This window comes from Chiloscyllium plagiosum, unplaced genomic scaffold (assembly GCF_037043375.1).
Source record: "Chiloscyllium plagiosum isolate Xiang-an unplaced genomic scaffold, Cpla_swu_hap1 HiC_scaffold_46, whole genome shotgun sequence".
Lineage (NCBI taxonomy): Eukaryota > Metazoa > Chordata > Chondrichthyes > Orectolobiformes > Hemiscylliidae > Chiloscyllium > Chiloscyllium plagiosum.
Window position 1 is genome coordinate 14,937,610 of NW_028270184.1, and position 72,089 is coordinate 15,009,698.

General features: G+C 46.8%; 1 protein-coding gene and 1 pseudogene across 2 annotated transcripts; both read left to right on the top strand.

Moving 5' to 3' along the window:
• The first annotated feature begins 28,274 nt into the window (after nt 1–28,274).
• LOC148136233 (uncharacterized) lies at nt 28,275–36,563 on the top strand. Its single transcript, XM_087983658.1, has 2 exons — nt 28,275–28,433; nt 35,367–36,563. Exon 2 carries the CDS (start codon nt 35,657–35,659, stop codon nt 36,428–36,430), a length of 774 nt encoding a protein of 257 aa, XP_087839784.1. The 5' UTR covers nt 28,275–28,433; nt 35,367–35,656; the 3' UTR covers nt 36,431–36,563.
• Nucleotides 36,564–42,578: 6,015 nt separating this feature from the next.
• On the top strand, nt 42,579–58,448 carry LOC122544012 (uncharacterized; annotated as a pseudogene). Its single transcript, XR_015754564.1, has 3 exons — nt 42,579–43,009; nt 43,172–43,256; nt 50,212–58,448. The product of XR_015754564.1 is annotated as an uncharacterized LOC122544012 (transcript).
• The last annotated feature ends 13,641 nt before the right edge of the window (nt 58,449–72,089 follow it).

A 72,089-nucleotide genomic window follows, 5' to 3' on the forward strand; every position in this document is an offset into this window, starting at 1 on the left:
CGATACAGCAGAGAGACAGATTGGGAGGGTTATAACAGATACAGCAGAGGGAGAGATGGGGAGTGTGGCATCAGAGACAGCAGAGTGAGTAATGAAGAAGGTGGTAGCAGATAAAGCAGAGTGGGAGATGGGGAGGGTGGTATCAGAGACAGCAGAGTGAGTGATGAGGAGGGTAGTGTCAGATACAGCAGAGGGAGAGAAGGGGAGGGTGGTATCAGATACAGCAGAGTGACAGATCTGGAGCGTTATAACAGGTACAGCTGAGGTAGAGATGGGGTGGGCGATAGCAGATACAGAGTGAGACATGGGGAGGATGTTATCCGATACAGCAGAGTGACAGATTGGGAGGGTTATAACAGATACAGCAGAGTTAGAGATGGGGAGTGTGGTATCAGATACAGCAGAGGGAGAGATGGGGAGTGTGGCATCAGAGACAGCAGAGTGAGTAATGAAGAAGGTGGTAGCAGATAAAGCAGAGTGGGAGATGGGGAGGGTGGTATCAGAGACAGCAGAGTGAGTGATGAGGAGGGTAGTGTCAGATGCAGCAGAGGGAGAGAAGGGGAGGGTGGTATCAGATACAGCAGAGTGACAGATCTGGAGCGTTATAACAGGTACAGCCGAGGTAGAGATGGGGTGGGCGTTGGCAGATACAGCAGAGCGAGAGATGGGGAGGATGGTATCAGATAGAGCAGAGCGAGAGATAGGGAGGGTGGTATCAGATACAGCAGAGTGAGAGATCGGGAGGGTGGTATCAGATACAGTAGAGTGAGAGATGGGGACGGTGGAGTCAGACACAGCAGAGCGAGAAATGGGGAGGGTGGTATCAGATACAGCAGAATGAGAGATCGGGAGGGTGGTATCAGAATCAGCAGAGTGAGAGGTGGGGAGGGTGGTATCAGATACAGCAGAGTGAGAGATAGGGAGGGTGGTATCAGATACAGCAGAGTGAGAGATAGGGAGGGTGGTATCAGATACAGCAGAATGAGAGATCGGGAGGGTGGCATCAGAATCAGCAGAGTGAGAGTTGGGGAGGGTGGTATCCGACACAGCAGAGGGTGAGATGGGGAGGGTGGTTATCAGATATAGCAGAGTGACAGATCGGGAGGGTTTTAACAGACACAGCAGAGTTAGAGATGGGGAGGGAGGTATCAGATACAGCAGAGTGTGAGATCGGGAGGGTGGTATCAGTTTCAGCAGAGTGAGAGATGGGGAGGGTGGTATCAGTACAGCAGAGTGAGAGATAGGGAGGGTGGTATCAGTACAGCAGAGTGAGAGATGGGGAGGATGGTATCAGATACAGCAGAATGAGAGATCGGGAGGGTGATATCAGAATCAGCAGAGTAAGAGGTGGGGAGGGTGGTATCCGATACAGCAGAGGGTGAGATGGGGAGTGTGGTATCAGAGACAGCAGAGTGAGTGATGAAGAGGGTGGTATCAGATACAGCAGAGTGAGAGATGGGGATGCTGGCATCAGATAAAGCAGAGGGAGAGATGGGGAGGGTGGTATCACAGACAGCAGAGTGAGTGATGAGGAGTAGAGTATCAGATATAGCAGAGTGAGACATGGGGAGGGTGTTATCCGATACAGCAGAGTGACAGATTGGGAGGGTTATAACAGATACAGCAGAGTTAAAGATGGGGAGTGTGGTATCAGATACAGCAGAGGGAGAGATGGGGAGTGTGGCATCAGAGACAGCAGAGTGAGTAATGAAGAAGGTGGTAGCAGATAAAGCAGAGTGGGAGATGGGGAGGGTGGTATCAGATACTGCAGAGTGAGAGATGGGGAGGGTGGTGTCAGATATAGCAGAGTGAGAGATGGGGAGGGTGTTATCAGATACAGCAGAGTGACAGATCGGGAGGGTTGTAACAGATACAGCAGAGTTAGAGATGGGGAGTGTGGCATCAGAGACAGCAGAGTGAGTAATGAAGAAGGTGGTATCAGATACAGCAGAGGGAGAGATGGGGAGGGTGATGTCAGATACAGCAGAGGGAGAGATGGGGAGGGTGGTATCAGATACAGCAGAGGGGAGACATGGAGGTTGGCATCAGATACAGCAGAGTGAGAGATGGGGAGGGTGGTATCAGTACAGCAGAGGGAGAGATGGTGAGGGTGGTATCAGAGACAGCAGAATGAGTGATGAAGAGGGTGGTAGCAGATAAAGCAGAGTGAGCGATGGGGAGGGTGATATCAGATACAGCCGAGTGAGAGATGGGGAGGGTGGTATCAGTACAGCAGAGTGAGAGATGGGGAGGGTGGTATCAGATACAGCAGAGTGAGAGATGGGGAGGGTGGTATCAGATACAGCAGAGTGAGACATGGGTAGGGTGGTATCAGATACAGCAGAGCGAGAGATGGGGAGGGTGGCATCAGAGACAGCAGAATGAGTGATGAAGAGGGTGGTAGCAGATAAAGCAGAGTGAGTGATGGGGAGGGTGGTATCAAATACAGCAGAGGGAGAGATGGGGAGGGTGTTATCAGATACAGCAGAGTGACAGATCGGGAGAGTTGTAACAGATACAGCAGAGTTAGAGATGGGGAGGGTGGTATCAGATACAGCAGAGGGAGAGATGGGGAGTGTGGCATCAGAGACAGCAGAATGAGTGATGAAGGGAGTGGTAGCAGATAAAGCAGAGTGAGGGATAGGGAGGGTGGTATCAGATACAGCAGAGTGACAGATCGGGAGGGTTTTAACAGATATAGCAGAGTTAGAGATGGGGAGGGTGGTATCAGATACAGCAGAGTGAGCGATGGGGAGGGTGATATCAGATACAGCCGAGTGAGAGATGGGGAGGGTGGTATCAGTACAGCAGAGTGAGAGATGGGGAGGGTGGTATCAGATACAGCAGAGTGAGAGATGGGGAGGGTGGTATCAGATACAGCAGAGTGAGAGATGGGTAGGGTGGTATCAGATACAGCAGAGCGAGAGATGGGGAGGGTGGCATCAGATACAGCAGAGGGAGAGACGTGGAGGTTGGCATCAGGTACAGCAGAGTGAGCAATGAGGAGGATGGTTATCAGATACAGCAGAGTGAGAGATGGGGAGGGTGGTATCAGATACAGCAGAGGGAGAGATGGGGAGTGTGGTATCAGAGACAGCAGAGTGATTTATGAAGAGGGTGGTATCAGATACAGCAGAGTGAGAGATGGGGAGGGTGGTGTCAGATACAGCAGAGGGTAAGATGGGGAGGGTGGTATCAGATACAGCAGAGGGAGAGACGTGGAGGTTGGCATCAGATACAGCAGAGTGAGAGATAGGGAGGGTGGTTATCAGATACAGCAGAGGAAGAGATGGGGAGTGTGGTATCAGATACAGCAGAGTGTGTGTTGAAGAGGGTGGTATCAGATACACCAGAGTAAGACATGGGGAGGGTGGCATCAGAATGAGTGATGAAGAGGGTGGTAGCAGATTCAGAAGAGTGAGGGATGGGGAGGGTGGTGTCACATACAGCAGAGGGAGAGATGGGGAGTGTGGTATCAGAGACAGCAGAGTGAGTGATGAAGAAGGTGGTAGCAGATAAAGCAGAGGGAGAGATGGGGAGGGTGGTATCAGATACAGCAGAGTGAGCGAATGGGACGGTGCCATTAGATACAGCAGAGTGAGTGATGGGGAGGGTGGTATCAGATACAGCAGAGCGACAGATCGGGAGATTTTTAACAGATACAGCAGAGTTAGTGATGGGGAGGGTGGTATCAGATACAGCAGAGTGAGAGATGGAGACGTTGGTATCATACAGCAGAGTGAGAGATGGGGAGTTTGGTATCAGTACAGCAGAGGGAGAGACTGGGACGGTGGTATCAGATGCAGCAGAGGGAGAGATTGGGAGGGTGGTATCAGATACAGCACAGTGAGCAACGAGGAGGGTGGTATCAGATACAGCAGAGTGAGACATGGGGAGAGTGGTATCAGATACAGCAAAGTGAGAGATGGGGAGGGTGATCGCAGATACAGCAGAGCGAGAGATGGGGAGGGTCTTATCAGATACAGCAGAGCGAGAGATGCGGAGGGTGGTATCAGATACAGCAGAGGGAGACATGTGGAGGTTGGCATCAGGTACAGCAGAGTGAGTGATGAGGAGGGTAGTGTCAGATACAGCAGAGTGAGAGATGGGGTGGGTGGTAACAGATACAGCAGAGCGAGAGATGGGGAGTGTGGTATCAGATACAGCAGCATGAGAGATCGGGAGGTTAGTATCAGATTCAGCAGAGTGAGAGATGGGGTGGGTGGTAACAGATACAGCAGAGAGCGAGATGGGGAGTGTGGTATCAGAGACAGCAGAGTGAGTGATGAAGAGGGTGGTATCAGATACAGCAGAGTAAGACATGGGGAGGTTGGCATCAGATACACCAGAGGGAGAGATGGGGAGGGTGGTATCAGAGACAGCAGAGTGACTGATGAGGAGGGTAGTATCAGATACAGCAGAGGGAGAGATGGGGAGGGTGGCATCAGATACAGCAGAGTGACAGATCGGGAGCGTTATAACAGGTACAGCAAAGGTAATGATGGGGAGGGTGGTATCAGATACAGGAGAGTGAGAGATGGGGATGGTGGAGTCAGACACAGCAGAGCGAGAGATGGGGAGGATGGTATCAGATAGAGCAGAGCGAGAGATAGGGAGGGTGGTATCAGTTACAGCAGAGTGAGAGATCGGGTGGGTAGTATCAGATACAGCAGAGGGAAAGATGGGGAGTGTGGTATCAGATACAGCAGAGGAAGAGATGGGGAGGGTGATATCTGATACAGCAGCGGAAGAGATGGGGAGGGTGGTATCAGATTCAGCAGAGTGAGAGATGGGGAGGGTGGTTTCAGATAGAGCAGAGGGAGAGGTGGGGAGGGTGGTATCAGAGGCAGTAGATTGAGTGATGAGAGTAGTATGAGAAACAGCAGAGGGCGAGATGGGGTGGGCGATAGCAGATACAGCAGAGTGACAGAACGGGAGAGTTATAACAGATACAGCAGAGTTAGAGATGGTGAGGGTGGTATCAGGTACACCAGACTGAGTGATGAAGAGAGTGGTATCAGATAAAGCAGAGTGAGACATGGGGAGGGTGGCATCAGATAAAGCAGAGTTAGAGATGGGGAGGGCAGTATCAGATAAATCAGAGGGAGAAATGGGGACGGTGGTATCATACAGCAGAGCGAGAGATTGGGAGTGTGGTATCAGATACAGCAGAGTGAGTGATGAAGAGGGTGGTATCAGATACAGCAGAGTGAGACATGGGGAGGGTAGCATCAGATACAGCAGAGAGAGAGATGGGGATGGTGGTATTTGAGACAGCTGAGCGAGAGATGGGGAGGGTGGTATCAGATACAGCAGAGTGAGAGACAGGGAGGGTGGTATCAGTGTCAGCAGAGTGAGAGATGGGGAGGGTGGCATCAGATAAAGCAGAGGGAGAGATGGGGAGGGTGGTATCACAGACAGCAGAGTGAGCGATGAGTAGAGTATCAGATATTGCAGAGTGAGAGATGGGGAGGGTGTTATCAGATACTGCAGAGTGACAGATCGGGAGGGTTGTAACAGATACAGCAGAGTTAGAGATGGGGAGCGTGGTATCAGATACAGCAGAGGGAGAGATGGGGAGTGTGGTATCAGAGACAGCAGAGTGAGTAATGAAGAAGGTGGTAGCAGATAAAGCAGAGTGAGGGATGGGGAGGGTGGTATCAGATACACCAGAGTGGGAGATAGGGAGGGTGGTATCAGATACAGCAGAGGGAGTGATGGGGAGGGTGGTATCAGTTACAGCAGAGGGAGAGACGTGGAGGTTGGCATCAGATACAGCAGAGTGAGAGATCGGGAGGGTGGTTATCAGATACAGCAGAGTGACAGATCGGGAGGGTTTTAACAGGTACAGCAGAGTTAGAGATGGGGAGGGTGGTATCAGAAACAGCAGAGGGAGAGATGGGGATGGTGGTGTCATACAGCAGAGTGAGAGATGGGGATGGTGGTATTAGTACAGCAGAGGGAGAGATGGTGAGGGTGGTATCAGATACAGCAGAATGAGTGATGAAGAGGGTGGTATCAGATACAGCAGAGTGAGACATGGGGAGGGTGGTATCAGATACAGCAGAGTGGCAGATCGGGAGGGTTTTAACAGATACAGCAGAGTGAGAGATGGGGAGGGTGATATCAGATACAGCAGAGTGAGAGATGGGGAGGGTGGTATCAGATACAGCAGAGCAACAGGTGAGGAGGGTGGTATAAGATACAACAGAGTGAGAGATCGGGAGGGTGGTCTCAGATACAGCAGAGTGAGACATGGTGAGGGTGGTATCAGATACAGCAGAATGAGAGATGGGGAGGGTGGTATCAGATACAGCAGAGCGAGAGATGGGGAGGGTGGCATCAGATACAGCAGAGGGAGAGACGTGGAGGTTGGCATCAGGTACAGCAGAGTGAGCAATGAGGAGGATGGTTATCAGATACAGCAGAGTGAGAGATGGGGAGGGTGGTATCAGATACAGCAGAGGGAGAGATGGGGAGTGTGGTATCAGAGACAGCAGAGTGATTTATGAAGAGGGTGGTATCAGATACAGCAGAGTGAGAGATGGGGAGGGTGGTGTCAGATACAGCAGAGGGTAAGATGGGGAGGGTGGTATCAGATACAGCAGAGGGAGAGACGTGGAGGTTGGCATCAGATACAGCAGAGTGAGAGATAGGGAGGGTGGTTATCAGATACAGCAGAGGAAGAGATGGGGAGTGTGGTATCAGATACAGCAGAGTGAGTGTTGAAGAGGGTGGTATCAGATACACCAGAGTAAGACATGGGGAGGGTGGCATCAGAATGAGTGATGAAGAGGGTGGTAGCAGATTCAGAAGAGTGAGGGATGGGGAGGGTGGTGTCACATACAGCAGAGGGAGAGATGGGGAGTGTGGTATCAGAGACAGCAGAGTGAGTGATGAAGAAGGTGGTAGCAGATAAAGCAGAGGGAGAGATGGGGAGGGTGGTATCAGATACAGCAGAGTGAGCGATGGGGACGGTGCCATTAGATACAGCAGAGTGAGTGATGGGGAGGGTGGTATCAGATACAGCAGAGCGACAGATCGGGAGATTTTTAACAGATACAGCAGAGTTAGTGATGGGGAGGGTGGTATCAGATACAGCAGAGTGAGAGATGGAGACGTTGGTATCATACAGCAGAGTGAGAGATGGGGAGTTTGGTATCAGTACAGCAGAGGGAGAGACTGGGACGGTGGTATCAGATGCAGCAGAGGGAGAGATTGGGAGGGTGGTATCAGATACAGCACAGTGAGCAACGAGGAGGGTGGTATCAGATACAGCAGAGTGAGAGATGGGGAGGGAGGTATCAGATACAGCAGAGTGAGACATGGGGAGAGTGGTATCAGATACAGCAAAGTGAGAGATGGGGAGGGTGATCGCAGATACAGCAGAGCGAGAGATGGGGAGGGTCTTATCAGATACAGCAGAGCGAGAGATGCGGAGGGTGGTATCAGATACAGCAGAGGGAGACATGTGGAGGTTGGCATCAGGTACAGCAGAGTGAGTGATGAGGAGGGTAGTGTCAGATACAGCAGAGTGAGAGATGGGGTGGGTGGTAACAGATACAGCAGAGCGAGAGATGGGGAGTGTGGTATCAGAGACAGCAGAGTGAGTGATGAAGAGGGTGGTATCAGATACAGCAGAGTGAGAGATGGGGATGCTGGCATCAGATAAAGCAGAGGGAGAGATGGGGTGGGTGGTATCAGATACAGCAGAGGGAGAGATGAGGAGTAGAGTATCAGATATAGCAGAGTGAGACATGGGGAGGTTGGTATCAGATACAGCAGAGTGAGAGATGGGGATGCTGGCATCAGATAAAGCAGAGGGAGAGATGGGGAGGGTGGTATCACAGACAGCAGAGTGAGTGATGAGGAGTAGAGTATCAGATATGGCAGAGTGAGACATGGGGAGGGTGTTATCCGATACAGCAGAGTGACAGATTGGGAGGGTTATAACAGATACAGCAGAGTTAGAGATGGGGAGGGTGGTATCAGATACAGCAGAGGGAGAGATGGGGAGTGTGGCATCAGAGACAGCAGAGTGAGTAATGAAGAAGGTGGTAGCAGATAAAGCAGAGTGAGGGATGGGGAGGGTGGTATCAGATACAGCAGAGTGAGAGATGGGGAGGGTGATGTCAGATACAGCAGAGGGAGAGATGGGGAGGGTGGTATCAGATACAGCAGAGGGAGAGACATGGAGGTTGGCATCAGATACAGCAGAGTGAGAGATGGGGAGGATGGTATCAGTACAGCAGAGGGAGAGATGGTGAGGGTGGTATCAGAGACAGCAGAACGAGTGATGAAGAGGGTGGTAGCAGATAAAGCAGAGTGAGTGATGGGGAGGGTGTTATCAGATACAGCAGAGTGACAAATCGGGAGGGTTTTAACAGACATAGCAGAGTGAGGGATGGGGAGGGTGGTATCAGAGACAGCAGAGTGAGCGATGGGGAGGGTGGTATCAGATACAGCAGAGTGAGAGATGGGGAGGGTGGTATCAGATACAGCAGAGATAGAGATGGGGAGTGTGGTATCAGAGACAGCAGAGTGAGTGATGAAGAGGGTGGTATCAGATACAGCAGAGTAAGACATGGGGAGTGTGGCATCAGATACACAAGAGTGAGAGATGGGGAGGGTGGTATCAGAGACAGCAGAGTGAGTGATGAGGAGGGTGGTATCAGATACAACAGAGGTAGAGATGGGGAGGGTGGTCTCAGATACAGCAGAGTGAGAGATGGTGAGGGTGGTATCAGATACAGCAGAGTGAGAGATGGGGTGGGTGGTATCAGATACAGCAGCGTGAGAGATCGGGAGGTTAGTATCAGATTCAGCAGAGTGAGAGATGGGGTGGGTGGTAACAGATACAGCAGAGAGAGAGATGGGGAGTGTGGTATCAGAGACAGCAGAGTGAGTGATGAAGAGGGTGGTATCAGATACAGCAGAGTAAGACATGGGGAGTGTGGCATCAGATACACAAGAGGGAGAGATGGGGAGGGTGGTATCAGAGACAGCAGAGTGAGTGATGAGGAGGGTGGTATCAGATACAGCAGAGTGAGAGATGGGGAGGGTGATATCAGATACAGCAGAGTGACAGATCGGGAGCGTTTTAACAGGTACAGCAGAGGTAGAGATGGGGAGGGTGGTATCAGATACAGGAGAGTGAGAGATGGAGATGGTGGAGTCAGACACAGCAGAGCGAGAGATGGGGAGGATGGTATCAGATAGAGCTGAGCGAGAGATAGGGAGGGTGGCATCAGGTACAGCAGAGTGAGCAATGAGGAGGGTGGTTATCAGATACAGCAGAGTGAGAGATGGGGAGGGTGGTATCAGAGACACCAGAATGAGTGATGAAGAGGGTGGTAGCAGATTCAGCAGAGTGAGGGATGGGGAGGGTGGTGTCAGATACAGCAGAGGGAGAGATGGGGAGGGTCTTATCAGATACACCAGAATGAGAGATGGGAAGGGTGATATCAGATACCGCAGAGTGAGAGATGGGGAGGGTGGTATCAGATACAGCAGAGCGAGAGATGGGGAGGGTGGTATCAGATACAGCAGAGTGAGAGATGGGGAGGGTGGTATCAGGTACAGCAGAGTGAGAGATGGTGAGGGTGGTATCAGATACAGCAGAGTGAGAGATGGGGAGGGTGGTATCAGGTACAGCAGAGTGAGAGATGGTGAGGGTGGAATCAGATACAGCAGAGTGAGAGATGGGGAGGGTGGTATCAGGTACATCAGCGTGAGAGATCGGGAGGTTAGTATCAGATACAGCAGAGAGAGAGATGGGGAGTGTGGTATCAGAGACAGCAGAGTGAGTGATGAAGAGGGTGGTATCAGATACAGCAGAGTAAGACATGGGGAGGGTGGCATCAGATACACAAGAGGGAGAGATGGGGAGGGTGGTATCAGATACAGCAGAGTGACAGATCGGGAGCGTTATAACAGGTATAGCAGAGGTAGAGATGGGGAGGGTGGTATCAGATACAGTAGAGTGAGAGATGGGGACGGTGGAGTCAGACACAGCAGAGTGAGAGATGGGGAGGATGGTATCAGATAGAGCAGAGCGAGAGATAGGGAGGGTGGTATCAGATACAGCAGAGTGAGAGATGGGGAGTGTGGTATCAGATACAGCAGAGGGAGAGATGGGGAGTGTGATATCAGAGACAGCAGAGTGAGTTATGAAGAGGGTCGTATCAGATACAGCAGAGTGAGCGATGAGGAGTAGAGTATCAGATATAGCAGAGTGAGAGATGGCGAGGGTGGTATCAGATACAGCAGAGTGACAGATCGGGAGGGTTATAACAGATACAGCAGAGATACAAATGGGGAGATTGGTATTAGAGACAGCAGAGTGAGCGATGAAGAGGGTGAGATCAGATACACCAGAGTGAGACATGGGGAGGGTGGCATCAGGTACAGCAGAGTGAGTGATAAGGAGGGTGGTTATCAGATACAGCAGAGTGAGAGATGGTGGCGGTGGTATCAGAGACACCAGAATGCGTGATGAAGAGGGTGGTAGCAGATTCAGCAGAGTGAGGGATAGGGAGGGTGGTGTCAGATACAGCAGAGTGAGCGATGGGGACGGTGCCATTAGATATAGCAGCATGAGAGATCGGGAGGTTGGTATCAGATTCAGCAGAGTGAGTGATAAGGAGGGTGGTTATCAAATACAGCAGAGTGAGAGATGGTGGCGGTGGTATCAGAGACACCAGAATGCGTGATGAAGAGGGTGGTAGCAGATTCAGCAGAGTGAGGGATAGGGAGGGTGGTGTCAGATACAGCAGAGTGAGCGATGGGGACGGTGCCATTAGATATAGCAGCATGAGAGATCGGGAGGTTGGTATCAGATTCAGCAGAGTGAGTGATGAAGAGGGTGGTATCAGATACAGCAGAGTAAGACATGGGTTGGGTGGCATCAGATACACCAGAGGGAGAGATGGGGAGGGTGGTATCAGATACAGCAGAGCGATTGATGGGGACGGTGCCATTAGATACAGCAGAGGGAGAGATGGGGAGGGTGGTATCAGATACAGTAGAGTGACAGATCGGGTGCGTTATAACAGGTACAGCAGAGGTAGAGATGGGGAGGGTGGTATCAGATACAGTCGAGTGAGAGATGGGGATGGTGGAGTCAGACACAGCAGAGTGAGTGATGGGGAGGGTGGTATCAGATAGAGCAGAGCGAGAGATAGGGAGGGTGGTATCAGATAAAGCAGAGTGGGAGATGGGGAGTGTGGTATCAGAGACAGCAGAGTGGGAGATGGGGAGTGTGGTATCAGAGACAGCAGAGTGAGCGATGAGGAGGGTACTATCAGATATAGCAGAGGGAGAGATCGGGAGGGTGGTATCAGATACAGTCGAGTGAGAGATGGGGATGGTGGAGTCAAACACAGCAGAGTGAGTGATGGGGAGGGTGGTATCAGATAGAGCAGAGCGAGAGATAGGGAGGGTGGTATCAGATACAGCAGAGTGAGAGATGGGGACTGTGGTATCAGAGACAGCAGAGTGAGCGATGAGGAGTGTACTATCAGATATAGCAGAGGGAGAGATCGGGAGGGTGGTATCAGATACAGCAGAGTGAGAGATGGGGAGGGTGTTATCAGATACAGCAGAGTAACAGCTTGGGAGGGTTATAACAGATACAACAAAGTTAGAGATGGGGAGGGTGGCATCAGATAAAGCAGAGGGAGAGATGGGGAGTGTGGTATCAGAGACAGCAGAGTGAGCGATGAGGAGGGTACTATCAGATATAGCAGATGGAGAGATCGGGAGGGTGGTATCAGATACAGCAGAGTGAGAGATGGGGAGGGTGTTATCAGATACAGCAGAGTAACAGCTTGGGAGGGTTATAACAGCTACAGCAGAGTTCGAGATGGGGAGGGTGTATCAGATACAGCAGAGGGAGAGATGGGGACTGTGGTATCAGAGACAGCAGAGTGACCGATGAAGAGGGTGAGATCAGATACTCCAGAGTGAGACATGGGGAGGGTGGCATCAGGTACAGCAGAGTGAGTGATAAGGAGGGTGGTTATCAGATACAGCAGAGTGAGAGATGGTGAGGGTGGTATCAGAGGCAGCAGAATGAGTGATGAAGAGGTTGGTATCAGATACAGCAGAGTTACAGATCGGGAGGGTTTTAACCGATACAGCAGAGATAAAGATGGGAATGGTGGTATCAGATACAGCAGAGTGAGAGATGGGGAGGGTGGCATCAGATACACCAGATGGAGAGATGGGGAGGGTGGTGTCAGATACAGCAGAGGCAGAGATGGGGAGTGTGATATCAGAGACAGCAGAGTGAGTAATGAAGAAGGTGGTAGCAGATAAAGCAGAGAGAGAGATGGGGAGTGTGGTATCAGAGACACCAGAGTGAGTGATGAAGAGGGTGGTATCAGATACAGCAGAGTAAGACATGGGGAGGGTGGCATCAGGTACAGCAGAGTGAGCGATAAGGAGGGTGGTTATCAGATACAGCAGAGGGAGAGATGGGGAGGGTGGTATCAGAGGCAGCAGAATGAGTGATGAAGACGTTGGTATCAGATACAGCAGAGTGACAGATCGGGAGGGTTTTTACAGATGCAGCAGAGTTAAAGATGGGAATGGTGGTATCAGATACAGCAGAGTGAGAGATGGGGAGGGTGGTATCAGATACAGTCGAGTGAGAGATGGGGTGGGTGGTATCAGATACAGCAGAGGTAGAGATGGGGAGTGAGGTATCAGATAGAGCAGAGTGAGAGATGGGGAGTGAGGTATCAGATACAGCAGAGTGAGAGATGGGGAGGGTGGCATCAGATAAAGCAGAGGGAGAGATGGGGAGTGTGGTATCAGAGACAGCAGAGTGAGCGATGAGGAGGGTACTATCAGATATAGCAGAGGGAGAGATCGGGAGGGTGGTATCAGATACAGCAGAGTGAGAGATGGGCAGGGTGTTATCCGATACAGCAGAGTAACAGCTTTGGAGGTTTATAACAGATACAGCAGAGTTCGAGATGGGGAGTGTGTATCAGATACAGCAGAGGGAGAGATGGGGACTGAGGAGTCAGACACAGCAGAGCGTGTGATGCGGAGGATAGTATCAGATAGAGCAGAGCGAGAGATAGGGAGGGTGGTATCAGATACAGCAGAGTGAGAGATGGGGAGGATAGCATCAGATGAAGCAGAAGGAGAGATGGGGAGGGTGATATCAGATACAGCAGAGTGAGAGATAGGGAGGGTGTTATCAGATACAGCAGAGTAACAGCTTGGGAGGGTTATAACAGATACAGCAGAGTTCGAGATGGGGAGGGTGTATCAGATACAGCAGAGGGAGAGATGGGGACTGTGGTATCAGAGACAGCAGAGTGAGCGATGAAGAGGGTGAGATCAGATACACCAGAGTGAGACATGGGGAGGGTGGCATCCGGTACAGCAGAGTGAGCGATAAGGAGGGTGGTTATCAGATACAGCAGAGTGAGAGATGGTGAGGGTGGAATCAGTGGCAGCAGAATGAGTGATGAAGAGGTTGGTATCAGATTCAGCAGAGTGACAGATCGTGAGGGTTTTAACAGATACAGCAGAGTTAAAGATGGGAATGGTGGTATCAGATACAGCAGAGTGAGAGAGGGGAGGGTGGTATCAGACACAGCAGAGTGAGAGATGGGAAGGGTGGTGTCAGACACAGCAGAGGGAGAGATGGGAAGGGTGGTGTCAGACACAGCAGAGGGAGAGATGGGGAGTGTGATATCAGAGACAACAGAGTGAGTAATGAAGAGGGTGAGATCAGATACACCAGAGTGAGACATGGGGAGGGTGGCATCAGGTACAGCAGAGTGAGCGATAAGGAGGGTGGTTATCAGATACAGCAGAGTGAGAGATGGTGAGGGTGGACTCAGTGGCAGCAGAATGAGTGATGAAGAGGTTGGTATCAGATTCAGCAGAGTGACAGACCGTGAGGGTTTTAACAGATACAGCAGAGTTAAAGATGGGAATGGTGGTATCAGATACAGCAGAGTGAGAGAGGGGAGGGTGGTATCAGACACAGCAGAGGGAGAGATGGGGAGTGTGATATCAGAGACAACAGAGTGAGTAATGAAGAAGGTGGTAGCAGATAAAGCAGAGTGAGGGGTGGGGAGGGTGGTATCAGATACAGCAGAGTGGGAGATGCGGAGGGTGGTATCTGATTCAGCAGCGTGAGAGATCGGGAGGTTGGTATCAGATACAGCAGAGTGAGAGATGGGGTGGATGGTAACAGATACAGCAGAGAGAGATGGGGAGTGTGGTATCAGATACAGTCGAGTGAGAGATGGGGACGGTGGAGTCAGACACAGCAGAGCAAGAAATGGGGAGGATGGTATCAGATACAGCAGAGTGAGAGATGGGGAGGGTGGTATCAGATACAGCAGAGTGAGAGATGGGGAGGGTGGTATCAGATACAGCAGAGTGAGAGATGGGGAGGGTGGTGTCAGATACAGCAGAGGGAGAGATGGGGAGTGTGGTATCAGAGACAGCAGAGTGACAGATCGGGAGGGTTTTCACAGATACAGCAGAGTTAGAGATGGGGAGGGTGCTATCATACAGCAGAGTGAGGGAAGTGGAGGGTGGTATCAGTACCGCAGAGGGAGAGTTGGTGAGGGTGGTCTCAGAGACAGCAGAATGAGTGATGAAGAGGGTGGTAGCAGATAAAGCCGAGTGAGGGATGGGGAGGGTGGTATCAGATACAGCAGAGTGACAGATTGGGAGGGTTTTTACAGATACAGCAGAGTTAGAGATGGAGAGGGTGGTATCAGATACAGCAGAGTGAGAGATTGGGGTGGTGGTATCATACAGCAGAGTGAGAGATGGGGAGTGTGGTATCAGAGACAGCAGAGTGAGTGATGAAGAAGGTGGTAGCAGATAAAGCAGAGGGAGTGACGGGGAGGGTGGTATCAGATACAGCAGAGTGAGCGATGGGGACGGTACCATTAGATACAGCTGAGTGAGAGATCGGGAGGTTGGTATCAGATTCAGCAGAGTGAGTGATGAAGAGGGTGGTATCAGATACTGCAGAGTAAGACATGGGTTGGGTGGCATCAGATACACCAGAGTGAGGGATGGGGAGGGTGGTATCAGATACAGCAGAGTGATTGATGGGGACGGTGCCATTAGATACAGCAGAGGGAGAAATGGGGAGGGTGGTATCAGATACAGCAGAGTGATTGATGGGGACGTGCCATTAGATACAGCAGAGGTAGAGATGGGGAGGGTGGTATCAGATACAGTCGAGTGAGAGTTGGGGACGGTGGAGTCAGACACAGCAGAGGTAGAGATGGGGAATGTGGTATCAGATACAGCAGAGTGAGCAATGAGGAGGGTACTATCGGATATAGCAGAGGGAGAGATCGGGAGGGTGGTATCAGAGACAGCAGAGTGAGTGATGAGGAGGGTGGTATCAGATACAGCAGAGTGAGACATGGGGAGGGTAGCATCAGATACAGCAGAGAGAGAGATGGGGAGGGTGGTATCACAGACAGCAGAGTGAGCGATGAGTAGAGTATCAGATATAGCAGAGTGAGAGATGGGGAGGGTGTTATCAGATACAGCAGGGTAACAGCTTGGGAGGGTTATAACAGATACAGCAGAGTTAGAGATGGGGAGTGTGGTATCAGATACAGCAGAGTGAGAGATGGGGAGGGTGGCATCAGATAAAGCAGAGGGAGAGATGGGGAGTGTGGTATCAGAGACAGCAGAGTGAGCGATGAGGAGGGTACTATCAGATATAGCAGACGGAGAGATGGGGAGGGTGTTATCAGATACAGCAGAGTAACAGCTTGGGTGGGTCATAACAGATACAGCAGAGTTAGAGATGGGGATGGTGTATCAGATACAGCAGAGGGAGAGATGGGGACTGTGGTATCAGAGACAGCAGAGTGAGCAATGAAGAGGGTGAGATCAGATACACCAGAGTGAGACATGGGGAGGGTGGCATTTGGTACAGCAGAGTGAGCGATAAGGAGGGTGGTTATCAGATACAGCAGAGTAAGACATGGGTTGGGTGGCATCAGATACACCAGAGTGAGGGATGGGGAGGGTGGTATCAGATACAGCACAGTGATTGATGGGGACGGTGCCATTAGATACAGCAGAGGGAGAGATGGGGAGGGTGGTATCAGATACAGCAGAGTGATTGATGGGGACGGTGCCATTAGATACAGCAGAGGTAGAGATGGGGAGGGTGGTATCAGATACAGTCGAGTGAGAGTTGGGGACGGTGGAGTCAGACACAGCAGAGCGAGAGATGGGGAGGGTGGTATCAGATACAGCAGAGTGAGAGATGGGGAGGGTGGTATCAGATACAGCAGAGTGAGCAATGAGGAGGGTACTATCAGATATAGCAGAGGGAGAGATGGGGAGGGTGGTATCAGATACAGCAGAGTGAGAGATGGGGAGGGTGTTATCAGATACAGCAGAGTAACAGCTTGGGAGGGTTATAACAGATACAGCAGAGTTAGAGATGGGGAGTGTGGTATCAGATACAGCAGAGTGAGAGATGGGGAGGGTGGCATCAGATAAAGCAGAGGGAGAGATGGGGAGTGTGGTATCAGAGACAGCAGAGTGAGCGATGAGGAGGGTACTATCAGATATAGCAGACGGAGAGATGGGGAGGGTGTTATCAGATACAGCAGAGTAACAGCTTGGGAGGGTTATAACAGATACAGCAGAGTTAGAGATGGGGAGGGTGTATCAGATACAGCAGAGGGAGAGATGGGGACTGTGGTATCAGAGACAGCAGAGTGAGCAATGAAGAGGGTGAGATCAGATACACCAGAGTGAGACATGGGGAGGGTGGCATCAGGTACAGCAGAGTGAGCGATAAGGAGGGTGGTTATCAGATACAGCAGAGTGAGAGATGGTGAGGGTGGTATCAGAGGCAGCAGAATGAGTGATGAAGAGGTTGGTATCAGATACAGCAGAGTGACAGATCGGGAGGGTTTTAACAGATACAGCAGAGTTAAAGATGGGAATGGTGCTATCAGATACAGCAGAGTGAGAGATGGGGAGGGTGGTATCAGATACAGCAGAGTGAGAGATGGGGAGGGTGGTGTCAGATACAGCAGAGAGAGATGGGGAGTGTGGTATCAGAGACAGCAGAGTGAGTGATGAAGAAGGTGGTATCAGATACAGCAGAGTAAGACACGGGGAGGGTGGCATCAGATGCACCAGAGGGAGAGATGGGGAGGGTGGTATCAGATACAGCAGAGTGATCGATGGGTCGGTGCCATTAGATACAGCAGAGGGAGAGATGGGGAGGATGGTATCAGATACAGCAGAGGGACAGATCGGGAGCGTTATAACAGGTACAGCAGATGTAGAGATGGGGAGGGTGGCATCAGATGCACCAGAGGGAGAGATGGGGAGGGTGGTATCAGATACAGCAGAGGGACAGATCGGGAGCGTTATAACAGGTACAGCAGGGGTAGAGATGGGGAGGGTGGTATCAGATACAGTAGAGTGAGAAGTTCCACTTGCCTGCATTTGGCCCATATCCCTCTATACCTTTCCTGTTCATGTGTCCTATTCATCTTTTAAATGTTGAAATTATACCTGCATCCACCATTCTTCTGGCAGTTCATGCTACATACAAACTACCCTCTGTGTGAAAACACTGGCCCTCAGGTCCCTTTTGGATCTCCCTCCTCTCACATTAATAAATGCCCTCTAGTTTTCAACTCACCTACGCTATAGAAAAGACCTTTGCGGTACACCTTATCGATGCCCCTCATGATTTTATAAAACTTCCATAAGTTCATCCCTTAACCTCCCAAGCTCCAATGAAAACAGTCCCAGTTTATCAGTCAATCTGTAAGTCTCAAACTTTCCAGTCCCGGTAAATATTTTCTGAACCCTCTCCAATTTAATACTAGCCTTCCTATAGCGGAGTGCCCAGAACTGTACATAGTTCTGCAATAGTGACCTCACCAAGTTTTGTACAACCTCAACATGAGGTCCCAACTCCTAAAGTCAGTGGTCTGAGAAATGAAGGCAAATGTGTCAAACACCTCCTTAACCACTCTGTCTACCAATGATGCAAATTTCTAAGAAATATGTACCTGAATACCTCAGTCCCTGTGTTCGACAACACTACTAGGGCCCTATCATTAACAGTATAAGTCCTGATCTTACACAGAAACAGAAATTGCTGGAAAAGCTCAGCAGGTCTGGTAGCATCTGTAAAGAGAAATCAGAGTTAACTTTACGGATCCGGTGACCATCTCTTATAATCCCCTTCAACAACTTACCCACCACTGACATGAGGCTCACTGGTCTGTAGTTCCCTGGCTTTTCCTTACCATCTTTCTTCAATAGTGGCACCACATTAGCGCCACCCTCCAGTCTTCCAGCATTTCACCCATAGCTATCGATGACATAAATATCTCAGCAAGAGACCACACAATTTCTTCCCTAACTTCCCACTGTGTCTTCTGGGATACATTTGCTTAGATCCTGGAAATTTATGCACCTTTATTTTTTTATGAGACCCCCAGCACTTCCTCTTCTGAAATGTGGACTGTTATCAAGGCATCAATATTTATTAAAATGTGCAGGTTAGGTGAATTGGCCATGCTAAATTGCCCGTAGTGTTAGGTGAAGGGGTAAATGTAGAGGAGTGGGTCTGGGTGGATTGCTCTTAGGAGAGTCAGTGTGGACTTGTTGGGCCGAAGGGCCTGTTTCAACACTGTAAATAATCTAATCTAATCTAGTGCATCAACAGGTTTGGTGAGCGAGTGAACAACCGCTCCATTGTCTCGATGAGTTCTCAGTTCCGACGAGTAAATTAATTCATTTCCATAGCTATCATATCTCCGCTGTCTTTCCATGGTGCAGGTTTCCTTGTGTCATCTCAGCTCCCACCTGTACTGTCTCTCCCTACCGTCAACGGTGCAATGTCCTTCCAGGCTACTTCAACGGTTAAAGTACTCTCCAAGATCAGCACCCTAGAAACTCTCAGACCTGGTGACTTGATGGGTTTTTTTCCAGTGACCCTGATGGTAAAAAAAACTGTTTCCCACAGACAGAACAGACAAACATTTCTCTCCCTAGATTCAATGGGTGATGATACACAGGCCCTGATTGTCTGTAAAATTTTCACATTGTGTTTGATTTGACTTTACTAACTACTGGCTCTCTCCTGCTAATATCCAGTAAAACGAGGTTAGAAGTGACAACAATTCCAGTGCAGAATACAAACTCTGACCAAACAATATTAGTTACTGTGGGAAGATTTTCTTACTCTGAAGTGATAAATCATTGTCTCCCACTTTTCCTATTCCGACATACCTTCCAATCAAAGCCAATTTCATTGTTACAATGGGCTAAGGACCTCTCTCTGTGCCCTAGACTCTATCTTACTATCCTCTATTCTTTTTCCCAACATTAGCGTCCCCTGGAGAGAGCCATACATGTTTCCAGCTTGGAAATGTCCCCTTTGGCCCAATTTGACCAGTTTTCACAATTAAACTCGTCCCATTTGCCTGCATTTGGTCCACATCCCTCCATGGAGACAGTGAGGTCTGCAGATGCTGGAGATCAGAGCTGAGAGTGTGTTGCTGGAAAAGCGCAGCAGGTCAGGCAGCATCCGAGGAGCAGGAAAATTAACGTTTCGGGCCAGAGCCATTCTTCAGGTCCGAAACATTGATTTTCCTGCTCCTCGGATGCTGCTTGACCTACTTTCCAGCACACGCTCTCAACCCACATCCCTCCATAATTATCCCACTCTTGTACCCACTCCTGCTTCTTAACTTGTACTCGCCTCTGCCACTACTTCTACGCCATTGTCAACACTCACCACCCTCTGTGTAAACAAATTGCCCATTTTTACACTTTCGTATCTCTCCCCTCTCACTCTCCCCTCTCCCCTCTAGCTTTGCACTCCCCTACCCTGGGGAAAGGCTGTTGACTATCTACCTTATCTATGCCACTGCGATTTTATAGATCTCGATAAAGTCACCCCTCAGTCTTCTACAATCCAGGGAAAAAAGTCCCAGCCTATCCAACCTCTGCTTATAACTCAAACCTTCCAGTCCCGGTAGCATCCTAGTAAATCTTTTATGTGCTCTTTCTAGTTTAATCATATCCTTTCTATAACAGGACAACCAGAACTGCATGCAGTATTCCAAATCCGGCCTCACCAACATCTTATACAGCTGTAACAAGACTTCCCAAAACCTATACACAGTGCTCTGACCAATGAAAGCAGGGATGCTGAAAACCTTCTACCTGTGACTCTACTTTCAAGGAGCTATGAATCTGTATCCGTGGATCTCTTTGTTTTTAACACCCCCCAGGGCCCTGCTATGGGCTGGGTAAGTCTTGTCCTGATTTGAATTACCTAAATGCAACAACTTGCATTGATCTAAATTAAACTCCATCTGCCATTCCTCAGGCCACTGGCCCAGTTGATCAAGATTTCACTGTGTTCCCACCTTCTCCACTGTCCACTATACTACTAATCTTAGTGTCATCCACAAACTTAATAACCATACCTCATAAATTCTCATCCAAATCATTTATATAAATGATGAATAACAGTGGACCCAGCGCTGATTCCTAGGGCACACCACTGATTGAAAAACAACCCTCTACCACTACCCACTGTCTTCTACTTTCAAGTCAATTTTGTGTCCAGTTGGATAGCTCTCTCTGGATCCCATGAGATTTAACCTTAGTCAACAACTGCCCATTCAGTAACTTGTCAAAGGTCTCGTTAAAGTTCACGTCGACAACATTTACTGCACTGCCTTCATGTACTATCTTGGTCACCCATTCAAAAAACTCAATCAAATTCGTGAGATACAATATCCCGTACACAAAGGCATGCTGACTATCTCAGGTGAGACCTTACCTCTATGAATACCTGTACATCCTGTCTCTCAGAATCCCCTCAAACAACTTACCCACCACAGATTTCAGGCTCACCGGTCTGTAGTCCTCAGGCATTTCCCTGCAGCCTTTCTTAAATAGTGGCAGAACATTAGCTGTCCTCCAATCTTCAGACACTTCTCCCATGGCTGTCGATAACACAATGTGCTAACTCTTGGATTCAGTTTCAATACCCTCTATTCTCCTCCAGAATATGTCGCCCCAGCATCCAACAGAAGTTAACAAAGTATTTTTCAAGGGGATGTCACAGTCACAACCAGGGACGATTCACATGTACTTGATGTCCTGGTTAGGTCACTCCACTTTTCATCCTATTTCTTGTCCCAGTTTGAAGAATGGGCTCTGGCAGCTTAATGATATCTAGAATGCACACACTTCCCTTCCCTGTGGAAACCACTCAGTCTACCTTGGGGCCAGTTGTCAGGACTGCACATGTGCCAATAAAACAAGCTTTCCTCAAGTACCATATTCTGATTCAGTAGAATATCAAAGTTCATTGAAGTGTTCTTGTTGTTCAACAGGTCACAGGGGTCAAAGTCTCTCTGAGCCCCACATCGTCCTGGCTTCGCTTCACCAAAAGACGTTGTGCGGCAGTTGACTTGTATTTTTATGGCTGCTTGTGCTTGTTCCTTTCTCAGTGGCAGGTTTCTCCCTATCTAGCCCTCTCAAGATTTTGAAAACATTTTGTCATGATTGGAATCAGGTGGACCTCATAGAACATGAGTTCCCTGTTACTCTGGCGCAGTCAGGGAGCTCTGGTTGACAGATGTAAACAGGAGTGTCAGATATCCAGTTCACTCTGAGAGCTGGTTCTGAGTGAGGCCAGTGTCACGTACTATGCACGTGTAAATAAAGGGTGACTTGGTGACAGGATACTAGTCTCTGTGGATAGAAATGAAAATGCCCCGACAACATTTGCTTGCAATACTCAGAACTTAGTACGTTACAGTGCAGTTCAACCTCTTCAGCCCTCGATGTTGCGCCGACCTGTGAAACCAATCTGGTCTTTTTATGTTGGGGTAAGCATTTCTGGCATCATGCTGTTATTTGGGAAGCTTGGCTCTTTCAATCCTCCTGTTGAAGACTGGGCCCAGTACATAGAAAGAATGCATTTTTATTTCTGGGCAAACAACATCGAAAATCAACGAGTAATTCTCCTGACACCTTGCGGACCCGCAGCCTTCTCGGTCATTAGGCGCCTTACTTTTTCTGAGGCGCCAGATAATGAAACCTTTTAAGAGTTGATGGATTTAGTTAAGGAATATCATGAGCCCCAACCTCCTCTAATTCTGAGGTGCTATCAGTTTTACTCGGCAATTAAAGAATCAGGGGAAAACTTGTTGAAGTTTTTGATGAGGTTAAGATGACTGGCAGAGGCATGTGACTTTGATTTAACCTTCAATGAGATGTATGTGGGATTGGTATGTGGGATTAAGTATGTAACCATGTAAGAGCACTTACTAGCTGAAGCCCAGTTGGACTTCAAACAGGCACTACAACTGCTCTCTCATTAGAAAATACAGCAGGTGGAGCATATTTTTAAAAAAATGATAGTAAGAAGCCCAGGGAACTGTAGACCAGTCAGCCTGACATCAGTGGTGGGCAAGTTGTTGGAGGGGATTCTGAGGGACAGGATTTCCATGTATTTGGAAAGGCAAGAACTGATTAGGGACAGTCAGCATGGCTTTGCATGTGGGAAATCGTGTCTAACTTGATTGAGTTTTTTGATAAAGAGGATTGATGAGGGCAGAGCAGTGGATGTTGTCTATGTGGACTTCAGTAAGGCCGTTCAACATGCTTCCACATGTAATTTGGTTAGCAAGGTTAGATCACACAGAATACAGGGAGAACTAGCCATTTACATACAAAATTGGCTCAAAAGTAGGAGACAGAGGGTGGTGGTGGAGGGTTACCTTTCTGACTCCAGTCTGTGACCAGCGGTGTGCCGCAGGATCAGTGCTAGCTCCACTGCCTTTTGTCATTTATATAAATGTTTTGGATGTGAACATAGGAGGTATGGTTATAAGTTTGCAGATAAAACCACAGTTGGTGGTGTAGTGGAGAGTGAAGGTTAGCTCAGAGTACAACGGGACCTTGATCAGATGAGCCAATAGGCTGAGGAGGGGCAGATGGAGTTTAATCAGGATAAATGTGAGGTGATGCATTTTGGAAAGGCAAATCAGGGCAGGGCTTATACTCTTAATGGTAAGGTTCTGGGGAGTGTTGCCGAACAGAGACCTTGGAGTGCAGGTTCATAATTCCTTGAAAGTGGACTTGCAGGCAGACAGTGTAATGAAGAAGGCCTTTACTGGTCAGAGCATCGAGTATCAGAGTTGGAATCCTGTGTTCAATTCTGGTCTCCCTCCTATAGGAAAGATGTTGTTCACCCAGAAAGGGTTCAGAAAAGATTAACAAGGATGTTGCCAGGGTCGGAGGGCTTGAGCGACAGGGAGAGGCTGAATAGGCTGGGGCTGTTTTCCCTGAGCATCAGAGGTTGAGAGATTTATAAAATCATGAGGGGCATGGATATAGTGAATAGACAAGCTCTCTTCCCAAAGGTAGAAGAATCTAAAACTGGAGGTCATAGGTTAAAGGTGAGAGGGGAAAATTTAAAAGGGGCCTAAGGGGCAACTATTTCATGCAGAGGGTGGTTGTATGTAGGAAGAGCTGCCAGAGGAAATGGTAGAGGCTGGTACAATTACAACATTTAAAAGGCATCTGGATGGGTGTATGAATAGGAAGGGATGGGGGGATATGGGTCAAATGCGGACAAATGGGACTAGATTAATTTAGGATATCTGATCGGCATGGATGAGTTGGGCTGTTTCTGTGCTGTACATCTCTATGACCTCTGTATGAGTTAAAGGATATACCGATGGAAGTGGACACCAGGCCGACTGAGTTTGGGAAAAACCACTTGAGTGAAGGCAATTGCATAGCACCACTCAGGACATACATTGAACAGAGGGACTTTAGGTCAGCCCCAAAAGACCCCAAAACAAAGCCAAGCCTTTGGCTAAAGGAGTTGGGAAGTCATGTTGAGGTTGCACAAGACAGTGGTGAGGCCTCCTGTGGAATAGTGTGTCCAGTTCCGGACACCCTGCTATACGAAGAATAAGCTGGAGAGGGTTCAGAAGAGATTACCAAGATGTTGCTGTGCATGGGACGTTTGAGTTATAAACAAAGGCTGGATAGGCTGGGATGTTTCTCACTGGAGCATAGGAGGTTGAGAGGTGACCTGATAGAGGTCTTTAAAATAATGAGGGGTATAGATAGAGTTAATGGTAGTTGTCTTCCTGCTAGGATGGGAAAATTTTAAGACACACTTTTAAGGTGAGAGGAGAAAGATTTTTTAAAAAATGAGGGCATTTTTTTTACATGGAATGTGGTTTGTGAGTGGAATAAAATCCTGAGGAAGTGGTGGACATGGGTACAATGGCAGTGTTTAAAAGTCATTTGGATAAGTACATGAATAGGAAAGGGTTTGGAGGGATATGGGCCAGGTAGGTGGGACTAGTTTTGTTTGGGATTGTGCTCGGCATGGACTGGTTGGACCAAAGGGTCTTTTTCTGTGATGTATGATTCTATGACTCTATAAGCCTCATCCAAATGGTTGACAGTTTTTCAGGACTCAGGTCTGTAGTTCCTGCCACCATGCAGACTCAAGACAGCAAAAGAGTCCCACAAGACCTAAATTTGAGTCAGAGAACTCAGAAACTGGTATTCAGGAGAGTGCACACCTTGGGAAGCTCATCTATATCTGATTTGGAACAGTTAAATTTCTGAGCAACATCCAAATAAGAACCAATCAAAATAAGCATCTGGTTACACCGTCATCTGGTTCTAATGGAGGTTGATACCGGCGGCTCTGTCAGTGATTGCAGAACCAGTCCTCAACAAAATTCATTCTGGACTTCAACCCTTAAGGTCGAAGACCTTAGCGAGACTGAGAACCTATATCAGGGCACATTTACAGATTAAGATTACAACTTTGGTTCCGATCTCGTACGAGAAGCAACTGCTTCAGTTCCCACTGATTGTAGTAAAAGACTCAGGCCTGAGCTTGATGGGGTTAACTTGGTTCAGAAAGATTCATCTTGATTGGCTCAATGTTTTTTAATGAGAAAATGACTGTCTGAGTGAAGTCCTAATTTAAATACCCGGACGTTTTTCAGGAAGGTCTGGGTTTTGTGTTGTTTAAGAATTGCTCTTTCAGTCACTAAGAGTTTCCTGGGGGTGGAAGAAGTCACTTTGGGTGTTTTACAGAGAGTAAGCAATGCGAGGTTTTTGGAATCAGCAAACATGCTGGAGTTGGGGCTGCCTATGTCTGTGAGGAAAGGGGAGATAATTCAGACAATCACACAGCATTTACAATTGCCAGAAATGCCATTAGAATCTTGGGAATTGGCTAAAATTCAATTGCATGTGAAACAGTTTGAATTATGATTAAAAGCAGAGGGAAAAGGAAAGGAAAGGAAGGCCCGAGGAGAAGAAAGGGAGAAAGAAAGAGAAGAAAGGGAGAGAGAGAGAAGAAAGGGAGAAAGAAAGAGTTTTTAAGCTTCAGAGGTTGGAAATGAAAACTGAAAAGTCAACTTACATTGGTGGAGGCAGAGGTAAAAAGTAGGAGTGATGGGGACTGTGATGACTGTCATCGCCCCAAAGACCTGGTGAGGATCTTTTTAAATATGTCTAAACTTGACGAGAAGGATGCAGAATCCTTTTTCATTCAATTTGAGAAAGTGGCTAAACAAATGAAATGGCTCGTGACCACGTGGGTATTGTTGATTCAAACGAAATTGGGTTGATCCAAACAAAATTGCATCACAATTTGAGAAAGTATTTAGGAAGTATAATGAGGTGTAAAGTTAGAGAGTTTTGAGAAGATTTGTAGCTCAGGTTGAGGTTCTGGATGTAGGTTTGCTCGCTGAGCTGGAAGGTTCATTTTCAGATGTTTCATCACCATACTAGGTAACATCTTCAGTGAGCCTCCGGACAAAACTCCATCTTAAGTGCATATGAACTAGGACCAGAAGCCTATAACAATGTTCAAGAATCTAAGGAGGGACTCTGGTCAAATGTACATGGAGTTTGAAAGGATCAAACAAAGTAATTTTGATCAGTGGATAAGGGCACTGAAAATATATCATACATATAATGCTTTTATAGGGACAATTATTTTACAGGAGTTCAAAAATTCACTTCCTGAAGTACAGAGAACTCATGTGGAAAAGCAGAGAGCTAAGACTGCAAGATTGGCAGTGGAAATGACGATGATTCTGACGTCAATTTTAATCTCAAAGGGATAAATACTGGGGAAAAGAGAAATCCTCAGGTGGTAAGGGAAAATGCGATCTCATTGAAGATAGTAAGGGCAGTTTACCACAGGGTAAAAAAAAAACAATTGACTTAACTGCAACGCTATCAAAATATTTAATAAAATAATAGATATATTCACTACTGCTAATTAACTACTCCAGTCTAGTAACATCCCATGAACATCCCATAGTTCCTTGAAAGTAGCGTTACAGGTAGATAGAATAGTGAAGGAGGCGTTTGGTATGCTTTCCTTTATTGGTCAGAATATTGAGTGTAGGAGTTGGGAGGTCACGTTGCAGCTGTACAGGATGTTGGTTAGGCCGCTTTTGGAATATTGTATGCAATTCTGGTCTCCTTCCTATCGGAAGGAAGTTGTGAAATTTGAAAGGGTTCAGAATAGATTGGAGGGTTGGAGGGTTTGAGCTACAGGGAGAAGCTGAATAAATTGGGGCTGTTTTCCCTGGAGCATCGGAGGCTGAGGGGTGACCTTAAAGAGATTTTGTCGAATCATGAGGGGCATAAATAGGATAAATAGACGAGTTCTTTTCCCGGGGTGTGGGAGTCCAGAACTAGAGGGCATAGGTTTAGGGTGAGAGGGGAAAGATATAAAAAAGATCTCAGGGTCAACCTTTTCACAGAGAGGGTGGTGCGTAATTGGAATGAGCTGCCAGAGGAAATGGTGGAGGCTGGTACAATTACAACATTTAAAAGGCATCTAGATGGATATATGAATAGGAAGGGTTTGGCTAGATATGGGCCAAGTGCTAACAAATGGGACTCAAGTAGGTTGGGATATCTGGTTGACATAGATAAGTTGGACCGAAGGGCCTGTTTCCGTGCGGTATGTCTCTGTGATTCTATAACACCCCAGCAACTGCTATTAAAAAATTAAAATTAAAACTAAAAGTCCTGGCTCAGGGGAGTTTGATCCCATCCATTGAGGCTTCTTTTATTGTTCCAACCTCAGAAAAAACTTTTACTCTTTAGGTTATTGGATTCAAACAGACAGCTCTTCAAAAGAAAACAGGACAAAATACACCTCTGAAACCCATAGTATCATCATTGGAGCCAAGGACACCTTACATGTAAGCCAGGAAGCATTCCCATGATTCTGCAAGGCCTGCCCAATGCCATTTGCTTTCCATACAAAAGTAGAGGCAGAAATCAGGAGGGTGGAAAGCAAAGAGATCATCAAACCAGTCCAATTTGTAGAATGGCAGCACCATTTGCACCTATGCTGACAGGGTGATTTGGATCATTTCAATGATTTTAATATTATCAAAATACTAAATTCAAATTTGATTGGATTGTGGTATCTTGGGGTATAATTTAAACTGATTGGTTAAATTTGAATTTGTTTTTATGCTCCATAGCAACACAGCTGTACTATTGGTTTCAACCAAGTGTTACATTGTTACCTTGTTCACTCTGGGCACAAGAGGCGGGTTATGGTCCAGTACACACTGTTGAGGCTGAGTCAGAGGAACCGGATCCAGTGCAAAAATGCCTAGGAGAAGTGACAAGAAAAAGAATAACACCACGTTTGTGGGACTTAGAGGGGGAGGGATACAGTGATTGTAGCTAGATCATCCATGTGTATTTCCTAGTAAATGAGTTCCATGATTGGGGCTGTTAACTCGGTCCAGTTAGGGAGCCCTGGCTGACAGCTATATATGAGAGTGTCAGGATCTGAGAGTTGAGTCTGAGGGAGGCAGAACAGTGTCAAGCACGCTGAACACATAAATAAAGAGTGATTTGTTGATAGAATACTGGCGTCTGTGGTGTTATTTCACCTTTAATAGCTCTCTTGCCTTCTCTCTCTAAGGAGAATAGCCTCAACTGCTTCAATCCATCCTCGTAACTGCTGTTCATCACCTCTGGAAGCCGAGACTGGGTTCAGTTCCCGTAATGGACTCCGCAATTCCCACAAGCCCCTTCGTCAGGGAATCCGCTCAATGGACCGTGTAAACGAATGCGCATGCGCTTAGGCGAAAGAATTACGCACGTGCAGAAGAAGGTTCATCCTCCTTTGTGGATGGCGGGAGATTGACCAATGGACTGTGCTGGAGGACCGGAAGAAGGCTGGTCCTCCACCCAATCAGAGCTTCCTCATTGTCTGAATGCGGATGTTACAGTTTGAGCTTCTGAAGCTGCTCTTTCCAGCCCGGTTAAAGTGCTTCTGTTCTCTCTGAATGAAGATTGAGTGAAACCTCCTCCTCCGGCCAACATCTGTGAGCAAAACATTTTCTTTTTTCCTCATTTCCGTTTATTTTCAGATTCGGAGCTTAAATTGTTGACCTGCAGGAACTGAAGGGAAACTTAAGTGGAATCTGAAGAGAATGCAGACACTGGAAGGGGTTGGCCCATGGGGTGTCACTGGCTGGACCTCCACTTAGTGACTAACCGTTGAGAAGGTGGTGGTGAGCTGCTTTCTTCAAACCCTGCACTCCATTTGGTGTAAGTAGATTCACAATACAGATACAGAGCAAGTTCCTGAACTTTCACCAAGCAACAGTGAAGGAATGATGACAATTTCCCGAGTCAGGGTTGTAAGTGACTTGGAAGTGGTGTTGTTCCTATGTAATTGATGTCCTTGCCCTTCTAAGTAAAAGTGGCTGTGAATTTGGAGGGTGCTGTTCAAAGAATCTTGGTGAATTTAGTAAGACTGTAAGAAATAGAAACAGGATTCCCCTACTGATCAAGAATGTACCTCAGTCCTAAATATACACAAAACGGTGGCCCCTGTGGCAAAGAGCTCCAAAGATACTCAACCTGCTGAGAGAAGAAGTTCCTCCTCATCTCAATCTTAAATTGGCAGCCATTAATTCTGAGACTGTACACTCTGGTCTTAGACCAGAGGTGAAACATCGTTTCAGCATTAACCTGTCAAAATCTTCAGTCTCGTAAATGTCTTGCCTCTCATTCTTCTAAACTCCACTGAGTCAAGTCCCAACTTGTTCAACCTTTACTCATAAGAAAATCCCTCCTCACTGGGAATCATCCTAGTGAACCTTGTCTGGACCGCCTGCAATTAAAAAATATTTTTTCTTCAATAAGGGAACAAAAACTGCTCTCTGTTCTCCAGGTGTGATCTCACCAGCACCTTGTACAGTTACAAGACTTCGGTTGAAATAAGGGACAGCATTCCGTTAGCCTTCATGATTACCGGCTGCACATTTGTGAGTGCTTTGTTTCATGCACAAGTCCCTCCAAGTCCATTTGTGTTGTTGTTTTCTGTAGGTCTTCACCATTTAAATAGTGCTGTTCTTTTGCGTTCCCTTCCAAAATGAACAACTTCACATTTTCCCACATTATAATCCATTTCCCAAATTTTTCCCCACTTAGGTTTAACCTATCAATAGCTCTCTGTAAATCATTTGTATTACTTTTGCGTTCGCCCTTTCTGGATGATTTTGTGTCATCTGCAAGTTTAGCCACAATATATTCACTTCCTTTCTCCAAGTCATTAATCTATATTGTAAACAGTTGCAGTCCCAGCACTGAACCCTGTGGAACCTCACTGGCCACAGATCGCCTAAAACAAAATTCCTTAACCCTATTTGCTCTTTGTTGCCTGTTAACTAATTCTCTATCCATGCCAATATATTACCTCCAACACCATGGGCTCTTATGTTACGAATGAAAATAGAAATTGCTGGTAAAACTCTGCAGGTCTGGCAGCATCTGTGGAGAGAAATCAAAGTTAACATTTCCAGTTCAGTGACTGTTCAGACTGAAGAACTGGACCAAAAACGTTAACTCTGCTTTCTTTCCACAGACCTGCTGAGTTTTCACAGCAATTTCTGTTTTTGTTTCTGATTTCCAGCATCCGCAGTTCTTTTAGGGTTTTTTTCATGACTTAACCGCTCGTGAAGTACTCTATCAAGCACCTTCTGGAAGTCCCAATACAATATAGCTACTGATTGATTTGGTGTCACGTGTATCCAAGAATAGTGAAAAGATTTGTTTATGATCAATACAGGCAGATCAGAGTAAGCAAGGAAGTACAAATCAAAAAGACTTAGAGACATACAAGTTCCATTGCACTAGGCAAGATCAACGTTAGCAAGATCAGCATTAGTTGAGGGTAGAGAGTCCATTCATCAGCCAGGAGGAAGCTGTTCCTGAACCTGCTGGTGCATGTGTTCAGGCTTCGGTATCTTCTGCCTGACAGAAGAGGTTGTAGGAGATTATTACTGGGGTGCTATGGATCCTTGATTATGTTGGCAGCCTTTCTGCGTCAGTGAGCCGTGTAAACGGAGTCCATGGATGGAAGGTTGGCTTCTGTGATGGTCTGGGCTGTGCACATCACCTTGTGTAGTTTCTTATGGTCCGGGGCAGAGTAGTTGCCGTACCAGGCCACTATGCACCCGGACCGTATGTTTTTAATGGTGCATCTGTGGAAGTTGTTGAGGGTTCTTATGGACGTGCCAAATTTCCTGAGCTGCCCAACAGGAGCCTTTGTGCCTTCTTGACCGTTGCATCTATGTGGCAAGTCCAGGACAGGTCCTTGGTTATTGTCTCTCCAAGGTCTTTACCTCTCAACCTCCATTCTGTTGATGTGTGTGCGGGCATGTTTTCCTCCTTTCTTTCTGAAGTCAATGATCAGTTCTTTAGTTTTGCTGATGTTGAGAGAGCAGTAATTCTCATTGCACTATCTCCCTCTATTTCCCTTCTGTATTTTGACTTATCATTGTTAGGCACCTGCCCTGTTACAATGGTGTTGTCAGCGAACTCGCACATAGCGTTCGTTCAGAATTTGGCAATACAGTCGTGGGTATATAGGGAGTGCTGTAAGGGGCTGAGGTTGCATCCTTGGGGGGGGCTCCAATGTTGTGGAGGAGGTATAGTTACCCATGTTCACTGATTGCAGTCTGTGGGTCAGAAAGCTGAGGATCAAGTTGCAGAGGGCAGAACCGAGACCAGTCAGAGTTTTGAGATCAGTGGAGGAGATAATGGTGTTGAAGGCGGATCTCTAGCCAATGAGCAGGTGTTTAACATAGGTGTCCTTGTTGTCCAGGTGTTCCAGGGATGATTGTAGGGAGAGGGATACAGCATCTACTGTGGACCTGTTACATAAATAAGGAAATTGTAGGGGATCGAGACAGGCTGGGAGACTAGAGTTGATGTGGGCCGTGACCAGCCTCTCGAGATACTTCATGATTATTGAGGTCAGAGTCACTGGCCAGTGGTCATTAAGGCATGCTGCATGTGCTTTCTTGGGTACGGAGATGATGGTGGTCTTCTCGAAGCAGGCGGGGACTTCGGCTTGTAGGAGGGAGGTTGAAGATGTCAGTGAATACCTCTACCAGCTGGTCCACACAGGATCTGAATGCTCGGCTGGGGGGTCCGTCGAGGCTTGTCCCTTTCCTTGGGTTGATTCCCAGGAAGACCGACCTGATGTCTGGTGACGGAGGGATACTGTGTCCGGTACTGTCGAGGCAGGCATCACCGCGCCGCTGGCATTCTGCTGAAACCGAACATAGAAAGCACTGAGCACGTCAGGGAAGGATGTGTATTAGTCTGCTACCTTCCATGCTTCATTTTCTATCCCATACTGTTGTTTAGGCATTGCCATAGATGCCGGGAGTCTGTTTGGTAGGTATGGGCCTCTACCTTGGTCCAGTTCTCCAATCGGAGGTTGAACAATTCATCAGCTTCACCAACACATTCCACCCTGACCTTAAATTCATCTGGAGCATCTCAGACACCTCCTTCCCCTTCCTAGACTTCTCCATCTCCATCAACGGTGACCGACTCAACGTTGACATTTTCTACCGACCCACCGACTCCCACAGTGACCTGGATTATACCTCCTCCCATCCTGACTACTGTAAAAATGCTATCTCGTATTCCCAATTCCTCCGCCTCCGCCACATCTGCTCCCAGGAGGACCTGTTCCACCACAGAACACACCAAATTGCCTCCTTCTTTAAAGACAGCAATTTCCCCTCCCACGTGGTTGATGATGCCCTCCAGCGCATCTCTTCCACTTCCCACACCTCCGCCCTCGAAAACCACCCCTCCAAACGCAACAAGAACAGAACCCCCCCGGTCCTCACCTTCCCCCCCCCCCCCCCCCCCCCCCCACCAACCTCTGTATACATCGCATCATCATCATCTGCCATTTCTGCCACCTACAAACGGACCCCACCACCAGAGATATAATTCCCTCCCCACACCTACCTGCTTTCTGTAAAAACCATTCCCTCCGCAACTCACCAACAACCCAGATCCCTTCCCAGCACCTTCCCCTGCCACCGCAGGAATTGCAAAACCTGCGCCCACACCTCCCCCCCTCACCTCCATCCAAGGCCTCCAAGGAGCCTTCCTCATCCATTAAGGTTTCATGTGCACATCCACCAATGTCATTTACTGTATCTGTCATTCTTGATGCGGTCTCCTCTACTTTGGGGAGACTGGACGCCTGCTTGCAGAGCGCTTCAGAAAACATCTCCAGGACATCCGCACCAATCAACTCCACCGCCCTGTGGCCAAACATTTCAACTCCCCCTCCCACTCTGCTGAGGATATGCAGGTCCTGGGCCTCCTCCATCGCCACTCCCTCACCACCCGACGCCTGGAGGAAGAATGTCTCATCTTCTGCCTTGCAACCCTCCAACCCCATGGCGTCAATGTGGATTTCACCAGTTTCCTCATTCCCCCTCCCCCCACTTTATCCCAGTTCCAAACTTCCAGCTCAGCACCGCCCTCATGACCTGTCCATCTTCCTTCCCACCTATCTGCTCCACCCTCTTCTCCGATCTTACCCCCACCTCCATCTAACAATCCCACTCTTGGCTGCCTTTTCCCCCCCCCTCCCAGGCCCACCACCGCCCCCTCCCCATTTATCTCTCTCCACCCCTGAGGCTCCCAGCGTCATGATGAAGGGCTTTTGCTCGAAATGTCGACTCTCCTGCTCCTTAGGTGCCTCCTAACCTGCTGTGCTTTCCAGCACCACACACTCGACTCTAATCTCCAGCATCTGCAGTCCTCGCTTTCACCTTGGTCCAATACTGCCTCTTGGCATCCCTGATGGCTTTGCAGAGGTCTTATCTGGATTTCCTGTATTAGTCTGGATCATTGTACTTGGTTCCCTTTTATTGACTCTGGCTAAAACTCTTGAAAAACTCTAATAAATTAGTCAGACACCATTTCCATTTCATGAAGCCAGGCTGACTCTGATTAGATTTATGATTTTCCTGATGTTCAGCTTTTACTCTCTTAATAAATGATTCCAACACTTTGACGACAATAGAGGTTAGGATAATCCTCCTACATATGCCTGCTTTTTCCCTTTCTTGCTTTTGAATAGGAGCGTCACGTTGGGAATTTTCCAGTCCTCTGGTACTTCTCCAATGTCCAAGGATTTTTGGTTCAATGCATCCGTTATTCCTAGCTACCACTATTAGGATCCTGGGATGCAAGTTAGGGAATAATTCACCATTAGCCCTATCAGTTTGTCTAATACTACTTCACTGGTGATTGTGATGGTACTTAATTTCTCCCCATAATCTTGAGCATTAATGGGATATTCAAAGTAGTTTCCATTGTAAAAACATCTGTTTAATTCCTCTGCCATTTCCCTGTTCCCCATTGCTTTCTCTACCGATTCAGTTTCTAAGCGATCTTTGACCTTTCTCTTTCTTTTTGTATATTTAAAGTCTTGTCAGTTTTTATATTCCTCGCTAGTTTTCCCTCATAGTTTATTTTCTCACTTTTTATCATCTCAGTCCTCCTTTGCTGGTTTCTGATTTTATCCCAGTTTTTGGGGCTATCACTGATGTTTTGCCTCCATATACACTTTTTTACTTTCAATTTGAATATTCTCCTTAATTTCCTTGGTGAGCCATGGTTGGATTCTCCCTCTCTCGGAATCTTTCCTCTTGTTTTTACCGAGAGTTTTAATGTCAATCACTGCTTGCTTACTGTCATTACGTTACAATTGACTACTGTATCTAACTCATTTCTTCACAATTCCCTTCAATTAAATTAAGGACAGTTGTCGTTGACCTAAGTTTCTTACTGTCAAACTGAAAATTAAATTCTATCATTTTATGATCGCAACTTTCTTAGAGATCTTCTCTCCTAAGGTTGTTTATTAAGCCTGCCTCATTACCTATTACCAGATCCAAGATAAAAATCACACAACACCATATTATAGTCCAACCAAGAGAAAAGTTAGCCTCTTTCCCAATATCCGTAACTAAAGGGGTGATTTGTCCAGGAGATGACTGATATTTAAGTGGACGGTAAATTAGTATAGGACGGAGATGTGCATTGTTATTATGCAATATGGTATTCATTGGGCAGCATGGTGGTTCAGTGGTTAGCACAGTTGCCTCACAGCACCAGGGACCTGGATTTGATTCCAGCCTCAGGTGACTGTCTGTGTGAAGGTTGCACATTCTCCCCGTGTCTGTGTGGGTTTCCTCCGGGTGCTCTGGTTTCCTCCCACAGTCCAAAGATGTGCAGGTCAGGTGAATTGGCCATGCTAAATTGCCCGTAGTGTTAGGTGCATTAGTCAGAGGGTAATGGGTGTAGATGGGTTACTCTTCAGAGGGTTGCTGTGGATGCGTTGGGCCGAAGAGCCTGTTTCCACACTGTAGGGAATCTAATTTTATCTAATATTCAATATGTTATTTGTGGCTCTCTGAACTTAATGTCTAATTATTTCTAGTTTTTTCTTATGAAGTTAACTCCATTATATATTTCTAGCCATTTGGCACATTTGAATCCATGAGACTTTGTCTAAATCCCTGTGACCCTGCAAGTTTATTTCTTTCAAGCGCCCATCTAAATGTCAGTTTGAAATTGTTGATTGGCTCTGCTTCCTTGACTCTCCCAGTGGTGATTTTCATCCCATGAGCACATCCAGCTGAAATAAAAATATTCCTGAGATCCTTTTTTTCCAAATCAGTGAATCTACATTTATGTGAAAGTTGATATTTAGGGTCAGCGATTTTTTTCCTGTGACCGGGACATGAAGCAGCGAGCATGGGTTAGCATGAATCATTGCCTTCAGGGGAATGGGGAGAGTGTCTACAGTGGAGTGGGATGGAGATGTTCAGCTTGTGGGTTACGAAATGTTCTACTAAAAAGTAGAATTGTTCAGAATTTCTATCCTGTACTGACAGTGATTTTTTTGTAAATGTGTTTTACAGAATGTGAAATGGAGAGGATTGGAAATCTCAAAGATCTGACACAGTCAATCAATTAATTGAGTCTCGAAACTCATTGGCGTGGAATCGAGTGAAATGTCTATCAGTTCTGTTTGCTGCCAAAGGTTTTGAACATCAGACAGAATGGAAAGGCACCAAGGCATATGCATGAGGGTGAACTGACAGTGGAAAGAGAGTAGAAACATTTCTTACTGTTCATAACGGGGAGAGACTGCACATGTGTTCTACCTCATGGACAAGGCTCTAACTGGTCATTCAACCTGAAAGGGCACATGGAGAACCTCAATATGGAGCGGCCATGGAAATGTGCAGTCTGTGGGAAAGGATTCAGATCCCCATCTAAGCTGGAGATTCATTGTCGCAGCCACACTGGGGAGAGACCATTCACCTGCTCCATGTGTGGCAAGGGCTTCACTGATTCATCCAACCTGCAGAAACATCAGCGACTTCACACAGGGGAGAGGCCGTTCAACTGCTCGGAGTGTGGAAAGGAATTCACTTTGCTATCCAAGCTGCTGACCCACCAGCGAGTTCACACCCGGGAGAAACCTTTCACTTGCTCGGAGTGTGGGAGAGGATTCACTCAGTCATCCAACCTGCTGAAACACCAACAGGTCCATGCTGGGGACAAACCGTTCCCTTGCTCTGAGTGTGGGAAGGCGTTCACGCAGTTATCTCACCTGCTGACACACCAGAGGGTTCACACTCGGGAGAGACCGTTCATTTGTTCAGAGTGCAGGAAGGGATTCACTCAGTCATCCCACCTGCTGACCCACCAGCGGGTTCACACCAGGGAGAGGCCGTTCACTTGCTCTGTGTGCGGGAAGGGATTCAGTGACTCATCCAATCTGCAGAAACACCAGCGAGTTCACACCGGGGAGAGGCCATTTGTCTGCTTGGAGTGTGGGAAGGGATTCACTCAGTTATCCCACTTGCAGACGCATCAGCGGGTTCACACCAAACAGAGACCATTTACCTGCTCTGTGTGTAGGCAGAGGTTCACTGATTCCTCCAACCTGGAGATACACCAGCGAGATCACAAGTAGTTACAGGGGTCAGATTCTGCTTACATTGCTGCTGTTAATTACATCCAGTGCTGAACGACAGTGGGTGAAGTCGGGCCTCTGGTTGGAGGGTGTCTTTCTGCTGGACTTGCTGGGCTGTCTGCTTGGTTTCCAGTAGCCTGATGCTGTTTGAGCTTGGACGGCACCTTTCCATTGAACTGATCTGCAAAAGCCGGACAATGTAGGTCTGTTTTATCCTGGATAGTTCATGATGTTTTCCTACCACTACAGGTATATCGAAAATAAATACATTTGCATCTGCTTCATAGAGTCTATAGCACAGGACCAAGCCAATTGGCTGAATTGGTCCATGCGAGTCCCCACCCTCCCCTTATCATACTCCCCAAAAAATACCCCAACAACATACCCTTCTAATACTTTCTCCTTTATGAATGTATCCATTTCCCTGTAAAAGAATCCATGTGAGTTTTGAGAAGATTTGTAGCTCAGGTTGAGGTTTGGGACGTAGGTTTGCTCACTGAGTTGGAAGGTTTGTTTTCCAACGTTTTGTCACCATACTGGGTAACACCAGTGAGCCTCCAGTGAAGTGCTGGTATTTAACATGAGAAAACCCAAACACGTGACTAGAAAGCTGGCCACTAACACCAGTGCTTCACCGGAGGCTCACTGATGATGTTACCTAGTATGGTGACGAAACGTCTGAAACTGAACCTTCCAGCTCAGCGAACAAACTTACATCCCGAATCCATGCTGTTCAACTCAAGCACTCATGGTAGCAAGTGCCATATTCTCACCACTTGCTAGGCTAAGAGTTTTTTTTTTAAATGAAATCTTATTGGTTTATTGAAGCCTTTCATCATCATGAAATGTTCCATCTGGTCACCCTTCACTCCTCTCTCTGTTAGAGCAAAGCCTCTCCTGAGGGTGAAATGCTCTCGGTTCTGATATTCTGTTGAATCTTCTCCAATGCCTCTATTTCCTTTCTCTAAATGGAGATCATGGATGGGGACAGTGGAGTTTACTTGTGGTTTGGAATTAATTGAACAGAACCTCCCCCATTTCTGAACTTCTCGCCCTGTGAAAAGGAGACCCACGTGGGGTTGCGCAAGGCTCATGGAACGTTGGTCCCTTGTTTCAAGGGGGTCGAGTTTTTTTTTGTTTTTCTTAATTTATTCATGCAACATGGGATTTGCTGGCTGGGGTAGAAAACGAGGACTGCAGACGCTGGAGATCAGAGTCGAGAAGGTGTTGCTGGAAAAAAACAGCATCCCGGAAGCAGGAAAATTGACGTTTCGGGGCCTAAGCCCTTCATCAGGAATGAGGCTGGCTGGTCGGCCAAAGGCGCTGAGAGATATATGGGAGGGGATGGGGCTTGAGGGAAGGTAACTGAGAATGCGATAGGGGGAGGAAGGTGAGGGAAAAGGTGATAAGTGGCTGGCCATCATTTATTGTGTCCCCTCAGTTGCCCTTGAAGGTGATGGTGAGCTGTCTTCTTTAGCCATTGTTGTCCATGTGGTGTAGGTTGACCAAGAGAGGGAATTCCAGGATTTTGACCCAGAAACAATGAAGGAATGGTGATATGTTTCAAGTCAGGATGGGGAATGGCTAGAAGAGGAATTTGCAGGTGGTTGTTTTCCCATGTATCTGATGCCCTGTTCTTTCAGGTGGAAATGTGTGTGGGTTTGGAAGGAGCTATCGAAGGATCTTGGTAAATTTTTGCAGTGCATAGAGTCGTAGAGACGTACAGCACGGAAGCAGACCCTTCGGTCCAACTCGTCTATGCTGACCAGATATCCTAACCTAATCTAGTCCCATTTTTCAGCCCTTGGCCCACATCCCTCTAAATCCTTCCTATTCAGATACTCATCCAAATACCTTTTAAATGTTACAATTGTACCAGCCTCCACCACTTTCTCTGGCAGCTCACTCCATACACACACCACTCTCTGCATGAAAACGATGCTCCTTAGGTCCCTTTTATATCTTTCCCCTCTCACCCTAAACCTATGCCCTCTAGTTCTGGACTCCACCAGCCCAGGGAAAAGATCTTGTCTATTTATCCTATCCATGTCCCTCATGATTTTATAAACCTCAATAAGGTCAACCCTCAACCTCCGCTCCAGGGAAAACAGCTCCAGCCTATTCAGCCTCTCCCTGTAGCTCAAATCCTCCAACCCTGGCAACATCCTTGTAAATCTTTTCTGAACCCTTTCAAGTTTCACAACATCCTTCCCAGAGGAAAGAGATCAGAATTGCACACAATACTCCAAAAGTGGTCTAACCGATGTCCTATACAGCCGCAACATGACCTCCCAACTCCTATACTCAGTGCTCTGACCAATAAAGGAAAGCATACCAAATGCCGCCTTCTCTATTCTATCTACCTGTGACTCTACTTTCAAGGAGCTATGAACCTGCACTCCAAGGTCTCTTTGTTCAGCAACACTCCCCAGGACCTTACCATTAAGTGCATCTTGTAGATAGTACTGCTGTTACTAAGTGTCAGTGGTGGAGGGAATGGATTTGGTGTGAATCAAGGGGACTGCTTTATACAGGATGGTGTCAAGTTTCTTTGAGTGTTGTTGGAGCTGCACCCATCTAAACAAGTGGAGAGTATTCCATCACACTCCTGTCTTCTGTCTTGTAGTTGGTGGACAAGCTCTGTGAGTTATTTGCTGCAGTATTCCCAACCTCTGACTTGCTCTTGTAGCCACTGTGTTTTGCAGTGATTCCAGTCGGGTTTCTGGTCATTGGCAACCCCTAAGATATTGATAGTGGAAGATTCAGTGATGTCATGGCGCATTGGTTCGATTATCTCTTATTACAGATGATCATTATCTTTCTTTTGTGTGCTGCGAATTTTACTTGCCACTCATCAGCCAGATCCTATTGCATTTGAACATGGACTGTTTCAGTAACCGAGCAGTCGTAAATGATCTTGAACCATAGAAGAGTGTATGAGCAGGAAAGCCTTACTGCACCTGTACAAGATGCTGGTGAGACCACGTCTGAAGTACTGAGAGTAGTTTTGGTTCTCTTATCTAAAGAAATATATTATTTAATTAGAAGCAGTTCAGAGAAGGTTCACTAGCATGATCCCCAATGCAGAGAGGATTGTCTTAAGAGCAAAGGTTAGACCTGTTGGAATTTAGAAGGAAGATGATGTCGTTGAAACACAGGATTCCTAGGGGGCTTGACAGTGTTGGGGATGGCAGTAAATTGAGCAGTGGGTGACTTGCTCCTAGCGGTCCAATTTAGAAATACCGCGTCACACAAGCCTTGAGTATTGACAGGTTTATTTGAGATTCTGGATCAGTGGTGCTGGAAGAGCACAGCAATTCAGGCAGCATCCGAGGACAGGCAAAATCGACGTTTCGGGCAAAAGCCCTTCCCGAAATGTCGATTTTGCCTGTCCTCGGATGCTGCCTGAATTGCTGTGCTCTTCCAGCACCACTGATCCAGAATCTGGTTTCCAGCATCTGCAGTCATTGTTTTTACCAGGTTTATTTGAGAGTTCATGGGGAAAGACGAGGCGACCGAATAGCCGCAAGTCACTCCGAGATACAAAGAATCGTGTAATTATATAGGTTACAATCGTTTAGCAATTAGCAAACTGTTAATTGCAGGATAATGAGCAAGATGGCATCTTGCCCAGTCATTAGCTTCAGTCATGTAATGTCTGGACAGTGTCAGTTAGTAGCTGACAAGCAGATGTTAGTAGACAATAGGTCCATGCAAAGGTATCAGTACAGCGGCAAGGCCAACCATCTTAGCTGGGCATGAGAAACACAAGATTTTAGCAGTCAGGCATGAAGATGGGATTCAAAATGGTTTCCAGGCTCTTAATATGTGACAAAATGGCTGCCATGAATCTCTCAATTCTCCCACACAGAATAATTGCCAAGATGATGTTTCACCTCATGGGAGGGTATAGGACCACAAGGCATAGTCTCAGAATAAAGGAGTGCTAATTTAAGATTCAGATGAGGAATTTCTTCTGAGGGTTGAGTCTTTAAACCTCCTTGCCACAGAGAACTGTGTTATGGAACCCTTGTGTATATTTAATGCTGAGATAGATCAGAAGGGGAATCAAGGGTTACAGGGAAAGGGCAGGAAAATAGAGTTGATGATTATCTGGTCAGTCACGGTCACGCTGGTGGAGCAGACTCAATAGGCTGAATGGCCCAATTCTAATCCTAATGTTTATTATCTGACGTTCTGGCCAATGAAGTATTGAACAAACATAAGGTGGAGATGTCAGGGTTGGACCTGGATGAGCAGAGTCAAAACTCAAACGACACCAAGTAATAGACATACACACACAATCTCTGCTTCCCTCCCTCTCTGTCTCTCTCTCCCTAACACTCTCTTGCTCACTCTCACACGTAAACAATGGGGGGGATTATCTCATTCAAGATTCTTTTCTGTCAAAAAAGTGGACCTCAACTTAAAACATAGACAGAATCAAAGCAGGACCTCACACCTAAAATGCATTCTCTAACCTGAGGTACCACCTATTGTACATTGATAAAACCTTTAATTATCGGTGGACAAAGACTTGAAAGTAATTTGCATTTTAATCAAGCAGGAGGTTGGAGGAACACAGCAAGCTAGGCAGCATCAGGAGATGGAGAAGTTGACATTTCTTCAGGAATGCTCCCCCTATCCCCACCTCCTGAAGAAGGATTATACCCAAAATGTCGACTTCTCCACCTCCTGATGCTGCCTGGCTTGCTGTGTTCCTCCAGCTCCCTGCTTGTCTACTTTGGATTCCAGCATCTTCTGTTTTTTTAAAACTTTAATTTTGCATTTTAATCAGCAGTCTGCTTCCTAACGATTAAAGGATTCAACTTTTAAAGTTGTTAACTTTTTGCTTATCAATATTGTGTCTTATGTTTCCCTATCATACCATACCTGAGGACGGAGCAGAGCTCCGAAAGCTTGCAATTTCAAATAAACCCGTTGGACTATAACCTGGTGTTGTTGGTTTTTGAGACCTTCGAGTGCAGGTTCATAGCTCCTTGAAAGTGGAGTGTTAGGTAGATAGGATAGTGAAGAAAGCATTTGTTGTGCTTTCCTTTATTAGTCAGAGCATTGAGTATCGGAGTATGGAGGTCACGTTGTAGCTGTACAGGACAGTGGTTAGGCCAATTTTGGAATATTGTGTGCAATTCTGGTCTCCTTCCTATCGGAAGGATGTTGTGAAACTTGAAAGGGTTCAGAAAAGATTTACAAGGATGTTGCTAGGATTGGAGGATTTGAGCATAGGGAGAGATTGAATAGGCTGGAGCATCTGAGGCTGAAGGGTGACCTTGGAGGATTATAAAATCATGATGGGTGTAGATTGAGTAAATAGACAGGGTCTTTTCCCTGGGTTGGGGGGAATTCAGAATTAGAGGGTATAGGTTTAGGGTGAGAGGGGAAAAGATTTAAAAGGGACCTAAGGTGCAACTTTTTCACACAGGGTGGTGTGTGTATGGAATGGGTTGCCAGAGGAAGTGGTGGAGGCTGATTCAATTATAACATTTAAAAGGCATCTGGATGGATATGTGCTTGGAGGAATATGGGCCAAGAGCTGGCAAATGGGACTAGATTAGGTTAGGATATCTTGTCAGCATGGATGAGTTGAATTGAAGGGTCTGTTTCTGTGCTGTACCACTCTGTGACTCTATAAGTAAACCTAGAGTGACTCAGTGGTTAGCACTGCTGCCTTACAGCGCCAGGGACCCAGGTTCGATTCCAGCCTCAGGCGACTGTCTTTGTGGAGTTTGCACATTCTCTCAGTGTCTGTATGGGTTTCCTCCGGATGCTCCTGGTTTTCCCCCAAAATCCAAAGATGTGCAGGTTAGGTGAATTGACCATTCTAAATTGCCCAGAGTGTTCAGGGATGTGTAAGTTAGGTGCATAAATCAGTGTAAATGAAGAATAATAGGGTAAGGGAATGGGTTTGGGTGGGTTACTCTTTGGAGGGTCGGTGTGGGCTTGTTGGGCCAAATGGCCTGTTTCTACACTGTAGGGATTCTATGGTGGACAGCTTTCAGCTTTCACAGAATTACAGAAGGAGCCATTCGGCCCATCGTGGCCGCAAAGGCTCGCTAAATGAGAATCATTACCTAAATGTTTCCTTGAATATGTCACCCCGTCAAAGAAGACATTTGGGATGTTGCGGCCGCTGCATTTGCACCTTCCACCTTCTCTCATTGCAAAGGACAGATTGGTGAATGGTCGGGTGATTGACGGAAGCTCTGGGCCAATAGAATCAGGGGACCGGACGTCCACGGACAATCGCAGGCGGGGCGTGCCTGGCATGGCGGCACGTGACCACCGCAGCCGGCGTCACCCCGGCGCAGGCGCAGGCGCAGCGTTGTCGCGGCCGCAAAGGTTGTGTTGCTCCTGACATGGAAGGGCCGTGATTGATAAGTGATATTAAATCTTCGCCAGGAAAGGAATGGAGCCGTTGAGTTGACCGTGAACAACTTATAGCTGTGCGTAGATACAAATTAGAAGGTCCCTTTCTCAAATCCGGAGGACGTGGCTGTGAGCTGCGGGGTTCCAGCAGCGCTGACCCTTCCGTCTAAACCGCCATTTTTATTGGGGGAGGTAAATATTCAATAGGACGCATGCGCGGTAGCTGTGGTTATGAGGCAGCAAGCAGGAGAGCGCATGCGCTCCTATACCTGCATGGTCTGGGTGGAGGATTGTGTCTTCTATCTTATTTTGTCACGATTGACAGTAATTTTGTTTTATGAACTCCTTTCACAGATTGTAAATACAGGAGGATTTGCAAGTCAAGCCAAGGTTCAGGCAATTCGTCAGGACCTGATTATTTGAATGTGGAACGTGAAAGGTTTGTTCAACTTATGGAATCATACAGCACGTTAGAGGCCCTTCAGCCCATCGAGTCCTGCCGACCTATCTACACTAATCCCACTTTCCAGCACTTGGCCTATGCCCTTAACTGTTATTGCATTTTCAAGTACTTGTGTATTTTTGTAAAAAGTTTGTAAGGTTTCCCATCCTAACTAGGAGATAGTGAGGACTGCAGATGCTGGAGAAGTCAGAGTCGATAAAAGTGTGGCGCTGGAAAAATCACAAATGTCGATTGTTGCTCCTCAGTTACTTCCATCTTAACTACCCTCCCAGGCAATACGTTCAAAATTCCCAGCATATTCACTGAGTTCCCCCTCAAACCCTCTCCAGACCTCCTGCCATTCACCTTTAACATTTAACATTATGCTATTGACTCTTCAACTAAGGAGAATAGCTGCTTTCTATGTATTCTGTCTGTGGCTCTCATTTTATACACCTTAATCAGGTTCCCACCCCGCCCCAATCTTCTTTGCTTCAAAGAAAGCTACCCAGGTTTATCTAGCCTCTCTTCATTGCAGAAGTGCTCCATCCCAGGTCATGTCTTGGTGAATCTGAATCTCCAGTACACTCACATCCTCCCTGTAATGAGGAGACAAGAACTGCACACAGTACTCCAGCTATGGCCTAACATAATCTCCCTGCTGTGATAATCTATGCTGTGATAATCTATGCTGTGCTGTCCTGTATGCTGCCGTAACTACCCTGTTAGCCTGAACTACCACCCTCCTTTTGAGCTTTCTGGTGTCCTGCTATTCAGTGACTCCTTTATCTTGACACTTCTTCCAAAGTGCATCACCTCACTGTTTCAGCGACAAACTACATCTATCAGTGATTTGCCATTATGAATAAGGGAATGTATCTGATTGGACAGGCACCAAAATATTCAAACACCTAGTTCGACCTGGAGTCTGTGTTCAGTTCTGGGTCCTTACTGGAGTGTGGAATAGATTTATCTGAATGATTTGCCCAAAGATGTGTGGGTTAGGTTAATTGGCCATGCTAAATTGCCCACAGTATCCAGGGACATGCAGGCTAGATTAGTTAGCCATGGGAAAGGCAGGGTTACAGGGATAGAGAAGGGGGCTGGATCTGGGTGGAATCCCCTTTGGAGGGTCAGTGTACTTGATGGGCCAAATGGCCTGCTCTGAAACTAAGGATTCTCTAATTCTATGAAGGATACCTGGACTGCAGAGAATGGATTATGAGGAAAGGTTTAACACTGATCATTGAGTCAGTGTGGCACATGCTGCATGCAGTCCATCAAGTTCAGTCTGGCTCTCTGTGAAGCAATACATACTCGAGTGCCTACCCTGATTAGCTTTTATAAATTATTGATCACTTTCACTCACCACTGTCTTACACAGTGTGTTCTGGGTATTATCAATCACTACATAAATAAAGTGTGTGCTTCCCTGTATAACTTTTTCAAAACTCTTTTTTTTGGCGCATGTACCTTCAGCTAATTGAAACAATGTTTCCTTTTGTATACCTTTTCTAAACCTGTCGACACCTTTTACACCTCAATCAAATCTTCCCTCAAGTTCTTTGCTTCAGCTCTAAACTTCTCCAAACCAACCATTTGACTAAATTCCCTTATTGTAGAACCAGGAGAAAGTGAGGACTGCAAATGCTGAGAGCGTAGTGCTGGAAAAACACAGCAGGTCAGACAGCATCCGAGGAGCAGGAGGATCGACATTTCGGGCATAAGCGGGCTGATGCCCAAAACGTTCAATTCTCCTCCTTCTCAGATGCGTATTGTAGAACCATTCTGGTAAATCTCATCTGCATTCTTTCAAGGGCCAGCATGGAGACTGGAACTGGAGCAATCCTCTTGTTGTGGCCCCAACAGGGTTTTACAAAAGGCCAACATGCTCTTCCGGTTGTTGTACTTGAGCAGAACTGCACACAGTACTCCAGCTCTGTACAACTCCAACATTACTTCCATGCCCTTATACTCTATGCTACAACTAATGAAAGCAAGTATCCCATGCGCCGCCTTAACTATCTCTTTTGCACACTTTGCTGACTTTGGGGATCTGTGAATAATTACCCCAAGATCCCTCTGTTCCTCTAAGTGACCCAGTGCTCTCCCATTCATTAAATACTCCTTCACCTTGTTGTTTCTTCCAGAGTGCATCACCTTGCACTTACTGGGATTGAATACCATCTGCGCTTCTGACCAACCCATCGATAACTTCCTTTAACCTACAACCATTTTCTCCGCTGATAGGTCTCGACCAATCTTGGTGTAGACTGCAAATTTGCTTACCATTCCCTCCACGCTTCCACCTATACCATTTTATGTATATAACAAACAGTAAAGGTCCCAGTACTGAGACTTGTGGTACACCGCTGGACACCGGCCTCCAGTCACTCAATCTGCATTCTACCATGACCCCTTGTGACCTATTACTAAGCCAGTTTCAGATCCATTTTACTACGTTTCCCTCAATTCCATGTGCTTTAACCTTCTCAATCAGTTTCCCATGTGGGACCTTGTCAAAAGCTCTGCTGAAATCCATATAAACTGCATCGATTGAAGTTCTCGTTCGTACACCTGATCATGTTTTCAAGAAATCGATCAAATTTGTGAGGCAGGACCTTCCTCTCTGACAAATGCACCCTGACTATCACTAATTAACCCATGCCTTTCAAGTGGATATTAATTCACTGCTTAAGAATTTTCTCCAATATAATGCCTACAATTGACAGAAGACACACCGGTCTGTAATTTCCTGGTTCATTTCTACCATCCTTTTTGAAAAGTGCAGCCCCACATTCATCATCCTGCAGTCCTCCGACCAGAGAGGAATTATAAATTTGCATCAAAAACCCTTCGGTTTCCTGCCTCAGCTCCCACAGCAGCCTGGGATGGAATTCGCCCGGATCAGGGGATTTGTCTATTTTTAAGCCTGATAGCGCCTCCATTACCTCCACGTTTCCAGTGCTCACAATCCCTTTTCCTGTGCTCCTCTAGGGCTGCAGCTGAGTTGTCCCTTTGGATTTTTTTAATAGCCTTTCTCGTTTTCCTCACCCCGTCCTGAATTGTCCGAGACATCTGGGGGTCTCTGAACTTAATGCTCCTACATCTCCCTCTAAAGGGTCCATGCAGGACCTGTACCCCCCTCCCCCACTCCTTTTTGAATGCCTTCCATTGCTCTGCGGGAGACTTACCCACAAAGAGCTGTTCCCAGTCAACTGTCGCCACGTCCTGCTTTATTTTGATAAAATATCCATTCCCTCAGTTCAAAGCTATCTTTAGCAGGCCATCTTTTATCCTTGTCCAGAACAAATTGGAGCCACATCATGTTGTGCTCACGATCGCTAAAATATATTCTCTCACTGCCACATCAAACATTTTCCCTGCTTTTTTCTCCATAACCAGATCCAGTACTGTGCCTTCCTTTTATTTGGGCCTTCTACATATTGATACAAAAAACTCCCCTGAATCCATTTCACAAAATCGGCCCCCTGTGAACCATTAACACTGTGACTTTGCCAGTTTATGTTTGAACCTAGAACAGTACAGCACAGGAGCTGGCCCTGTGGCCCACAATGTTGTGCCAAACATGACGCCAAATTAAGCTAATCCCTTCCACATGCCCTGGATCCATATCCTTCCATTCCTTGCAAAATCATATGCTTATCTAAAAGTTCCTTAAATGCCCCTATCATATCTGCCTCCACCACACCCCTGGTGTTCCAGACTCCCACCACAGTGTTTTTTTAAACAAGAAACTTACCCCTCACATCTCCTTTTGAAATTTCCCCATTCCACCTTAAATGCATGCCCCCGAGTATCAGACATTTCAGCTCTGGGAAAAAGATTGACTGTCAACCGTATCTATGCATCTGATAATTTTATAGACTTGCATGAAGTCTCCCCTCAGCCTCTGCCACTCCAGAGGAAACCACCCGGGTTTTTCTAGCTTCTCCTTATAACTCATACCCTTTAAACAGGGGCAGCAGCCTGGTAAACCTCTTCTGCGCCCTCTCCAAAATCTCCACAGCCTTCCTGTAATGCGGCAACCAGAATTGAATGCAATACTCTTAAGTGTAGCCTAACCAAAATCTTATAAAGCTGCAACATGGCATCCTGACTCATGTACTTAATTCCCTGACCAATAAAGGCAAGCATGCCATATGCCCCTGCTTTACCACCCTATCTAGTTGTGTTGCCACTTCAGGGAGCTATGGACTTGAACCCCAAGATCCCTGTGTACATCAGTGTTGTTCAGGGTCCTGCCATTAACCCTATACTCTTCCTTAATATTTGATCTCCCAAAGTGCAGCAACTCTCACGTACCCAGATTAAACTCCATCTGCCACTTCTCCACCCATACCTGCAAATGATCTACATCCTGTTGATCTGTATCCTTTGACAATTTTCCACAACTATCCACAACTCCACCGATCTTTGTGTTGTCTGCAAACTTACTAACCAACCCGTCTACTTTTTCATCCAAGCCATTTACGTATATTGCAAACAGTAGAGGTTTGGTTCAAGTCTGATTCCCTGCAGAAGATCAGCAGTCATGGACACTCAACCAGCAAAACACCCTTCTACCACAACCCTCTGCCTTCTGTGGGAAAGCCAATTCTGAATCCACATGTCCAAGTCACCATGGATCTCATGCATCTTAAACTTCTGGATGAGCCTACCATGAAGGATCTTGTTGAAAGCCTTACTAAGATTCATGCACACAGCATCCACTGCTCTACCCTCATTGATCATCTTCAGCACCACCTCAAAAATATTCAACCACGTTAGTAAAACATGACCTGTCCCACACACAGCCATGCCAACTGTCCCTAATTAGGCCATCCTTTTCCAAATGCGTGTAAATCCTATTCCAATGATTTTCTCTGATAGCTTCCTAACCACTGATGTGGGACTCACTGGTCTGTAGTTTCCTGGATTATCCCTTTTGCTGTTCTTGAACAGAGGAACAATGTTAGTTATTCCTCCAGGATGCCTCCAGTGGCAAGTGAGGATACAAGATGTTGGGAAAATTGAAATCCCCTAGTATAATTATCTGATTATTACTATTACGCACCCCTATGAACGATCTGCATATTTGCTCCTTTATTTCCTGCTGATTCTTTGGAGACCTATAATGCACTTCCTAGTAAAGTGGCTGCTCCCTTAATATTCCTAAGTTCTACCTTCAGAACCACGTTTGAGGACACTTCCAAGATACCATCTCTCCTTATTGCAGTAACTGACTCCTTAATCAATTATGATACTCCACCACCCTTTTTACACCCTCCTCTGTCTCACCGAAAGATCCTATTCCCTGGCATGTTAAAGTGCCAGTCCTGCCCTTCCCTCAGCCATGATTCTGTGATTGCAGCATCATACTTCCATGTGCCGATCCATGCCATTGACTTGTCCATCCATTACACTTCCAGCTACACTACATTAAAGTAGACCATCTTTCCTTGCCATACTCTCTTGACACTTAGCATAGCTGAACTCCTTGTGATTTGCTTCCTTTGTTATGTGTCCTTTGTGTGTCTCTGTTTCATTGATTCTGTATCCCCTCCTCGTGCCAGTCTTGAGGAGGTGAACTCCTCCTAACAGCACGAGCAAACCTACCTGCAAGGCTGTTGATTCAGATGCAGACCGAAGTCCAGTTTGTGCATGTCCCACCTTCCCCAAAACAGTCCCGGTGATCCAGGAACCTAAGACCCTCCCTCTTGCACCAACTGTTGAGTTACGCATTCATCTGTCCTATTTACCTCTTTCTATACCGCTAGCACAAGGGAGTAATCTGGAGATTATGACCATTGAGGTCTTGATTTTTAATTTTCTGCCTAGCTCTGAGTTCTTGCTGCAAGACCTCATTTCCCCATTTTGCCCATGTTATGGTACCAAAATGTATCATGACTTCTCACCCTCCACCGTCCCCTTTCAGGATGCCCGACAGGCCATTCAGTGACATCCCTGACCCTGGCACCAAGGGAGGCAATGCATCTTTCTGGAGTCACGTCCTTGTCTGCAGGTACACCTGTCTGCTCCCTATTAAAGAATCCTCTGTCGAGGTAGCTCTTTCTCCCCCACCCCCCCCCCCCCCATATAGTTGAGCTGCCTATGGTGTCAGAAGCTTTGAAACTGGAATATTGGTTAGTGAGAGGAGCCCCGGGAGACTCCTGAACTACCTGCCTGTTCTTTCTGGAAAGTTCTTTCGCCCATTCCCTTCTTTCCTTGTGGATGCACCCAGTGTCTCCAGTTGGTGAGACCCAGAGCTTCAGCTTCTGCAGCTGGGAGTACATCCTGCACGCATGATCATCTAGGACGCTGGCAGTATCACATTAGACAAGCGACACATTCCACTCAGTTGGCCTCTCCTGACATCTCTTAACTTAAAATTAATGCCTTAGACGAGAACTATTAGACATCCGACTCCATCACTAAAGTTAACTAACTATGATCTCACTGCTCTAAATCTGTACGATAAGAAAGGGTTAACTATTAGGGGCCCAGTACTCTCCAATCCAGAGCCTTTCTTACCTTTTTGAAGTTGTAATGTCAGCAGGATTCACATTGAAGATTCTCGCCATGTTCCTGCAGCTTATCGGTCACCATGTCCCCCTCCACCACTGCCTCTGGAAGCTAAGGGCCTTGTAAAGACTAGGCCCGAATCCGCACTAGATTTATAGGCTGATTCATGGTCACTTTATCGTCATGCCAACTCCACAAATGACCGGGTTCATTCAGCTAGGAAAAAGTGAGGACTGCAGATGCTGGAGATCAGAGCTTAAAAATGTGTTGCTGGAAAAGCGCAGCAGGTCCGGCAGCATCAATGGAGCAGGAGAATCGACATTTCGGGCATAAGAAGGGCATAAGCCTGGGTTCATTCAGCTCCAGTTCACAGCCTCGGTGAGTTATTTGTTGCTCTGTTTTCTCCTGTTTTAAATCAATTTTACAGGAAAAGATTTAAAGTGGGAGGATTCAAAGCGCATTCTCTGATGGAGCGGCTTGCCTCATCAGGACCTGAATGTCATTGGCCTTTGGATATGGAAAGCAGTGAAGAGAAACCATGGAAATGTGGAGATTGTGAGAAGGGCTTTGATTACCCATCTAAACTGGAAACACATCGACGCAGTCACACTGGGGAGAGGCCATTCACCTGCTCGGAATGCAGGAAGGGATTCCGTGATTCCTCCTCCTTGCAGAAACACCGGCGTGTTCACACCGGAGAGAGGCCATTCGCCTGCTCCAAATGTGGGAAGGGATTCACTCAGCTTGCCCACCTGCTGAAGCATCAACGTGTTCACACCGATCAGAGACCTTTTCAATGCCTGGAATGTGGGAAGTGCTTCAAACATTCTGGTGACCTGATGTCCCACCAACGGGTGCACACTGATGAGCGGCCATTCAGGTGCTCCGAGTGTGGGACTGGATTCAGACAATCATCCGATCTCACTGTACACCAGCGGGTTCACACTGGAGAGAGACCATTCACCTGCCCTGTGTGTGGGAAAGGATTCATGACTTCATCCGACCTACTGAGACACCAGCGGGTCCACACCGGGGAGAGACCATTCACCTGCTCCGAATGTGGGAAGGGGTTCACTCAGTCGTCCAACCTTCAGTCGCACCAGCAAGTTCACACTGATGAGAAACTGTTCAGGTGCTCTCACTGCGGGTCTGGCTTCACAGGACTGTCTCAACTCCGTGTACACCAGCGAGTGCACACCAGGGAGAGGCCGTTCACCTGCCCTCAGTGTGGGAAAGGATTCACCCAGTCATGTAACCTGCTGAGACACCAGCGCGTTCACAATGGGGAGAGACCGTTCACTTGCACAGAGTGTGGGAAAGGATTCACCCAGTCTTCCCACCTGCTGATACACCAACGTGTTCACACGGAGGAGAGGCCATTCAGGTGCTCGCACTGTGCTGCTGGCTTCAGGCGATCATCGCAACTCATCGAACACCAGTATATTCACACTGGGGAGAAGCCATTCACCTGCTCTGTGTGTGGGAAGGGATTCACTCGGTCATCCCATCTACTGACACACTTGCAAATTCACAAGCAACTCCCCATGTTGGATTTCATTGTTAATCCATTCCGAACTGAACTGTGTTCATTGGAGACTGTTTCGGCTAATAAACTGCAACCCAGTCATTGAGATCATCCAGTCAGCTGCTTAACATCACTTCCTCACTTTCACCAGCCACTGGACAGAATTACTGCTAATGTTCCTCCTTGCCTGAACCCTGAACCTTTCTCTCGCTTAGCTCCTCCCTCCATTTGCCTCGCCTTTCCGTTTTGTCCACGTAGCTTGGGTGATCAGTTTTGAAGTCTTGAACCAAGGGTGAGAGCAGGGGAGGGACTGAAAAAATCGTGAAGCAAGCAGTGACCATGATTCTTCGACAGTTCAAGAGCAGGGTGGGTGGGCGAGAGCTGAAAGAATCGTGAGACTTAATGGTTTGGGGTTATGAGAGCAGATTGGGTGGGTTTGTGAAGTCTGGGACCACAAATGGAGTTCAGAATTCTGGCACTGGTAAACCTGTGTGTGTTTCGGAGATGCCTGGTTGTGTGGTAAGGGCTATCCGCGTGTATGTCGCTCATTGTGCATCTGTGTGGGAGGGTGTGTGTTTGGAAATTGGGGTCCCCTTTAAAATATTTAGAATTTCTTCTGTAACATGAGACTCTGAAGAAGTAATGAAGAGCATTGATGAGGACAGAGCGGTGCACATGATCTATATGGACTTCAGTAAAGTGTTCGACAAGGTTCCCCATGGGAGACTGGTTAACAGGGTTAGATCTCATGGAATACAGGGAGAACTAGCCATTTGGATACAGAACTGGCTCAAAGGTAGAAGACAGAGGGTCGTGGTGGAGGTTTGCTTTTCAGACTGGAGCCCTATGACCAGTGGAGTGCCACAAGGATTGGTGCTGGGTCCACTACTTTTCATCATTTATATAAATGATTTGGATGGGAACATAGAAGGTATAATTAGTAAGTTTGCAGATGGCACTAAAATTGAAGGTGTTGTGGACAGTGGGTTACCTCAGATTACAATGGGATCTTGATCAGATGGGCCAAAGGGCTGAGAAATGGCAAATGGAGTTTAATTTAGATAAATGTGAGTGCTGCATTTTGGAAAAGCAAATTAGAGCAGGACTTATACACTTAATGGTAAGATCCTAGGGAGTGTTGCTGAACAAAGAGACCTTAGAGTGCGGTTCAAAGCTCCTTGAAAGTGGATTCGCAGGTAGATAGGATAGTGCAGAAGGCGTTTGGTCTGCTTTCCTTTATTGGTCAGAGTATTGAGTACAGGATTTGGGAGACCATGTTGCGGCTGTACAGAAAATTGGTTAGGCCACTTTTGGAATATTGCGTGGAATTCTGGTCTCCTTCCTATCAGAAAGATGTTGTGAAACTTGAAAGGATTCAGAAAAGATTTACAAGGATGTTGCTAGGATTGGAGAATTTAGCTATAGGGAGAGGCTGAACAGGCTGGGGCTGTTTTCCCTAGAGCATTGGAGGCTGAGGGGTGACCTTTTAGAGGTTTATAAAATTATGACAGGCATGGATAGGGTAAATAGACGAGGTCTTTTCCCTGGAATGGGGGAGTCCAGAACTAGAGGGAATAGGTTTAGGGTGAGAGGGGAAAGATTTAAAAGGGACCTAAGGGGCTACATTTTCACACAGAGGGAGGTATGTGTATAGAATGAGCTGCCAGAGGACGTGGTGGAGGCTGGTACAATTACAGCATTTAAAAGACATCTGGATGGGTATATGAATAGGAAGGGTTTAGAGTGATATGCTCCAAGTGCTGGCAAATGGGACTCTATTAGGTTGGGATATCTGGTCAGCATGGACGAGTTGGTCCGAAGGGTTTGTTTCTATGCTGTACATCTCTATAACTCTGTAACATGGTTAAATGAAGTCATGGTTGCAACTCCTTCGACACGCATCAACACAATATTTATTGGGCGCCACACTGCTCTATTATTATGAGTCTGTAAGTTTTGAAGATGCATTTTTGCTAATGGAGAGAATGGAACCTGCCTTCCAAATGGGGGTGAGCAAGGGGACAACAGTCACCTTAGCATCGTGAGTAGCTGCTTGTGGTCATTGGCCGAGGGGCTTTAAACAGGTCACTTACGCAATATAGATGGCCGACCCTCAAAATAAGGTATGCAACAAGGATAGCTGGGGAGAGAGAAAGGATCCAGAGAAACAAGCCACTACCATCTTGGGAGAAGACCTGGAGTACCCTGATGTCAGCCCAAGGAAGGGACAAAGATTGTTACTGCCAAAGACTGCACAGTATCAGTAACAAACAGTCCATCACTTCAAAACTACCATCCCTGATCCACCATTCGATAGAACAGCTTCAGGTCCAGATGATGTATTTGCGCTGTCAGTCGTATGTGGTTGTCTAATTAATGTATCATATACAAACTGCTGTTTAATAAATTTTTAGAAAATAGCTGCAAATTGAAAACTGCCTATATTAGGTAAAGTCACCATAGTCTCAGAGAACCATAGTTACAATGCAAACTACTGGTGAGTTTAGTGTAGTGTGTGTTGGATGGTGTGTCTGTGTGTCTATCTTTGACTCTGCTGCAGCTTACTTAGCAACCCGGCTGTGCTGTTCTGAATGATGGTCGTGTTAATCTTCACCTTAACCTGTCCTAATTCTTCAGCTGGTTAATTGATTGAAAGCAGGGCATCTTGTTCTAAGAATGCCATTCTCTGACTGCCTCGTACTTGCTAAGTCAGTCCTTTTGTGTACACACACTCTTTCACCATGGTCCTGCCACGTCTGGAACAAATGTCAAAATATTTCCTTCAAACAGACAGGGTTTCAGCTTGAGCTGATTGATGTAGGGAGTGAGAAAATATTGGAGGTTTTGTCAGGCTTAAAAGTGGACAGATCCCCATGAGATATTGAAGGGTTAATTTGTTCTTCTGACCTGCAGGAAATTGGATGTCCGGGGGAATAGGGTGGTATGCCTCATCTTACAGGTAGAATGTAAGGAATTTACATTCCCATCTCTTGTCATTCAGAGCCATTTGCATAGCCATTTCCTAGTTATTCAGAGTAAAATAATTACATTATCAGCCCCTATTCACAAATCAATAAGAACACTCCAATTAAAATTCTGACTACTCCCTACAGTTTAAAAAAAGACATTCACAACAGATCTGGCCATAAAGGGATGATTTACATTACATTGTTTCTGGAAATGATGTGATCACTACATTGTTTATTGAGTGGCATGTGACTGGAGGAATGGCTGGGGGTTGTCTTGTGGGCATCACTGACTGTAATGTGAAACTCCTGTACTGTATAAAGGAAGGACTGGTTCTTTTGTTTGGAGAGATCCTTGACATAGCTCCACAAGCCCTCCAAAGTGTGTTAAGGGTTCCTACAGAAAGCTTGTACTTAATAAAATATTGGTTGTTCACAGAGGTTGGTGTGTTGCAATTGCACCAAGTGTGTAAGAACCCCAAGACAAAAGAACATAACGCCCACATACAGATGAGTTGTTTGCCCAGCTGCTGTGAGGTGAGGGAGAAAAGCACAGAGGCTTTGACCAAAATTTTAAATTCTGCTCTGGCCACAGAGGAGATGACACGAGTGACAGCAAATATGCTTCCAGTTTTCAAGAGGGGTGGTAAAGCTAAACCAGGGAATTATGACCAGTGAATCTCACATCAGTGGTAGTGAAGCTATTGGAGAGAATTCTGATGAGAATTAATCTCCAATTTAAAAACCCAGGCTTGATCAAGGATAGAAAGCATGGTTTGGTCAGAAGGCAATCATACCTAACAAATTTGGTTGAATGTTTCTAAGACTGTCAATGAAGGTAGTGTAGTTTCTATCAATTTCAGCAATGCCTTTGATGCAGTCCTAAATGGGAGACTGATGAAAGAAGGTTAAAATACATGGGATTCAGGATAATTTGGCAAATTGCATCCAAAATTGGCTTAGTGGTAAGCAACAGATGGTGGTGATAGGCAAATTGTGTGACTAGAAGCCAGTGGCTCACCACAAGGATCATTGGGTCGTTTATTGTTTGGGATATGAATCTTGCTTGTTGGGAGGTTGGGGGTGAGGTGAGACTTTGAACGCCCCTTGTACTGTTACTTCTTCCATTGTATGGCAGGACATTAGAGAACTTAGAAGAATAGAGGGATCTTGGGGTGCTTGTCCACAAACTCCATGGAAGTGGCAGGGCAGGTTAATAGAGTAGTTAAGAAAGCATTCAGATTGTTTTATCAATGGGGTTGTAGATTGCGAGATCAGGGAGATTATGTTGGCGCTGTCAGGATTTGGGTTTGCTCACAGTTGGAGTAGTGTGTGCAGTTCTGGTCTCCCCACCATATAAAGGATGTCATTGCACTGGAGGAGTGCAGAGGAGATTCACCGACGTGTTTACTGTGCTGGATTACTTTAGCTGTGAAAAAGAGGATGATAAGCTGAGGTTGTTGGAGCAGAGCAGGTTGATGAGCTCCCCAATATCCACTACAGATGCTCAGTAGCAGTAGTGTGTACTATCTACAAGATGCACTGCAGAAATTCACCAAAGATCCTCAGACAGCACCTTCCAATCCCACGACCACTTCCACCTAAGGACAAAGGGACTCTTTATGGTGTAAGTTTGCTCGCTGAGCTGTAGGTTTGATATCCAGACCTTTCATTACCTGGCTAGGTAACATCATCAGTGGCGACCTCCAAGTGAAGTGAACCTGTTGACTCCTGCTTTCTATTTATATGTTTGTCCTGGATGGGGTTCCTGGGATTTGTGGTGATGTCATTTCCTGTTTGTTTTCTGAGGGGTTGATAGATGGCATCTAGATCTATGTGTTTGTTTATGGTGTTGTGATTGGAGTGCCAGGCCTCTAGGAATTCTCTGGCATGTCTTTGCTTAACCTGTCCCAGGATAGATATGTTGTCCCAGTCGAAATGGTGGGTTTTTTTTCCCTCGTGTGTAGGACTACGAGGGAGAGAGGGTCGTGTCTTCTTGTGACTACCTGGTGTTCGTGTATCCTGGTGGCTAACTTTCTTTCTGTTTGTCCTACATAGTGTTTGTGGCAGTCCTTGCGTGGAATTTTGTAGACGGGACTCTTGTTGTTTCCCTCACCACCTGCTGCAGACTCAGTCTAGCAGCCATGTCCTTTAGGATCCCACCAACTCGATCCCTGGTGCTGCCCACCAGAGTACATTTTGCACCTTTGCCACCTGTTGGTCAGCATGGAGGAGTAGTGATTCATCAGCCAAGAGGGGATGGTATATGGTAATCAGTAGGTGGTTTCCTTTCCCATGTTTAACTTCAAGTAATGAGACTTTGTGGGGTTCAGAGTGAATGTTGAGGAATCCCAGAACAACTGTCTCCCAACTAGGTACCACTGTGCCATCATCTCTGCTGGGTTTGTCCTACTGGTGGGCCTGGGATGGTGATGATGGTGTCTGTAAAGTATGATTGTGAACATGACTATTTCAGGCAGTTGCTTGACTCGTCTGTGAAACAGCCTCCCAATTTTGGCACTCTCCCTCAGATATTAATAAGGAGAGCTTTGCAGGGTCAACATGGCAATTTTTGCCATTGTTGTTTCTGGTGCCTGGATCAATGATAGGTGGTCCATCCGGTTTCGGTTCTTCATTGAAACCTATAGCAAGTAAGACAACTGAGGGACTTGCATTTCAGAAGGCAATTGAGTCAACCACATTGCTGTGGCTCTGCACTCACGTATAGACCAGACTAGATGAGGATGATAGATTTCCTTCCCTGAATGGCATTAATGAGCCAAAAGGATCTTTCGGGACAATTGTCAATGGTTTCATAGACATTCATAGATTCTTAATTCCTGATCTCTTTCATTGAATTCAAATTTCACTATCTGCCATGCATTACAACACAGGGTAAACCTTCCTACTTAATTTAAAACCAGCAGCGCAGAAAAGATTTATCCCGTGCAGTAATCTAAAAATCGAGTGGCCAGGAACTATTTAAAGTAAAACTTAATAACTTTATTTCTTAAAGTGTAACAGGGAATAATTAACTAACCACTACTTGCAATTTCTTTTCTAACCTATCTGTTACCTTCCCTTCTATAATACTAGTCCGATAAAACTCCCAATTAAAATTTACAAAACAACATTTCTTATCTCAAAGCCAGGCAGCTGTAGATTCTTGTCTTTGGATCTTCCTGTGTCTTCTTTTCTCCTTGTTAGGAATTTCTGCATCATAAGTTACTGATCAAAAAAGTACGTTTTCAAGCAGTCTGTTTACATGCTGGGCCGTTACAGTTCTCCCCTCAACTGTTCAATTTTCCCCGGTCTTATACTCCAGAGCATCGGATTGTGTCATTGGCTTTTAAGATGCCAATATACTCAACTTGATTGGAGTTTGTTATGTTTTGGGTGTAATTTAAACTGATTGGCCGAATTCAAATTTGTTTTTGTCTCCAAGCAACAAACTAATTGAGTTGTTCGACCCACTGTTACATTGTTACCATTTTTTAGTACACTCGGTGCTGGGTCAGGTAGTTCTACTGCTTTTAACTCTCTTAAAGGTACACCCACATCTTCATAACGCATGACAAGATCATTCACTGGGGTTTCTCATTGGATGCTGCCTGATCTGCTGCGCTTTTCCAGCAACACATTTTCAGCTCTTTCTCAATTAATAGTTGAACAATGATAGCACTACGCCAGTGTCTTCCCAGTCAATTTGTGCTGGAGAGAGGCTGTTCATCTGCTCCATTTAGGGAGAGGGATTCACTGAGCTACCCATCCTCATAACACACGGCAAATTCACACTATCCCTCCTGTAGGAAGCCGGTAGTGTTTTCTTTTGACCCTAAAGCATGGCGGTGAGTTCTGGGTGTGGAAGGTGAATCAGTAAGTCAGCCTTTCTCTCACACGTGTACACACCGGGGAGAAGCCATTCACTCAGTTATTTCACCTAATGATAAAGCAGCGAGACCGTAAGTCTCTGACGTGATTCAGTTCTGTTTATGTTCAGGATTGATAGCCTGATAATATAGCGCTTTGATTTTTCCGCTTCATTCAAGAACTCTCAACAGGTTATAGTTTACGGTAAAATTATGAACTTTTACTCCAGTCCTAAATTGATCTTTGAAAAAAAATGTACAATTCATTGATTTGAAAGGTTTCACTAAATAAAATTAAATGAGAAATTAATTCTGTCTGATACTTGTCACCGATTTCCCATTTGCCCGAGTGTACACACAGTGTGCATCATGAAATTAACTTATCAAGGAATGTGAAGCAGAATTGGTCTTGGTGAAGTTTGGAAGTCGCCGAGTTGAATCATTTCTGACCCAGCAACAGCAACATGAAGTAGAGATGAAACCCACAACAAAGACAACCAACTCGCTGGAGGTGACGTTTTTCATTGAAATGAAAAGCAAGGGGTGACCTGATGCACAACATCAGCAAGAATAACCTGAAAATAGCTGAGACAGTTGCGCAAATAAAGGAGCCTGTCAAGAAATATCAGCTGTCTGTGACAATGGAAATCTGTGCTCTGACGGTGCCTCCCGAGAGTGCCCTCGGACTCTGTTGGGAGTGCTGGCTGGTCTGTTGTATACCAGCTCCCTGGTTTTGACACTGGGCTTATGTAGTGAAATGTTGTTTGATGAAAAGCACAGGAGGCAGATGCTTCAGTGGCAAAAGAAACTCTGATTAAAACAAGCAAAAGTGAAAATATGTACAATATGAAAGAAAATGAATATTTCAAAAAAAAAAACCCAATGTTCAAGTCAAGTGAGACTTATCTGATGCCTAACTAGCACCCAGTTTAAAATTACAAAGAGCTGTTAATCACTGGGTGATATGGGAAAGGAAAGAGAGATCGACAAAATACTAATCCTGGGGTCCTATCTTGCTTCCCTTCCCCTGGGATGCCCTGCACCATCGGCCACAAAGCCTACCCTTCCTACACCATCTGAGCTGGGACAGAGGGTTTCGATGTCCTTATGCTTACCCCCCTGAAGTAGCTTCTGTTGGCTTGGACGGTGGTGGATGTCACTGGCACTGCCCCAGTCGGTATCTCTGCTCTCTGGTTACTTCTTGGGGGTTTGTGCATAAGATAATCATTTGCTCTCTTTTCCTGAGTCTGTGACTCATGGCGACTGGCTGTGTCTGATTCTCTGGACTCTGGCCAAACCTCTCACTGAATCCAACCCTCCGATCTCTAAGGAGTTATTGCCCAGTTATACTGACTGTCGGTTCCCTGATCTCGAAATCTGGGTTTGATGAGTGAGCTGTTGTTCCTCCTCTGAGGGCTGAATGATTCTCCTGATTATTAGAGAGGTGTGAATGGTTCTCCAATAAAAATGTTTACGATTGTTTTGGATGTCTATCTTTCTCTTGGATGGACGCAGGTTAAAGTTTTACTGCTAAGTGCAAGGCCTTCACATTCAAAGACAAACAGGTTTGTATGTGGTACAATGACGTAGAATGTTCAGTATCTCTGTGTCTGAGTAAACTGATTACAAGTTGAATGGGTTTGTGTTTTTATGGGTCCCAGCATGTCTCAGTGGTTTGCTCTGCAGGCTGGTGTTTCATTATGTTTAGCTGAGGTGTTGTGGGGGGGGGGGTCTTCCTTACTCTTGACAAGCTAAACCCTTGTTCCAGACAGCTGGCTTGCATATTGCCTGCTCTGTCTCAGCCATAGAGCTCCGCGAGTCTTCGTTCAAATGTGAATTCCGCAAACTCTTGTCCCAAGTTCAGAGGGTTTTAGTCCAGGGTATCTGATGGGGATTTCAGCCTTACAACACCAAAGTTCCCAGATGCAGTTGGGAGGTGGTAAATTCTTCACTGACTGAAATAAACAGCAGTCTCGCTGGATTTAGCATAACTTTGAGCGATACCACCATGACAGAAACATCTTCTTGTCTCAGTTTGATTATCTCCAATGACTCCTGTCATGGTTAAGTTGGACAAGGAACACTGACAGTTGAAAAAGCCATTCATTGCCTACTAAGTAGAAAGACCACCAGCAACAAGGGACTTGCCCTAAACTGCTGACGCATGGAAACCCCTAGCTACTACCACAGCTTCATGTCCTCTTCCTTCTCTTCTGGGAAGTCAGATCCCCCATTGTATTAGCCACAAAGATTTACATAAAACAAGGTGCCTGTGGGGATTGCAATAGCTGCAAGGGCATTTCACTCAGCATCATGGGAAAAATCTTCATTCAGGTCATGATTAACTGGCTCCATCCACTTGCACAGTGAGTGTTGCCAAGAAGCACAGATCCTGTTCTAGTAGATCAACATTGGACAGGATCCTCTCCAGTTGGCAGCTACAAGAAAAGTCTAAGCAACAGGATATACTTTTGTCGATCTCGATTTGGAGGAGCTGGTGTTGGACTGGGGTGGACAAAGTTAAAATTCACACAACACCAGGTTATAGTCTGACAGGTTTATTTGGAAGTACTAACCTTTGGAACGCTGCTCCTTCATCAGGTGGTGAAAGCAGTGCTTCGAAAGCCTGTGCCTCCAAATAAACCTGTCGGATTGTAACCCTGGTGTTGTGTGATTTTTAACATTGTAGATCTCAGGAGAGCATTCAAGAATATCAGCAAGACAGGATTTGACAAGGTTTTCGGGAAGTTCTGAAGAAGGGTCACTGGATCTGAAATGTTAACTCTGATTTCTTCTCCATTGATGCTGCCAGACCTGCTGAGACTCTCCAGCAATTTCTGCTTTGGTTTTGGGGAGTTGTCTGTGTACCAAAGCTCCTCAGCCTGATCCATTCCTTTGCTGTATATTGAATATTGTGACAGCTTCACTTCCAAGTTTCAAGGTGAAGAATAGAATGGAACAGAGACCAATACCATTGCCGGATAGATATGAGTAATAAAGACTTCCCTCAGGGAAATTTCCTGTCTGATGGAATAGGCAACTGGTTAGTAACATTATAAGGACAAATCAGGTCAGGGCTCCCATTTAATGGTAAGGTCCTGCAGAATATTGCCAAACAGAGACCTTGGGGTGCAGGTTCACAGTTCCTTGAATGTGGAGTTGCCGTAGACATGGTAGTGAAGGAGCCATTTGGTACATTTGCCTTTATTGGTCAGTGCATTAAGTATAGATGTTGGGAGGTCATGTTTCAGCTGAACAGGACATTGGTTAGGCCACTTTTGTAATGCTGCATTGAATTCTGGTCTTCCTGTTATTGGAAAGATGTGAAAAAAGATTTACAAGGATGTTGCCAGGATTGGAGGATTTGAGCTGTAGGGCAAGGCTGAATAGGCTGGGGCTTTATTCCGTGGAGTGTCAGACGTTGAGGGGTGACTTTATAAGGTTGATAAAATCATGAGGGGCATGGATAGGGTGAATAGCCAAGGTCTTTTTCTTAGGATGGGGAGTCCAAAACCAGAGGGGACATATTTACAAAGCACCTGAGGAGTAACTTTTTATGCAAAGGGAGCTGCGTGTACGGAACAAGCTGACAGAGGTTGGTATAATTACAACATTTAAAGGACATCTGAATGGTTACATGAATAGGAAGGGTTGAGAACGATATGGGCCAAATGCTGGCAAATGAGATTAGGTCAGGTTGGAAGGTCAGGTTGGAATGTCTGGTTGGCACCGACATGAGACTCAATGGTCTGTAATTTCCTGGTTCATCGCTAACACCTTTCTGGAAAAGTGGAAATGCATTAGCCTTCCCGCAGTCCTCTAGCACTTTCCCCGTGACCAGACAGGAATTAAACATGTGTCAAAGCCCCTGCAATTTCTTGCATTGCAACCAGCCCCTGTCTCCCCCGGGATGCAATTCACCTGGACCACAGGAGATTTGTCCATTTTTAAGCCTGACAAAACCTCCCCATTTCCTATGTCAAACTGTGCAAGTTCCTCACAGTCCCTTTTCTTTAACTCTGCAACAGAATTCTCCTTTTCCAGAGTTAAAACTGAACAGAAGCAATCATTTAACACTGTTCCAATATCCTGCATCTTCATACACAGTTTGCCCCCTTTCTCGCGATCAGAGACTGATGAGTTAAAGGAGGGGACTGACACATGCTGTAGCTATCACAGAACAATGGTTGAGGGAAGGGTTGGTCTGGAAGGTCAATATTCCAGGCTATGGAATCATTAGGCAAGATAGCGGAGGAAAATTGATCAGAGTGCTTAGATTTAAGGGAAGGAGAAGGATTAGAAAAGCTGGGAGGCAAGTTGTTTTACCCAGAGGATGGTGGGAAGCTGGAACTCAGAGCATGGAAACAGACTCTTTAGTCCAACCAGTCCATGCCGACCATGTTTCGAGACTAGGACCCATGGGCACAGCCTTAGAATTAGAGGAGGTCAATTTAGAACAGAAATGAGGAGACATTTCTTCAGCCAGAGAGTGATAGGCCTGTGGAATTCATTGCCATGGAGCGCAGTGGAGGCAGGGACATTGGGTGTCTTCAAGGCAGAGATTGATAAATTCTTGATCTCACAAAGAATTAAGGGCTATGGGGAGGGTGCAGGTAAATGGAATTAAAATGCCCATCAGCCATGATTAAATGGTGGAGTGGACTTGATGGGTTGAACGGCCTTGCGTCCACTCCTATGTCTTATGGTCTTATGGTTTCCAAACTGAACTGCTCTCACCTGCCTACACCTGGCCCATTTCCCTCCAAACCTTTCCTATTGATGAACTTATCCAAATGTCTTTTTAATATTTTAACTGTGCCTTCATCCATCCCTTTCACTGGCAATTCATCCCACACACAGACCTGTGTAAAAGAGTTGCCCCCATGCCCTTGTTAAATCTATCTCCTCTCACCTTAAAAATATGCTCCAGGGGAAAAGACCCCTGTCATTCACCTTATCTATACCCCTCATGATTCTATAAACCTAAAAAAAAGTCACCCCTCAACCTCCTACACTCCAGTCTTTCAGTCTATTTTTGTATCTCAATCCCTCCATTCCTGATAAAGCTTTGATGAACCCTCTCCAGTTTAATAACATCCTTCCTATAACAGAGCAATGAGAACTGCACACAGTATTCCAGAAGAGGCCTGTACAACCTCAACACGATGTCCCAATTCCTATACGCAAAGGTCTGAGCAGTGAAGACAAGCATGCTAAACTCACACGGAGGAAGTGAGAACTGCAGATGCTGTAGATCAGAGTCGAGAGTGTGGTGCTGGAAAATCACAGCACCCCAGGAGCAGGAGAATCGACATTTCGGGCTTAAGTCCTTCATCAGGAATGAGGCTTGTGAGCCAAGGGAGTGGAGAGGTAAATGGGAGGGGGGGATGCGGCTGGGGGGAAGATAACTGAGAATGTGATCGGTAGATGGAGGTCGGGGTCATGGTGATTGGTCAGAGAGAAGGGTGGAGTGGATAGGTGGGAAGGAAGATGGACAGATAGGACAGGTCGTGAGAGCGGTGCCAAGTTGGAAGGTTGGAACTGGGATAAGATGGTGGGAGGGGGAATGAGGAAACTGGTGAAGTCCACATTGATCCCGTGTGGTTGCAGGGTCCCAAGGCAGAAGTTGAAGGGTTCTTCCTCCAGACGTCAGGTGGTCAGGGTGTGGTGACCACCTCGCACGACCACACTCTCGTGCTAACCTCACTGCCTTGTAAGGTTGATAGGCCTCCTCCTCTGTTCTTGGCTGCACTTTAGCCCCACACTCCTGATCTTTGAGCACCCGCTGCAGAGGGGAGCGGAGGGGACTCCCTGTGGGGTCTGCTCCTGGGCCTGGCCAAACTGGACATTAACAGGTCCAGACAGTGGACTGTGAAGGGGGCTGTTTCTGCCGACTGCCTGCCCCTCTTCTGTGGTTATGTTCGAGCCCGAATGTCCTTGGAGAGGGGGCATGTTGTATCCACCAACACTCGCAATGCCTTTAGGGAGAGTGGGCACTGCAGGGAGTAGAGTTTTTTTTACTTTAACCCCCTGCCCCATTCTATTTGGATTTGATCCCTACCCTCCCCTTCACTTTTTCTTTCACAGTCATTACCCCTACCAGGCTCTGACTGGGGCTAGTTCCCTGGCCATGTGGGTGTTTTTTCCTGGTGGTGGAAAACACTGAGGATAAAATTATCTCGCACAGTGTTTTCACTGACTCCTGCACTTACACACTCACATGGGGTGCTGTGGAAAAAAAGAAAAATGATGAAAAATGCACTTAATGGTAAGGACCTGGGAAGTGTTGCCGAATAAAAAGACGTTGGAGTGCAGGTTCATAGTTCCTTGAAAGTGGAGTTGCAGATAGCTGGGTTAGTGAAGAAGGCATTTGGTACACTTGCTTTTATTGGTCAGAGCATTGAGTATAGGAGTTGGGAGGTAATGTTGTATCTGTACAGGACATTGATTAGGTCAATTTTGGAACACTGCATTCAATTCTGGTCTCCCTCCGATATGAAAGATGTTGTGAAACTTGAAAGGGTTCAAAAAGATTTACAAAGCTGTTGCCAGGGTTGGAGGGTTTGAGCTAAAGGAAGACAAAGAACCTTGCAGCACAGGAACAGGTCCTTCAGCACTCCATGGCTGTGCCGATCCAGTTCCTCTATCTAAACCTGTCGCCTATTTTCTAAGGATCTGTATCCCTCTGCTCCCTGTCCATTCATGTATCTGTCTAGATACATCTTAAATGATGCTATTGTTCCCACCCCTCCACTGGTAACATGTTCCAGGCATCCATCGCCCTCTGCATGAAGAACTTTTCCCATATATCTCCCCAAAATGTTTCCCCTCTCACTTTGAACTTGTGACCTCAGAGTCTTCCACTCTGGGAAGAAGTTTCTTGCTATCCACCTTGTCTAAATCTCATGATTTTGTAGGCCTCAATCAGGCCCCCTCAGCCTCCTTCTTTCTAATGAAAATAATCCTAATCTCCTCAACCTCTCCTCATAGCTAGCACCCTCCATATCAGGCAACATCCTGGTGAACCTCCTCCGAACCCTCTCCAAAGCATCCATATTCTTTTGGTAATGTGGCAACCAGAACTGCACAGTATTCCAAATGTGGCCGAACCAAAATCTTATACAACTGTAACGTGACCTGGCAACTCTTGCACTCAATACCCCGTCTGATGAAGGAAAGCATGCCATATGCCTTCTTGACCACTCTATTGACCTGCGTTGCCACCTTTAGGGAACAATGGACCTGAACACCCAGATCTCTCTGTACATCAACTTTCCCCAGGACTTTTCCATTTACTGTACAGTTTGCACTGGAATTGCATCTTCCAAAATGCATCACCTCACATTTGTCCAGATCGAACTCCATCTGCCATTTCTCTGTCCAACTCTCTAATTTATCTATATTCTGCTGTATTCTCTGACAGTCCCGCTCACTACCTGCTACTCCACCAATCTTAGTGTCATCTGCAAACTTGCTAATGAGGCAACTTACACCTTCTTCCAAAACATTTATGTATATCACAAACAACAGTGGTCCCAGCACAGATCCCTGTGGAACATCACTGGTCACAGGTCTCCAATTTGAGAAGCTCCCTTCTATTACTACTCTCTGTCTCCTGTTACCCAACCAGTTCTCTATCCATCTAGCTAGTACACCCTGGACCCTATGTGACTTCACGTTCTCTATTAGCTTACCATGGGGAACCTTATCAAACGCCTTACTATGTGACATCTACATCCCTTCCCTCATCAATCAACTTTGTCACCTCTTCAAAGAATTCTATTAGGTTTGTAAAACATGACCTTCCATGCACAAAAACCATGCTGCCTATCACTGCCCATTTTCCTCTAAATGGGTATATATCCTAATCCGTCAGGCTAAACGCCAGCTCGCGGACACCTCCTCCTACTGCCCCCTTGACATGACCCCCTCCTCCCACCACCAAACCATCATCTCCCAGACCATCCATAACCTCATCACCTCAGGGGATCTCCCATCCACCGCCTCCAACTTCATAGTCCCACAACCCCGCACCGCCCGCTTCTACCTCCTGCCCAAAATCCACAAACCTGACTGCCCTGGCCGACCCATTGTCTCAGCCTGCTCCTGCCCCACCGAACTCATCTCTGCATACCTCAACACGGTCCTGTGCCCCTTTGTCCAAGAACTCCCCACCTACGTTCGGGACACCCCCCACACCCTCCACCTCCTCCATGATTTTTGCTTCCCCGGTCCCCAACGCCTTATCTTCACCATGGACATCCAGTCCCTGTACACCTCCATCCCCCATCACGAAGGACTCAAAGCCCTCCGCTTCTTCCTTTCCCGCCGTACCAACCAGTACCTTTCCACTGACACCCTCCTTCGACTGACTGAACTGGTCCTCACCCTGAACAACTTCTCTTTCCAATCCTCCCACTTCCTCCAAACCAAAGGAGTAGCCATGGGCACCTGCATGGGCCCCAGCTATGCCTGCCTCATCGTAGGATATGTGGAACAGTCCATCTTCTGCAGCTACACTGGCACCACCCCCCACCTTTTCCTCCACTACATCGATGACTGTATCGGCACTTCCTCGTGCTCCCACGAGGAGGTTGAACAGTTCATCCACTTTACCAACACCTTCCACCCCGACCTCAAATTCACCTGGACCGTCTCAGACTCCTCCCTCCCCTTCCTAGACCTTTCCATTTCTATCTCGGGCGACCGAATCAACACGGACATTTACTATAAACCGACCGACTCCCACAGCTACTTAGACTACACCTCCTCCCACCCTGCCCCCTGTAAAAATGCCATCCCATATTCCCAATTCCTTCGTCTCCGCCGCATCTGCTCCCAGGGGGACCAGTTCCAAAACTGTACAACCCAGATGGCCTCCTTCTTCAAAGACCGCAATTTCCCCCCAGACGTGGTGTACGATGCCCTCCACTGCATCTCCTCCACTTCCTGCTCCTCTGCCCTTGAGCCCCACCCCTCCAACCGCCACCAGGACAGAACCCCACTAGTCCTCACCTACCACCCCACCAACCTCCATATACAGCGTATCATCCGCCGTCATTTCCGCCACCTCCAAACTAACCCCACCACCAAGGATATATTTCCCTCCCCTCCCCTATAAGCATTCCAAAAAGACCACTCTCTCCGTGACTCCCTCGTCAGGTCCACACCCCCCACCAGCCCAACCTTCAATCCCGGCACCTTCCCTGCAACCGCAAGAAATGTAAAACTTGCGCCCACACCTCCCCCCTTACTTCCCTCCAAGGCCCCAAGGGATACTTCCATATCCGCCACAAATTCACCTGCACATCTACTTGCGGAACGTTTCAGAGAACACCTCTGGGACACCCGGACAAACCAACCCAACCACCCCGTGGCTCAACACTTCAACTCCCCCTCCCACTCCACCAAGGACATGTAGGTCCTTGGACTCCTCCATCGCCAGACCATAGCAACACGACGGTTGGAGGAAGAGCGCCTCATCTTCCACCTAGGAACCCTCCAACCACAAGGGATGAACTCAGATTTCTCCAGTTTCCTCATCTCCCCTCCCCCCACCTTGTCTCAGTCAAATCCCTCGAACTCAGCACCGCCTTCCTAACCTGCAATCTTCTTCCTGACCTCTCTGCCCCCACCCCACTCCGGCCTATCACCCTCACCTTGACCTCCTTCCACCTATCGCATTTCCAACGCCCCTCACCCAAGTCCCTCCTCCCTACCTTTTATCTTAGCCTGCTGGACACACTTTCCTCATTCCTGAAGAAGGGCTTATGCCCGAATCGTCGATTCTCCTGTTCCTTGGATGCTGCCTGACCTGCTGCGCTTTTCCAACAACACATTTTCAGCATATATCCTAATCCCTCAGTATCTTCTCCAGCAGCTTCCCTACCACTGACGTCAGGCTCTATAATTACCTGGATTATCCCTGCTACGCTTCTTAAACAAGTGGACAACATTAGCAATTCCCCAGTCCTCTGGGACCTCCCCTGTGTTTAAGGATGCTGCAAAGATATCTGTTAAGGCCCCAACTATTTCTTCTCTTCCCTCAGTAACCTGTGATAGATCCCATCTGGACCTGGGGACTTGCCCACCTTAATGCCTTTTAGAATCCAGAACACTTCCTCCCTCCTTATGCCGACTTGACCAAGAGTTATCAAAGATCTATCCCTAACTTCAACATCCGCTATGTCCCTCTCCGTGGTGAATACTGATGCAAAGTACTCATTAAGATTCTCACCCATTTTCTCTGACTCCACGCATAACTTTTCTCCTTTGTTCTTGAGTGGGCCAGCCCTTTCTCCAGTTACCCTTGTTGGGCCGAAGGGCCTGTTTCCACACTGTAAGTAATCTAATCTAATCTAATCTTACCCTCTTGCCCCTTAATTATGAACAAAAGGCTTTGTGGTTTTCTTTAACTCTGCTGGCTAAGGATATCTCATGACCCCTTTCAGCCTTCTCAATTCCTGGTTTCAGATCGGTCCTACATTCCCGATATTGTTCCAAAGCTGCATCTGAAGCTGAGATGCTGAATAAGCTGGGGCTTTTTTCCCCAGAGAGTCAGAAGCTGAGTGGTGGGTTTGTGGAAGTTTATAAAATCATGAGGGGCACAGATAGGGTGAATAGTCAAGATCTTTTTCCCCAGGGTAGAAGAGGGCATAGGTTTAGGGTGAGAGGGGAAAAATTTAAAAGCGACCTGAGGGTCAATTTTATTCATGCAGAGGGTGATGTGTGTGTGGAATCAGCTGCCAAAGGAAGTGGTAGAGGCTGGTACAATTGCAGCATTTAAAAGGCATCTGGATGGGTATAAGAATAGGAAAGGGATATGGGCCAAATGCTGGCAAATGGGACTAGATTAATTTAGGGTATTTGGTCGGCATGGACAAGTTGGACTGTGGGGTACGTTTCCGTGCTGTACATCTCTGTGACTCCATACATGGCTATGAACTGCTTTGTGTTTCCCATTCTTCACTAATTGAGCCATCCCACAAATCGGTACTCACTGCTGTGCAAGTGTTGTCCTTTGTGGGATTTTCACCTCCGCCCAGAATTTCAATGCATACACAGCCTCTGTATTGTTTCAGATCTTGTTTGTGGCCCCTCCTGTGGTCTTCAAACTCACTGCTGCCACCATGTTATGGTTTCTGTGCCTTCCTTACGTAAGTCCACCAATCCACACACAGCCATGCGTGGATTTGGTGTATTTGAAGCCACATTATAGAATGGCTCAGCAGACAGATCTACTCGAAGGATTGAGCGTCTATTATTCACAGGGAAACACAGCTGCAGGTTCTCCACACCATGAGCTAATGATCAGGTGCTGCACGACTACCCAGTTATTTACCTAGTTGCAAATTCCCTTAAAGTGATATTACAGCTAGGACTTCAATTCGTCAACTCTCGGGGAAATCGTACGCATGACGTACAAGTTTGAAACAAAACTGTTACACTTATCACAAAGCAAAATGTTAAACTCCAATCCAGTTATCGGGATTATTCAGATTAGAAGACACAACATTGAACTGTCAAAATGGACCTAGTTCATTCCTGTTTTTGATTAGTATCATAGAATCTTTACAGTGTGGAAACAGGCTATTAGGCCCAACTAATCCTCTGAAGAGTAACCCACCCAGACCCATTCCCCTACATTAACCCCTGATTAATGTGCCGAACCTACACATCCCTGAACACTATGGGACAATTTAGCATGGCCAATTCACCTAACCTGCACATCTTTGGATTGTGTGAGGAAACTGGAGCACCCAGAGGAAACCCACACAGATACGGGGAGAACATGCAAACTCCACACAGACAATTGCCCGAGGCTGGAGTCGAACCTGGGTCCCTGGGTGCTGTGAGAGGGCTGAGCCTCCATGCCCCCCAGAATCCGTCACTGCAGTCCGTCATGAACTTGCTGGTGTCTTGGAAGGAGGGAGGACTGAGTGAATCGCTTCCCATGCAGTGAGCAAATGAATGGCCTCATTGTGGCCTCGTCAATGCCCAGCAGTTCGAATGAGCGAATGAATACTTTTCCACACTCTGAGCAGATGAATGGCCTCTCTGCAGTGTGAATCTGCTGGTCTCAGCAGGCTCAATAGCTGAGTGAATCCCTTCCCACACTCAAGGCTGACAAACAGATTCTCCACACAGTGAATTTGCTGGTGTCTCTGCAGGCTGCAATGACTGGGTGAATTGTTTCCCACACTTCATGCGAGGGAATGGTCTTTCATCACTGTGAACTCTCTGGTGTCTCTGCAGACTGCAATAACTGAGTGAATCCCTTCCCACAAATGGAGCAGGAGAATGGTCTCTAGCTAGATTGAACATGTTGATTCTCATTGGATCCCTTGCGCTTTTATCACAGTCAAAACATCTGAAACGTTTCCTGTCAGTGTGGACAAGTTGGTGTGAAGTGAGATGAGATATCCCTTCCCAAATACAGCATAGATAAACGGTCTCTCCCCAGTTTGGACTCGCTGGTGTTCAGTGAGATGAGATATCCATGTGAATCCCTTCCCATATTTTCAGCAGGTAAATGGTCTCTCCCCCTGTGTGAACTTGCTGATGTATCTGTAGGCTGGATGATAGAGCGAGTCCCTGCCCACGCACAGAGGAAGTGAACGACCTCTGCCTAGCGTGATTGTGTTTCGAGTACAGGAGGGGATCTGAATCACTTTCCCCAATCCCCATATTTCCACAGTTTCTCCATGGTAAGTGTCCTTGTGTCTCTCTCTGGGTTAAATGATCAGTTGAGGCCTCATTATATGTGCATAGAACATGTGAATAGTTTCTCCTAACTGTGAATAGTGTGACACTTTGTCAGGCTCTGTTAAAGCCTTTCCAAAGTCAGTGCACTGAAAACCTTATCCTAATCTTACCATCATTAGGGTGAAACGGTAGGCTCAGTGGTTAGCACTGCTGCCTCACAGCACCAGGGACCTGGGTTCGATTCCTGCCTTGCGCGACTGTCTGTGTGAAGTTTGCATGATCCCCCCTGTCAGCGTGGGTTTCCTTTGGGTGGTCTGGTTTCCTCCCACAATCCAAAGATTAGATTAGATTCTCTAAAGTGTAAAAACAGGCCCTTCGGCCCAACAAGTCCACACCGCCTCTCCGAAGAAAAACCCACCCAAATCGATTCTCCTACCCCATATTTACCCCTGACCAACACACCTAACACTGTGGGAAATTTAGCATGGCCAATTCACCTGACCTGCATATCTTTGGATTGTGGGAGGAAACCGGAGCACCCAGAGAAAACCGACACAGACACGGGGAGAATGTGCAAACTCCACACAGACAGATGGGAATCAAACCCAGGACCCTGGTGCTGTGAGGCAGCAGTGCTAACCACTGAGCCACCGTGTCGCCCACAGACATGTAGCTTAGGTGAATTGGCCATGATAAATTGCTCATAGTGTTAGGTGCATTAGTTAGGGGTAAGTATAGGGTAGGGGGATTGGGTCTGGGTGGGTTACTCTTCAGAGGGTGAGTGTGGACTTGTTGGGCCGAAGGGCCTGTTTCCATACTGTAGGGAATCTAGTCTCACAATGCTTTTTCAGTCACACTGAAATGTTCTTCCACAGAAGGTGAGACAAATGTTTTCCCTCACTTTCAAGCTGGTGTCGTTCAGGTCCTGGTGAAATGAGTGACATTGTCAGGTCTTGATGTGGTTGGAATGCCTATTTGCAAATCCTTTCCCTCTGATATCCTGTGAAATGATTTTCAAAAAGTTATCACTGTGAATACAGGATAGAAATCCAGAATTCCCAGTTTCTGTGGAACACTTTCTTGCTCCCCAAAGATGTAAATCCCAATCCCACACACAGACTTCCCTCCCTGGGCTGAAATCCAACTCCATCTCCAACATTTCTTTCCAATACTCTCAGTTTCCAAGCTCCCTCCTTGTCCTCTGGATGCCTTCACTTCTCCAGCTCCTGTCCGTATACCG

Bases quoted from the DNA above. Each gene is read 5' to 3' on its own strand.
- LOC148136233 (XM_087983658.1), top strand. From the start codon at position 35,657: ATGGAGAACCTCAATATGGAGCGGCCATGGAAATGTGCAGTCTGTGGG.